Source organism: Caretta caretta, chromosome 24 (genome assembly GCF_965140235.1).
Source record: "Caretta caretta isolate rCarCar2 chromosome 24, rCarCar1.hap1, whole genome shotgun sequence".
In the NCBI taxonomy this organism is placed as follows: Eukaryota; Metazoa; Chordata; order Testudines; family Cheloniidae; genus Caretta; species Caretta caretta.
In genome coordinates this window covers 8,396,609-8,466,223 of record NC_134229.1, presented here as the reverse complement: position 1 = coordinate 8,466,223, position 69,615 = coordinate 8,396,609, and the positions used below count along the sequence as shown (strand labels likewise).

Here is a 69,615-nt window from a genome sequence, read left to right as displayed (position 1 = left end):
AGAAGTGGAAGAGAAGGCAAAGGACCGTGAGTTTCAAATGTGGCAGGCAGAAATGAGGCACAAAGAAGAGGAGTCTGCACACTGAAGGGCCATGGAAGAAAAAAAGAAAGAGAGGGAAGAAAGAGAGCGAAAACACCAACTGGACCTGCTAGAGAAGCAGAACCAGAACCCCCCGACCCCAATGACTCCAAAAATCCACAAATGGGAACACTTATGTCCTGCATACAGTGAAGATGATGATACTGCTGAATATCTGACTACCTTCAACAGGCTGTGTGTGATACATGAAATCCCTGATGATAAGAGAGTTCCTACCCTGATTGCAAAATTAACTGGTAAAGCTTGAAATGTTTTCAATGGAATGCCCATCGAAGATGCTTTAGACTATTGTAAAATTAAAGATACTGTTTTGCGAAGTTTTCAGATTACCCCTGAAACACATAGAGTTAAATTTAGGAATCTTAAGGGGGCTATTGGTATGAGTAATGGGGAGTATGTGAACAAAATGGAAGATTTGTTGGGGAAATGGGTGAGGGGTAGAGAGGTGGCAAGTCTTGTGGGAATGTTGGATCTTGTTGCTCAAGAGCATTTCCTAAGCATGTGTAAGGCTGATGTGAAGCAGTGTCTATGGGACACAGATGTAAAGTCTCTGGATGAGATGGCTTTTTTAGCTGATGCCTTTGAACAGAATCAGGCATCTATTGAGGGCAGGCCCCAGAAAGAGGGGTTTAAAACTGGTGGGAAGGGAGGATCCCATTTTGCCCCTGGGAAGAGAGAAGTGGGTTGGGAGCCTAAACCTTCTCTTACCCAAAAACATGGACACAAATCAGACGTCAAGAATTATAACTTTCAAAAACCAGTCGGAGAACACTTCAATCTCTTTGGACACTCGATTACAGACCTAAAAGTGGCAATTCTTCAACAAAAAAACTTCAAAAACAGACTCCAACGAGAGACTGCTGAATTGGAATTAATTTGGAAACTGGATACAATTAACTTAGGCTTGAATAGAGACTGGGAGTGGATGGATCATTACACAAAGTAAAACTATTTCCCCATGTTTATTTTCCCCCTACCCCCCCCCCCCCCCATTCCTCAGACGTTCTTGTCAACTGCTGGAAATGGCCCACCTTGATTATCACTACAAAAGGTCCCCCCCCCCACTCTCCTGCTCGTAATAGCTCACCTTACCTGATCACTCTCGTTACAGTGTGTATGGTAACACCCATTGTTTCATGTTTTCTGTGTATATAAATCTCCCCACTGTATTTTCCACTGCATGTATCCGATGAAGTGAGCTGTAGCCCACGAAAGCTTATGCTCAAATAAATTTGTTCGTCTCTAAGGTGCCACGAGACCTCCTTTTCTTTTTATAAAAGCAGAAGAGCCCAAAAGGTGCTATCAGTGTAATTCCACTGATCACCTGAGGAATAGATGCCCTGTGCTAGGAGGAAGCAGGCAACCAATAGCTCATGTTAGTTCTGCTGTCCTCAACACAGAAACCCCCCAAGCAACAGAAACTTACCATATTGGCTCTGTGAGGTTAGCCTCTGCAGAACCAGATATGGAGCATGTTAAGGCTGTCCAAATTGATGGCAGGGAATACTTGGGGCTGAGGGATACAGGAGCTCAGATCTCTCTGGTTAAGCAGAGTGTGGTCCCGAAGGCCAGTATGTTGTCTGGCCAAATGGCAGAGATTGTGGGAGTGGGCGAAAGCAGATTCCTCATACCACTAGCTAAAATCCATGTGGTTTGGGAAGGTTTGGAAAGTGTTTTGACTGTGGGGGTAATGGAACACCTCCTAGTCGACCTGCTCCTTGGTAATGATTTTTTCCATGTAGCTCAGGTTAAAGTATTTGCGTGCAGCAGGAGGGAGTTTTATGCTGGGACCCCCAAGGGAAAGGGTAAAGTCTCAGGAACAGCTGAGAGAATGCGAGAAAGTCTCTTGATTCTTCTGCAGCTGGGGGAAGCAGTGTGCTTCCAGGTGGGAGGGTGGTTGAGACCAACTCCTACACTGCAGCTGGAGGCAACACCACATCAGGAAGGGATGGGGGTGTAATACCTGCCAGGGAGAGAATCGTCCAGGTTGTTAGCTGCCAGCAGGTCGCAGCCTAACCAGAGGCAAAACCGGCTCCAGGGAGCAGAGAGCAATGTGTCCCATAGGAGAGCCCAGAGAAGAGGCAGGGAATCTGCCACTGAGGTGACTGAGGAGTCCTGTGACTCTGTAACACAGGGAAGCAGGGTGCTTCCAAGTATGGGAGGGGCTGAGACTAGCTCCTTTCCAGCAGAAGGCAACATGCGCGCAGGGGCAGGAGAGGTGCTGTCAGTGATTAAGGAAACTGTCCCCGTTGTTAGCTGGCAGAGTTCTGCAGCTGAACAAAAGACAGAATCCTTCTTCGGCAGCACAAAGGAATGTGTCTTAGGAGGGGGCCCAGAGGAGGAAACTGGGGAAGGAATAGTGGGGGTACAGGAATGTCTCTTCACTAGTCACTTGGGGCAGGATGCCCAGGACACTAGGAGGATGGCTGGGTCAGCATCTGTGCACGCAGGCACTCAGCCTGTGACCCAGGCTTTGAGAAGGAACTGTGTCACTGACCTCCTGGAGGGGAGCAGTCACACAGCTGACTTCTCAGGGACAGAGAAAGGGGTGGTGGAGGGTACCCCAATCCAGGTCTCAATTTTTTCAGGATGCTATTCCTGATACGCTTTTGGAAAGTAACTCTGTCTCCTTACATCAAGATGCAGCTCCAACGCCTGTTAACAGTTGAGACCAGGAAATTGCCAGGTGGTCACCAGGGCGGGGGGGCTTCCCCCCAGGCTGGTGAGACACAGAGAGCAGTTATGGGAAAGCTGCTGGGAAAGGGTGAATCTGATCAAAGGGTAAATACACCTAGCCCAGAGAGCACAGATCACAGCCCTCTTGGGGGCAGGGAAGGACTCAGTGCTGGGAGGGGGAAACACAGGGTAACCCCAAAAGGGGAGCTGGATTTTCTACATATGTACAGTCCTGGGGTTGGGAGACTGCTCCCCAAAGGGCCAGCCAATGTGCAGGATCCCCCTGAACACCAATCTTGCCAGATCCTGAGACACCAAAATTCCAGAAACATGATTAAATTAAGAGCCCACACAGAGTGAAACACTGGAAGGAAGGAAAAGCCAGTGACGAATTACATGGGAGAAAGTCAAAGGACACCATGGGTAATGAACAAATTAACCTCAAACTAAAATATCTGAACAGAGGGTGTGGTATCATAAAGATATTTGTAAACACCTATCTGAGATAAAATTTTTGGTATTCATGTTAAGTTTTGGGATAAGAATTTTGTTTCTGATGTTAAACCTTATGATAATGCTACTTTTCAATTAATACCTATAAACAGGTTTTAATCTTATCACAACAGAGAAACCATAAAAAACCTGGTTTGCTGTGTGTGAATGGGGAAACTGAGGCATGGTGACTCATGGCCTTAACAGCTGGATGCCAAGAGAACTATAACAACAAACTGCCTTCAAGCTAGTCAGTGACTAACCCTCTTGCAGTAAACTAAGAGGGGAGGTGTGATGCTCTGTACCTCAGGGGGACACCTACACCCCCCATGTTCATCTTTATAAAATGATTGTGTGATATCCAATGCAAAGTTTGTCACGTTGGATGTCCTCGGAAGGCTCGTGATGCACTGAGCATGGTGGTTATAGTGATGTTATAGTAATTGTTACAGTAATGTTACAGTAAGATTGTAGATTATAATTTCATGTATATAGTTATGAGACTGAAAATGTATCCTCATGGCTTAAAGCAAGCCCAGGCAAAAACTCTCCAAGAACAGAGAGGCAGTTCACACCTCATCAGGGCAGGGATGGGACAAACCCAGCCCAGCCTCCCAGGAACAATGGACATTGGCTTAGGCAGCAACAAAAGAATCTGTAAGACGCTGGAGGGAGTCACCCCCTTCCTTTGGGCAGTTTGGGACTGCAGTGAGGTAATGCTCCCCTGATCTGCAGGGGGTGGGGAGGGCAAAGCCAAGAGGAAGGAAAGGACATGATAAAAGGGAGAGACATTTTGCCATGCTTGCTCTCTTCTGCCTACATATGCAGCCACCACCACCACCAAGTGACTGAACCACTGATCAAAGGGGAGAGCCTGGCTGAAGAGCCAGCCTATGGTGAGAAGCATCTACATTTGTAAGGACAGTGAAAGTGTTCAGATCAGCTTAGACTGTGTTTTGCTTTTATTTCATTTGACCAAATCTGACTTGTTATGCTTTGACTTATAATCACTTAAATCTACCTTTATAGTTAATAAATCTGTTTGTTTATTCTACCTGAAGCAGTGCATTTGGTTTGCAGTGTGTCAGAGACTTCCCTTGGGAGAACACGCCTGGTACATATCAATTTCTTTGTTAACTTGACGAACTTATATAAACTTGCAGCATCCAGCGGGCATAACTGGACACTGCAAGACGGAGGTTCCTCGGGTTATTTCTGGGACTGGAGATATTGGCTAATGTCATTCGCTGGGAGCAGCTGACATGCCAGAGGCTGCGCGTGAACAGCCCAGGAGTGGGGGTTCTCACAGCAGAGCAGGGTAAGGCTGGCTCCCAGAGTCAAGGATTGGAGTGGCCTAGCAGATCACTGGTCCAGACAACACCAGAGGGGAACGTTACACCTCTATTCACCCAGTGGGTGCAGGGCAGAGAATGGTCAAGGATCAGCCGTGAGACGGCAGGTCCATACTGCACACCACTGGTGGCAGCTTGTGGGGTATGGGCAGCTACACGCCGCAGTGCGAAGCAGGCTGTGACTGCACCATGCTGTAGCTCTGCACAGCCGTGAAAAGCTCTGGCAGCGGGGAAAGGCTCCAGCTGCAGGGAGCTTCCCTGGAGTCTTTCCCGCTGCCTTCCTCTGCCAGAGCCTTTCCCCACGTCCAGAGCCCTTCCCTGCAGTGGGGACAAGCTCTGGCAACAGGGACGCTGATGGGGAGGGACTGCTTGGGTCAGGAGCGGCGCGAGCGGGGGCAGCCTTTTCCTTTTCCTTGGCGCCTTTTCAGTTTTTACTCACCCGGGTCTCTGGCGGCGGGTCAGGGGGGAGCGGAGATAAAAAAAGGCACCACCCCCCTGGTCCTCACCCGGCGGCGCTCCGGGTCTTCAGCAGCACTTTGGCGTCGGCAGCAGGTCACTCGCTCCGGTCTTCGGCGGCATTGCGGTGGGGGGGAGGTCCTTCAGTGCCGAAGACCGGAGCGAGTGAAGGACCCGACGCCAAAGGGCTGCTGAAGACCCAGAGCGCTGCCGGGTGAGCCCCAGGGGGGTGGTGTCCTTTTAAATCTCCGCTCCCCCCTGTTTTTACCACTACGCCACTGGCTTGGGTGTACAGAGAGCTGTGTAGCGTACATACCCTATGGGGTCAGGCGTGTCTTTATGCACTTAAGCAGTGCCTCCCTGTCTACATTGCGATTTGTACCAGCCTAGGGGGCATGCAGTGTATGTAGTCTACACGCCACCGGAAGCAGTGTGCCGTGTCGACATATCCTGATTCGCTCTAGGGTCGGTGATGATCCTTGCTATGTGGACCACAGCGGTTTGCAGGAGCTGCTGCCTCTGCCATTGTGTCCCCCCTCCCTCCCCTCCGCATCTGGCCGGCTCCTTTATGGATGGCTGGGAAGTGGGGGGTATTAGTGTGAAGCCCTCAGGCCGAGTGGGCCTGGTGCCCCAGCGAGAGGGATGAAAAGGGCTGAGTGGGTTTGTCAGGCAGCAGGCAATGTGCTGCACGAGGAAGTGATGCGTTTCCTGTGTCCCTGCATGCACCAGCTGCCTCTCACCACAAAGATCTGTGCAGAGACACACCTACACACACACACTCCGTTCTCTCTGCCACGCACCTAGCATATCCGTTCTGTAGGATGCACCACAGCCATTGCCTCTCTCGTATCCTGTCTCACACGAAAACACACTCATTCTCCCCATCCCTTACACCAGTGGTCCCCAGGCTTTTCAGGGTCATGCCCCTCCTTACCGCTGTCTATGCAACCCAGGAGCCAGGGCTGGGAGTGAGGCCACAGCTCCGGGGAGGTGGGGGGGACAAGGACAAGGGGGCTGAGGCTGGGGCCACAGCTGGGGGTGGGTTGGGAGCAGAGCCTCGGCTGGGCTGCGGCCAGGGACCCAAGACTGGTGGCGGGGCCAGAGCAGAGCTAGGATTGGAGCGGAGGTGGCTGGCACTCCCTCTCCACTCCCCCTGTGGGGCTGGCCCGGGCCCTAATGTGCCCCCCCCCAAACATTCCTCTGTGCCCCCCTAGGAGGGTACACCCCACACCGGGACCACAGCCATTCTCATATGCATTTATGGCAGGGGTTCTCAACATTTTTCTTTCTGAGGCCTCTGCAACATGCTATTAAAGCTGCAGGGCCCAGTTGGGCGGTGGGCGTGGATGCTCGGGGCTCTGGACATCTGCCCCCAGGGGGTGGGGTGAGCTTGGGGCTTTAGACCTGCAGGGCTGGGGGCTTGGGGCGGAGGGGGCTCTGGGGGGGAGGGGACTCAGGACTTCAGCCCCATGTGTGGAGCCAGGGATTGGGGCTTTAGCAAGGAGCTCATGGTGTTAAATCCAGCCCAGTAATTCAGTTGTTGTTTTTTTCTGGAAAAACATCTTCTTTACCTATTCCCCTAGTCTCGGTGAATAGCTCAAAGGCACCAGCCTCTCCCCACAGCGGGCACGTGCATGTGGCTGCCAGTCTGCCAAGGCATAGCATTCCTTACACCCTCGTGCTTGCTGCGAAGGCAGCCTACTCTTATCGTTTTAAAGGCTTGGAGCCAGCAGATCGAGCTCACCGGAGACCTGGTAACCTCCCATTCGCCTGCTCTTTCCCCTCCAGCTAAGGTCTGGCTGCGGGGTTGTCATCTCTTTGCACTCTGCGGCTGCGTGAGCTGGGCAGGTGGAGAACAGCTGTCGTCTTGTATGACACACAGGCCAGGTGACAGGGCTGCTGTCAAGCAGTGGCTGTGGGGAGGACAATCCTTTCCTTGGCTGAGCCCTCAAGGGAACCTGCGGGGCTATAAAATTGCAGCGTAGGTGTTCAGGCTCCTGCAGACGAACCCTAAGGGCCCAAGCCCTGCTCTCAGTGACATGGCTTCTGTCACAGGTGCCTTGTCTTCACTGCCCAGTTAACTCGGGTGTTTACTCTTAGCCCTGTCCCAGATCTCATCCACACACAAGAACCTCTTATTCGAGGTGGTGGTTTACACCCAAGCTGGCTAGTCCATCAGGGGGTCTAGGCGAAACCCTGATTGCAGCTTCCAGATGGTGATCACAACCTGCTTCTGGACTGGTTTGGCCCCTGTCATCTGCGTCTCCTGCTTTGAAAGTTTGGGTCAGGGTCATCACTCGGCTCCAGGAAGGCGTCCTTCCTTGTGCAGATGTTCTGGGCCCACGGCTGGCCAGGCCAGGTCTGCCTGATGTTGGAATCCCATCACTCTGTGCTCATGGTCCTGCTCAGCGCAGGAGTAAACCTGCATGAGCTGTCACCACTGCTCCATGTCTGCATGCAGCCTGCGCAATCTTCTTAGCAAAGCGCGCTGCTGTTTTCTCAGGGCAAGCTGCAGCCATAATGCCCTCCACTATGCCCCGTGCCCTCCATCTGCCTCCCCCTCTCAAAACGAGAGTGACATTAATGCCAGCGTTTGGCTCAGCGTAGGATCCATGCTGTTGCCAGTTGGAACGAAGGCCACGGACAGAAATCTGGAGCAATGCCAAGCCGGAAGTGGTTTACGTTGCTGGGTGAAGACCACTTCTGGACATGTGGCCAGAAAGGAGAGAGACCTCCTCCCACAAAGAACTGCCAAAGAACTCGTAGAGCGCTGCTGCTTAACGCAGCGTGAAGAGCCACGGATATACCCCCAGAAGGCCTAGCACCTCTGAGCACTGGATGCAGTCATGCGAGGATGATTTTGCAGATGTTGGCTCTCACCCAAGCTAGGCCAACTCGAGCGGTCATAGCTGAGTGCTGATCACTCGGGGAGCTGTGCAGGGAAGACACCCCCCACAGACTCATAGGGTCTGGGTAACAGGTCCTTCTTTCCTGCCTTTGGACCATCCTTAGGTTCCCCATATTCTGGGACCCCGTCCTCAGTGTCAGTTAAAGCAGCCTCAGGGCTGCTCTATCTTGTCTCTGCTTCTCATGGACCCTGAGAAACAGAGAAGAGCCACAATGCAATGCATTCTGGTCACACCTCCCAATCCGCCCCCTACTCCAGGGTTTGGGAGCAGGGCTGGTGCAGACTTTTTACCCCAGCTCCATCCCAGCTGGGGAGCTCTCTGCACAGGAGGGATTCTCAGAGGCGCATCCCACCTGTTGTAATGCCCTTTTATGCTGCCAGAGTGGCCTGAGTGTGACTGAGAGTCATGCCCCTATGCAGCTTTGAGCATCTGTGGGGGAGGGATAGCTCAGTGGTTTGAGCATTGGCCTGCTAAACCCAGGGTTGTGAGTTCAATCCTTGAGGGGGCCATTTAGGGATCTGGGGCAAAAATTGGATATTGGTCCTGCTTTGAGCAGGGGGTTGGACTAGATGACCTCCTGAGGTCCCTTCCGACCTTGATATTCTATGATTCTATGTCCCATCCCTGTTCTGTGCCTCAGTTTCCCCATCTGTAAAATGGGAATTAATCACACGTACCAACTTAATGAGGGGAGAGGAAGCTGTGAGGCTTAACTCTGGCTCACTAAACCCTCAAGCCAAGCAAGTTTACTTTGCAGGCATATTCCATCTACTGTAGCTAGCGGAAATTTTAGTGCAGGGTCCACAAGGCTAATCCGCACGCCAGAGCGCTGTAGATTTGCACCCAGCTTGCCTCAAGTTACCACTCCGTGTAGATGAGCCCTCGGTATCAGTTCAAGCCCATCAGGACAGAAGACTGATGGTTAAACCTTCCCTTCAAACACGAGCAACAGCTGCTGCCCAGGCCTTCCCCCGGGTGTTGGTGGCGTTTCCAGAGATACTGACCTGCTGGTGGCACCTTCATGTTTCCAGTGGATTTCGCCTCAGAGTTCAGGCCCAGCGTGAACTGGTGCAGAAAAGAAACAGGCAATTAGAGCTTATGAATATTGGTGGTGATGAAGAAAAATAGTAGCCCTCACCTGCCCCTTTCTAAGGCGTTGTCTGTTGCTCAGTACTTTGGGTATTTTTTGGAGTTGTTTCCACAACCCTCCCCCCCCCAACAGTTTCAGGAATGTTAGCTGATAAAATTCCTCCTGGCTGAGGTAAGAGGGAATGCTTTCAGCCGTGCTCACAATAGGTGATCGGGATAGTTAGCTGTGGGGCTCATCGGAAGGTGCCGCTGAGGAATCCCAGGTGTTTATTAATGCCCAGGCAATGCCCTGTGCCAGGGTCTCTGTTGCTGTGTTATAAACTGAAAATGGGTGACAAAACACAACAAGCCAGGTAGATGGTTTGCAGGGAGCGGGGAAACACGATGCAGCGTCTGTGTGTATGTGCCAGATTTGAAATGTGCTAAGTACCCGCAGTAGAAGTCAATGTGTATATGACCAGCACCTCTGCAAATCAGGCCCCAGGTGCATTAGCCATTCCGATAATGATGATTATTTGCATCCTCATCGTGCATAGGTGCCCCAGTCAGACCAGGGCCCCATCGTGCTAAGTGCCATACAAACACAGAACAAAAAGACAGTCCCTGCCCAACATCTCTGCTGAAATCATCCTAATATCTTACATTCCATGTAGATCATCATAATAGCTTGTTGCTCCAAAACCGCAGCCAAAGCATGGTGTTTTCACTTATCTCAATAATTCCTCCGAGGTACAGGACGCTGACAGGGGCTAGTGTTCATCAGGTAGTGTTCAAATGTGTGTCCACGCTCTCCACGTTCACATTTGGGCTCATTTCTCAGCTTCCACTTGGTCCTATTGTCACAAGACTTTGCCCATCTCTCGCTCGAGCTGGAGTGCACCTGTTTTTGTTTGAGGCTAGTGCTTGCGAAGGGCAACAAAAATGATTAGGGGTCTAGAACACATGACTTATGAGGAGAGGCTGAGGGAGCTGGGATTGTTTAGCCTGCAGAAGAGAAGAATGAGGGGGGATTTGATAGCTGCTTTCAACTACCTGAAAGGGGGTTCCAAAGAGGATGGCTCTAGACTGTTCTCAATGGTAGCAGATGACAGAACGAGGAGTAATGGTCTCAAGTTGCAGTGGGGGAGGTTTAGATTGGATATTAGGAAAAACTTTTTCACTAAGAGGGTGGTGAAACACTGGAATGCGTTACCTAGGGAGGTGGTGGAATCTCCTTCCTTAGAGGTTTTTAAGGTCAGGCTTGACAAAGCCCTGGCTGGGATGATTTAACTGGGAATTGGTCCTGCTTCGAGCAGGGGGTTGGACTAGATGACCTTCAGGGGTCCCTTCCAACCCTGATATTCTATGATTCTATGATTCTTGGAGGGAGTTGTTCTGAGGCAGCCAGGGTCTCCAGGATCATCGACGTTTCCCGCCAGTTTATTGCTTTGTGGTACTGTGGGGTAAAGGATTTTCAAAGGCAAAGCTCTTTCTGGACATCAGCCCCTCGGGTGGCGGAATGCGTCCATGCAGCGGGGACCTTGGATCATGCACCTGTTGTTGTCTCTCCTGTTTACTGGAGGCATCTGGCCTCACTGATGCTGATGCAGTCCCCACGAGGTAGTAGAGCGACCATGTGGGAACCGGTTTCAAAGTCCCTATGATAATCCGACAGGACTGAGCTCAGTATCAGTTTTGTGCCATGGCTCAAGCGTGACTATGCTGTTCCATTCCATGTAGAGAGCCTTGATCCACGTTACAAGCTTAGGGCCTTATGCTGCCACCCCTGGAAAACATCCAGCCGAGGGCAACAAAAATGATTAGGGGACTGGAGCACATGACTTATGAGGAGAGGCTGAGGGAACTGGGATTGTTTAGTCTGCGGAAGAGAAGATTGAGGGGGGATTTGATAGCTGCTTTCAACTACCTGAAAGGGGGTTCCAAAGAGGATGGCTCTAGACTGTTCTCAATGGTAGCAGATGACAGAACGAGGAGTAATGGTCTCAAGCTGCAGTGGGGGAGGTTTAGGTTGGATATTAGGAAAAACTTTATCACTAGGAGGGTGGTGAAACACTGGAATGTGTTACCTAGGGAGGTGGTGGAATCTCCTTCCTTAGAGGTTTTTAAGGTCAGGCTTGACAAAGCCCTGGCTGGGATGATTTAGTTGGATTGGATCTGCTTTGAGCAGAGGGTTGGACTAGATGACCTCCTGAGGTCCCTTCCAACCCTGATATTCTATGATTCTATGATTCTATGAAGCCACATGAGGAAGGATCAGACTCTTACACATCATATTAAGCTATTGTAAAGGGGTCACTTGACCCACCATTGAAATGCGGCCACCTCTGCAGTGAAAGACAGCAGCTGTTTTAACAATGCACAGCTACACAATACAATAGTAAAGAAAAATCCCGCATCATTAACATACTTGAAATGGAAGTGAAGGTTTACGGAAGGCAGAATGGAATTATATCCCATACTATCATAGAATCATAGAATCATACTATCATAGAATACTAGAATTTGTCCAGGGTGCTGAGTGAACACCCCATCTTCACGGGAATCTTTAGTTAGTTTTAATGACCAGAACAATGATATTTAGCTCTACGCATGACCTTTTTCATCCATAGATCTCAAAGCACTTCACTAAAGATGTCAGAATCATTATCTCCACTTTACAGATGGAGAAACTGAGGCACAGAACAGTGACATGACTAACTCAGGGTCACCCAGTAGGCTGAGCTAGGACTAGACTCTTCATCTCAAGAGTCCCAGTCCAGGGCTCTAGCCACTAGGCCACACAAGTGGCTGATACCTTTGTTTTACATCCCCTCTGACAGCACAGTACCTTGTACCACCAAGGTCATCAGTTCAGTAGTTACTCAGAAGGAGGCATGCCACTTCCTGTGCGTTTCTTGGACGTCTCCTATCCAAGTACCTGAAGAGTCCCCACCCTGCAAAGCTTGCAAAATTCACCCTGAGCCTACAGCCGGTGTTGCTGGCAGACTGGGTGCCAGGTCATGCCAAGGCCCCAGGCCTCACTGAACACTTACAAATGCATAGCTGGAACCCATACTTGCTTACCTGTGTTTTACCATCATCAAAATAGATATTAGATGGTAAGTTGATAAGAATGTGTTTAGCGTTTAGACTTTATAAAATGCTTGTAGGATGCTGCATGTATTGATCTCACTTATAATCTCTATCCTCCATGGTATAAAGTTATCATGAGTGTTTGTGTTGTAAAGCTCTGTAAATGTGTAACTTGTCAAACAGGAAAAGCAGCATTGATTAAGGTAAAAGGCTCACTGAAAGCAAATAACAGGTTTCAGAGTAACAGCCGTGTTAGTCTGTATTCGCAAAAAGAAAAGGAGTACTTGTGGCACCTTAGAGACTAACCAATTTATTTGAACATAAGCTTTCGTGAGCATTCGATGAAGTGAGCTGTAGCTCACGAAAGCTTATGCTCAAATAAATTGGTTAGTCTCTAAGGTGCCACAAGTACTCCTTTACTTTTTGTGAAAGCAAATAGATTCATAGACTATAAGGCCAGAAGGGATCATCCTGATCATCTAGTCTGACCTCCTGCACATCGCAGGCCACAGAGCCTCACCCACTCCTGTAACAGACCCATACTGCTCCCCTTGGAAGGCTGTGCCAGAATGTCACGCCTCTGATGGTGAGAAACCTTCATCTAATTTCAAGCCTAAACTTGTTGATGGCCAGTTTATGTCCATTTGTCCTTGTGTCCATATTGGTGCTTCACTTAAATAGCTCCTCTCTCTCTCCCTGGTATTTATCGCTCTGATGTATTTATAGAGAGCAATCATATCTCCCCTCAGCCTTCTTGTGGTTAGGGTAAACAAGCAAAGCTCTTTGAGTCTCCTCTCTTAAGGCGATGTTTTCCATTTCTCGACCATCCTAGTAGCCCTTCTCTGCCCCTGTTCCAGTTTGCATTTATCTTTCTTAAACACGGGAGACCAGAACTGCACCCAGCATTCCAGGTGAGGTCTCACCAGCGCCATAGCACTGACTCCATGGGTGCGCCAGGACTGGAGCACCCACGGGAAAAAATTAGAGGGTGCTCCACACCCACCGGCAGCCACGCTCCCCCCACACAAAGTGTGCTGCATCCCCGCTCCTCTCCCTCCCTCCCAGAGCTTACTGCCCCCGCCCCGCCGCTGCCTAACAGCTGTTTGGCGGCACTTAGGACTTTCGGGGAGGGAGGGGGAGGAGCAGGGACGTGGCACGCTCAGGGGAGGAGGCAGAGAAGCGGCAGGGCAGGGGCGGGGACTTGGGAGAAGGGTGTGGAATAGGGGCTGGAAGGGGATGGGAAAAGGCGGGAAGGGGTGGAATGGGGATGGGGAGAGGGTGGTGCAGGGGCGGGAAAAGGCAGGGCCAGGGGGTTGGAGGGGTGGAGCACCCACCAGGCCGAGGGGAAGGTGGCGCCTATGACCAGCGCCTTGTATAATGATATTAACACTTCCCTCTCTGTCCTGGAAATACCTCGCCCGATGCACCCTAGGTCTGCATTAGCCTTTTTTCACAGCCACATCACATTGGCGACTCCTAGTCATCCTGTGATCGACCAATACACCCAGGTCTTTCTCTTCCCTGTCACTTCCAACAGATAAGTCCCCAGCTTATAACAAACATTCTGTTCTTAGTCCCTAAGTGCACGACTTTGCACTATTAATGACATATTGTGTAGCATCAAAGGACTTTGTTGATTTCGTTCCTAACTCCCTCCAGGAAGGAGAGTGCTACACATGAACTCACCCTGAGTGCAAACACTCCCTGAGCGCGCTTGGATTTAAAAGCCCAATCCCTGCACAGCGCGTGCAGGCAGTGAAAGCTGACTGAAGAATTCATGAACGCTTAGAGAGCCTTGGTCCCAGCAGCAGAGAAATCTGACCTGCCCTCCAGTTTCACTTTGCTTTGCAGGTCAGTGTGGGCCAGATTCACACAGGGCTGCAATGTTCAGCACGGCTACATGTAACCCTGGGTGCCCTGTCGCCTAGTGGAATTCTCCATCCTAAGCTGGGCACCCAGAGCTCTGCATACAACACATGGGCAGAGCTCAGCACCCAAGGAAGGGAATTTCAGAGGCCTGCACGCTGAGCAGGCCAGGAGTGAAATGCAGAGGAAAGGGGTGGGGTTTAGGGCCCAGATTCACAGCTCCTATTGATCTGGGCCTTCCACCCCACAGGGACGGCTGGCACTAGGTGCCTCTCTCCAGCTGGGACCCTCAGCCACGAACCCTCGCCTGGAAATGGGGACCTGAGCCAGCTCAGCCATTTCTCAGATAAAACCAGAGTGAGAGCAGGAGTCCCTAGTCCCCCTCACCTAGAGATCAGGGCACTCAGCTGGGATGTGGAAGACATGGGGTCAAATCCCAGTGCTGTCTGATTCAGAGCAGGACGTGAACCCAGATCTCCCACGTCCCCGTGGAAGACCCTGTGCACCAGGCTGTTTGGGAGGCTGTCTCTCAGTCACTCCTATCGCAGCTGTTCCACTTTCTATACATAACTCCATGGTCGCTGGGCCAGAGAGAGACTCCGATCCTGGAGATGCCCCTGCCCTGTGCCCCAGAACAGCCGGGCGGAGGATCCGGGATTGCTACACGTTTGGCCGAGTCTAGCGCAATAGCGTCTCTGTGCTCCTGTTTCCTGAGGGGAAGGGAAATTGAGGCTTTTGCAGTGGGCGATGGGGCATTCTCATTCATTAGCTGGCTCGCGTGGGAAACTCCAGCCTGGAGGCAGGGGGATGAACAGCCACAGTGGAAGCTCCTCTCCTCTCACAGCCGTCTCTGCTCCCTCGTGGGGAGGACGTGCACCTTTGGGGGTTCACACGATCTGGAAACCCAAATCCACACCAGGTGCCGGGAGCTCCGACTCCGAAGACCCCAGTGAGCTGGCATGCAAACACCCAGCTGTTCCCTTTGTGCCAGACCCTCGGTGCCCCCCAGCGACAGACCTTCCTGCCCAGTGCCAGGGTGGGGTGTAGGAATTGGGGAGTAGTTCCCTTAAAAAGCCTGCGAGCCCACTAGTGGTGCTCACTGTGCCCCAGAACCCAGCCAGAGCAGCAGGGGGTGTGTACGAGCCAGGCCCGCAAGGGCTGTTCCCTGCTGCGTGCGCTCGAGGGGGGGGGATGGAGCGAGCGTCACCTTCACAGGCCACCTTGGGGGAGGCGCTGGCCGAGCTGTTACTGACGGGGTTTGTGGCCGTGCAGGTGATGGGCGAGTCCTCGTCCCCCAGTCTGTGCTGGAGCAGCAGGGATTCCTCGGTGGAGAGAATGGCGCCTCCTGCTGGGCGTGTCCAGGTGTAATTGAGGTGCCTGGCCCTCTCCCCGGCGCTGCAGGTGAAGGTCACGTTGCAAGTGCCGTTCCCAATCATCACAGGATGGACCCTGATCTCCGGCTCCGACAGTCGCTCTGTGGCCCAGATGGGGGCGGGAAATACAAAATAACTCTGTACAGAGGCTGCCGAGGTGAGAACCTGCTGCAGGCTCCCCCCGCTGACGGCCTGAGACTACAGGCCGGGGGGCTGACACACAGGGATCTCTCCCCCTTAGCAACTTTCCCCCACGTGTGAGAGCATCACCCAACCTCACTGCGCCATGTGGCTGGGACAGGAGAGGTCACCTTCCGTAAGATAGCAAGTGTGAAAAATCAGGACACTTCGTTTTGGGGGGGGGGGGGGTGTAATGTTGCCTATATAAGACAATGCCCCTAATCAGGACATCTGGTCACCCTATTCTTCCAGCCAGGGGCCAGATCCTGTTCAGGGCTGGGGTTTAGCTGCCCCCCACTCTCCCCAAGGGACAGATTCAGGGTCTGCAGGAGCCATGTTTGTAGACATTGTGCTTATGGCAGGACCCTGTAAATAGGCGGCATCTTTCCCTTTGTGTCTCCCTTACCCTGTCCTCCTCTGTCTCTGTCTATCTCTCTCGCCTTTCCCCAATAGCCTTCTGCTTATTTTCTTTAAGCTGTGAGCCCAAGCCCAAACCCTAGACTTCAGCTATCAACTATCCATCTCAATACACACCTATCTATCTATCTATCTATCTATCCCCATACACACTCCGCCGATTGGAAGGCATGAGATGCACTGTCCTAGGGTTGGGGGTTCCACGACCACCGCTCCCAAGAGAAGGAGGCGGGTGGTGGTGGTCGGGGACTCTCTCCTCAGGGGGACTGAGTCATCTATCTGCCACCCCGACCGGGAAAACCGAGAAGTCTGCTGCTTGCCAGGAGCCAAGATTCACGATGTGATGGAGAGACTGCCGAGACTCATCAAGCCCTCGGATTGCTACCCCTTCCTGCTTCTCCACGTGGGCACCAATGATACTGCCAAGAATGACCTTGAGCGGATCACTGCGGACTACGTGGCTCTGGGAAGAAGGATAAAGGAGTTTGAGGTGCAAGTGGTCTTCTCGTCCATCCTCCCCGTGGAAGGAAAAGGCCGGGGTAGAGACCGTTGAATTGTGGAAGTCAACGAATAACTACGCAGGTGGTGTCAGAGAGAAGGCTTTGGATTCTTTGACCAGGGGATGGTGTTCCAAGAGGGAGGAGTGCTAGAGACGGGCTCCACTTAACGAAGAGAGGGAAGAGCATCATCGCAAGCAGGCTGGCTAACCTAGTGAGGAGGACTTTAAACTAGGTTCACTGGGGGAAGGAGACCAAAGCCCTGAGGTAAGTGGGGAAGTGGGATACCGGGAGGAAGCACGAGCAGGAGCGCTTGAGAGGGGAGGGCTCCTGCCTCATACTGAGAAAGAGGGATGATCAGCGAGTTATCTCAAGTGCCTATACACAAATGCAAGAAGCCTGGGAAACAAGCAGGGAGAACTGGAAGTCCTGGCACAGTCAAGGAATTATGATGTGATTGGAATAACAGAGACTTGGTGGGATAACTCACATGACTGGAGTACTGTCATGGATGGATATAAACTGTTCAGGAAGGACAGGCAGGGCAGAAAAGGTGGGGGAGTTGCATTGTATGTAAGGGAGCAGTATAACTGCTCAGAGCTCCGGTATGAAACTGCAGAAAAACCTGAGAGTCTCTGGATTAAGTTTAGAAGTGTGAGCAACAAGGGTGATGTTGTGGTGGGAGTCTGCTATAGACCTCCGGACCAGGGGGATGAGGTGGACGAGGCTTTCTTCCGGCAACTCACGGAAGCTACTAGATCGCAGGCCCTGGTTCTCATGGGAGACTTCAATCACCCTGATATCTGCTGGGAGAGCAATACAGCAGTGCACAGAAAATCCAGGAAGTTTTTGGAAAGTGTAGGGGACAATTTCCTGGTGCAAGTGCTGGAGGAACCAACTAGGGGCAGAGCTCTTCTTGACCTGCTGCTCACAAACCAGGAAGAATTAGTAGGGGAAGCTAAAGTGGATGGGAACCTGGGAGGCAGTGACCATGAGATGGTCGAGTTCAGGATCCTGACACAGGGAAGAAAGGAGAGCAGCAGAATACGGACCCTGGACTTCAGAAAAGCAGACTTTGACTCCCTCAGGGAACTGATGGGCAGGATCCCCTGGGAGAATAACATGAGGGGGAAAGGAGTCCAGGAGAGCTGGCTGTATTGTAAAGAATCCTTATTGAGGTTACAGGGACGACCCATCCCAATGTGTAGAAAGAACTGTAAATATGGCAGGCGACCAGCTTGGCTTAACAGTGAAATCCTTGCTGATCTTCAACACAAAAAAGAAGCTTACAAGAAATGGAAGATTGGACAAATGACCAGAGAAGAGTATAAAAATATTGCTCGGGCATGCAGGAATGAAATCAGGAAGGCCAAATCACACCTGGAGTTGCAGCTAGCAAGAGATGTTAAGAGTAACAAGAAGGGTTTCTTCAGGTATGTTAGCAACAAGAAGAAAGTCAAGGAAAGTGTGGGCCCCTTATTGAATGAGGGAGGCAACCTAGTGACAGAGGATGTGGAAAAAGCTAATGTACTCAATGCTTTTTTTGCCTCTGTCTTCAGGAACAAGGTCAGCTCCCAGACTACTGCACTGGGCAGCACAGCATGGGGAGGAGGTGACCAGCCCTCTGTGGAGAAAGAAGTGGTTTGGGACTATTTAGAAAAGCTGGACGAGTACAAGTCCATGGGGCCGGATGCGCTGCATCCGAGAGTGCTAAAGGAGTTGGCGGATGTGATTGCAGAGCCATTGGCCATTATCTTTGAAAACTCATGGTGATCGGGGGAGGTCCCGGATGACTGGAAAAAGGCTAATGTAGTGCCCATCTTTAAAAAAGGGAAGAAGGAGGATCCTGGGAACTGCAGGCCAGTCAGCCTCACCTCAGTCCCTGGAAAAATCATGGAGCAGGCCCTCAAGGAATCAATTCTGAAGTACTTAGAGGAGAGGAAAGTGATCAGGAACAGTCAGCATGGATTCACCAAGGGCAAGTCATGCCTGACTAATCTAATTGCCTTCAATGACGAGATAACTGGCTCTGTGGATGAGGGGAAAGCAATGGAAGTGTTATTCCTTGACTTTAGCAAAGCTTTTGACACGGTCTCCCACAGTATTCTTCCCAGCAAGTTACAGAAGTATGGGCTGGATGAATGGACTATAAGGTGGATAGAAAGTTGGCTAGATTGTCGGGCTCAACGGGTAGTGATCAATGGCTCCATGTCTAGTAGGCAGCTGGTATCAAGTGGAGTGCCCCAAGGGTCGGTCCTGGGGCCGGTTTTGTTCAATATCTTCATAAATGATCTGGAGAATGGTGTGGATTGCACCCTCAGCAAGTTTGCAGATGACACTAAACTGGGAGGAGAGGTAGATACGCTGGAGGGTAGGGATAGGATACAGAGGGCCCTAGACAAATTAGAGGATTGGGCCAAAAGAAATCTGATGACGTTCAACAAAGACAAGTGCAGAGTTCTGCACTTAGGATGGAAGAATCCCATGCACCGCTACAGACTAGGGACCGAATGGCTCGGCAGCAGTTCTGCAGAAAAGGACCTAGGGGTGACAGTGGACGAGAAGCTGGATATGAGTCAACAGTGTGCCCTTGTTGCCAAGAAGGCCAATGGCATTTTGGGATGTATAAGTAGGGGCATTGCCAGCAGATCGAGGGACGTGATCGTTCCCCTCTATTCAACATTGGTGAGGCCTCATCTGGAGTACTGTGTCCAGTTTTGGACCCCACACTACAAGAAGGATGTGGAAAAATTGGGAAGAGTCCAGTGGAGGGCAACAAAAATGATTAGGGGACTGGAACACATGACTTATGAGGAGAGGCTGAGGGAACTGGGATTGTTTAGTCTGAGGAAGAGAAGAATGAGGGGGGACTTGATAGCTGCTTTCAACTACCTGAAAGGGGGTTCCAAAGAGGAGGGATCTAGACTGTTCTCAGTGGTAGCTGATGACAGAACGAGGAGTAATGGTCTCAAGTTGCAGTGGGGGAGGTTTAGGTTGGATATTAGGAAAAACTTTTTCACTAGGAGGGTGGTGAAACACTGGAATGGGTTACCTAGGGAGGTGGTGGAATCTCCTTCCTTAGAAGTTTTTAAGGTCAGGCTTGACAAAGCCCTGGCTGGGATGGTTTAGTTGGGGATTGGTCCTGCTTTGAGCAGGGGGTTGGACTAGATGACCTCCTGAGGTCCCTTCCAACCCTGATATTATATGATTCTATGATCTATCCCCATACACCCCATCTATCTAATCTAATCTAATCTATCCCCATACACCCTCCTCTCTCTCTATCTATCCCCATACACCCCCTCTATCTAATCTATCTATCTATCCTTCTCTTTTGTTTATTTAGAGAATTCCAAGTACTGTAATATCTTGGTGCCAGTGGGAAGCCCTGGCCCCGGCCCCTCCTGAGCGCCTCCCCTCCCCGCCCCTGACACCAGATGATCTGGTTGCATCATTAAAAACTTCCTGTGAAGCCAGCAACTCGTTTGAAGTCCGCATTATCGCCTCCCGCTCCCTGCGCCTGCACCTCCCCCCATCCACACGCACAGCCCTGAGCCCATTCCCCGACTCCGAACCCCTCGGCCCCACCCTCACCCCACCTCACCTCCATATTGGTGCACCGAACAAAATTCATTCCGCCCACGCGTGGGAGAAGCGAGAGGGAACATTGGTTGGCAGTCCTGGTCGCGAACCACTCCACATACAGCCCTCGGTGGTGTGGCTAGAGGACAGGCATGGTGCATTCCATTCAGCTGATGTGTGGAAGGGCCTCCTAACCAGAAACAAGACCGGGCTCTTGCAGCATCACCCCACAGCAGCACGGTGCTCGCACCTCCCTGCTTGTTAGTGCCTTGGTCATGGGACAGTCGCACCAATAACCCAGCTGTGTGTGAAGCTATTGCAGCCCCTCACGGCCTCTTTTCTCCCCCCTTCACTGATCGCCAGGCACAGCCCAGCGGCCGGGTGCCACTCCTACAGAGAGTGTGTCTGGTGTCCCTCGGGATAAAGGAGGAGGTTTGGCTGGAGCAAACATAAGGGGGATTCTGTGTTGAGGCTGCCGGATTCAGATCCTGTGAGTCTCTCTGGTTCCTTAGACTTCCCAGCCTCTGGTGCTTAGTGTCATCCAACAGGCTTGCCCTTAATTCTGGCTTGTATTTAGCTGTTTTGGAAGGGAATTCTGACGGCGCTCTGGAATCTGCCAGTTTGCTGGGGGACACTGCAGTGAAATGCAGTCTAAGGAATCATAGAATCATAGAATATCAGGGTTGGAAGGGACCTCAGGAGGTCATCTAGTCCAACCCCCAGCTCAAAGCAAGAGCTATCTCCAATTTTTACCCTGATCCCTAAATGGCCCCCTCAAGGATTGAACTCACAACCTTGGGTTTAGCAGGCTGAGCTATGGTCTGGCTTTCACCCCTTCCTTGCACCACAAGTGTGAATGGGATTCCCGGGCATGAGCTGAGGTGGGTGGGGGCGATTTATTCAGCTGTGGGTCACGTGCAAGTCACATGGTCCAAAGGCCTGATCTCCGAGGTACTGAGCGCTTCCAGCCCCACATGGCTTCAGTGGAGCAGCCGGGAATCGGTTCTCCACGTTGTTCCACGTTTCCAAGCACCGTGCACCCGATGGGCTGAGCCCTTTGGAAAGCCAGGCCCCAAGGGATTTATAACCCTGTGTGATTAATGCCTCCATTGTGTGAGGTTTGCTGTTCCCTGGCACCGAATCCTCCTAGGGCAGGACAAGGAAGCAGCAAGCTCCAGTCCTGAGCTGGCAGAGGAATGTGCTTCAGACACATATTTGGCAGGGGCTGCCTTCCCCCTCAGCAGCGCCTCCCTATTGTGTAAGGATCCCATTCTAACAGCTGGCCGAGTGAGCAGGCTGGCTAGTTCTAGGGAGCGAGGTGCTGAGCTGGCATGCTTGCTGGTTCAGATCGGACCCAGCCTGGAGTGTCTGAAAGTCACAGTGGCTAATGTGTGTCGACTTACCCAAGCTGGCTTTAATCTAGCTATCTCGGGCACTGGAGCAGTGAAGCTGCGGCCCGTGCCTGTGGCCCGTGAGTAATTACCCGGGGTTCCTGCTCTGGTAACCCGAGCTCCCCAGCTCGGATATATCTGCACAAGCTGCCTGTCACTGCAGTACAGACGGACCCACAGGCAGCTGGCCTCTGCGTGCAACGAGTTTGGTAGGTCTCTGTCCAGTGCCTAGTGAGCAAGAGGCAAAAATCACCAGCACCAATCGGCCTCTCTTTATTAAAATCAAAGGAGGACTTGTGGCACCTTAGAGACTAACCAATTTATTTGAGCATAAGCTTTCGTGAGCTACAGCCCACTTCGTCGGATGCATCCAGGGGTATTTTCCAAGCAAGAGTGCAAGAATGCAGCAGCCTCCCATGCTGGGAGATGCTTGTGACACCCCCAGGGACAGGGAGAGTAAAAGGAATTGGCGCTAGGGCTAGATCTTCAGCACTTGCAGGGCGCTCGGCTTCTTTACAGCACATCCAGGGCTGGGGAAGTGAAACCCACATGCCCTGAGGTGAAATAGGGGCTGAGGAAGGCTCATTAGAATGCGGTTGTGTAATTAAACGGTTAAGATCCCACACCCACTCCCGTGGGAGACCGTGGGGAAGCCCCACCCAAATACTCATATGCTCTTGAGCTCCTGGTATTTGTGGTCAGGTGGAGCTGCAGCAGTTCTCTGGCTCTCACATGCCTGTGATGGGGGAAGACTTGTCTCGGGGTTAGAGCAGGGAGGTTGGGAGCCAGGATGCCTCAGCTCTGTTCCAGGCTCTGGGAAGGGAGTGGGGTCTAGTGGCCCCAGGGAGAGAGCTTTGAGCCAGGACTCCTGGGTTCTATTCCAGGCTCTAAATGTGAGTGTGGGCTAGTGGTTAGAGCAAGGGGGGCTGGAGGGCTCTTCCCTGGAGGCTGTGCTGACTGCCCGGATCCCCGCTGCCAGTGAAAACAAGCAGGCGGCTCCTTCCCTCTGAGGCTGCTGGAGCGAGTGGCCCCAGGCAGAGCAGGCAGGCCCTGCTGAAAATCCTTAGGAAAATTCATAGGTTACAGGACACCTCTCCCTCCCTGAAAATAGCTAGGTGGGAGAAAAACAAACAAACAGCAGGGCAGGGAAAGGTGCCAAATCCACGCATGGGATCCAGTCCTGGAGCAGGAACAGCTTGTTGCCAGTGCTTCCTAGCCCCCCCCACAGGAATCACCTGCAAGGCTGAGAGCAAGTGAGGGACAAGGGTGTGAAACGGAGAGCTAAGGAGGGCCGGAGAGCTAAGGAGGGCCGGGGGGGGGCTGCCTTCCTGCAGCTCAAGAAGCTATTCAAAGGAAGCCTGACTCAAAGGAAGAACAAGGAGGACTTGTGGCACCTTAGAGACTAACAAATCTCTATGAGCATAAGCTTTTGTGGGCTAAAGCCCACTTCATCAGATGCATGGAGTGGAAAATACAGTAGGAAGATCTCTCTCTATATATACCAACTCTAAAAAGACCAATCTTGGCAACCCACATATTTTCATGGTCTCTGTGTATATATAGATCTTCCTACTGTATTTTCCACTCCATGCATCCGATGAAGTGAGCTTTAGCCCACGAAAGCTTATGCTCAAATAAATTGGTTAGTCTCTAAGGTGCCACAAGTACTCCTTTTCTTTTTGCGAATAACACGGCTGTTACTCTGAAGACTAACATGGCTATCACTCTGAAACCTGACCCAAAGGAGTCTTCCAGCATAATACCAGCCCCCACCCCTAGACTCCATTCCCCTCCCTGAGCCAGGAACTGAACCCAGGAGTCCTGACTCTGAGCCTCCTTGATTTAACACCCCATTTCCCTTCCGGGAGTCCTGAAACCCTACTCTGACCACTGGACTCTATTCCCCTCCCTGATCCAGAAATTGAACCCGGGAATCCTGGCTCCCAGCTCCCTGTGGACCCAATCCCCACTCTGGTGCCAGGTTCCACTTCAGCTGCTGATCTGTGATGAGTCAGCCCCATAACTGATTCCTCCAAAAAGGCCCTACAGATGTGTTTTCCTGGGTGACCCAAGCCAGCGATCTGGCAGGCAAATGTGAAGAATGCTTCCAGCAATATTCTGGCTGGCTTGGAATCTGCTCCCCAAGCAGCACTGACCACATATGGAGGGATGCCCAGAAATTCCATGTCAGTAGGGGAAGCAAAGGAGGCGTCACTTAGGGCCTGGGATAAGGGCTATGTGAAAGTTAGGGGCTGATATACACCCAGCTGCCTTTCCTGCTGCATGGTAATTTGCACTGAGTCTTGCTTATCTAGTTTGGACGCTCAGGGCTGCCAGCCCTCCAGGATTGCACTGGAGTCTCCAGGAATTAAAGATTAATCTTTCATTCGAGATTATGTCATGTGATGAAACTTCCAGGAATATGTCCGACCACAATTGGCCACCCTAGGGCTGTCCCAGAGTTGTCCTGCTGCATGGAAGCCATGTACTGTGTAGCAGTCACACGAACAAACCTGCTGGAAAATCCTGTCCTGGCCTCAGTGGGTAGGCTCTGTTAAAACTGATTGGCAGGCAAGGGCCAGAGCGTCTCTTGCCGTTAAAGATACAAGAGGGGCACCATGCTCCGGGTGCCGCACTCAGACAATGGCGCGTGGTGGGAAGCAGTTGCCTCTTTCCACAGTCATGCCCTTTGCACTGGGTTTCTGAGCCGGCACTTGGCCGTTTGCTTGGTCTGAAATCCCAGCGCTGTTTCCACATCTGTTCTGCTCAGGCTCATGGCAGAGATTTCTCTCTTTTGGATTGGGGCCGAGGGATGGGCGGCTCTAGAGCTGGCTCGCGGTTCATCTGGATCATGCCAAAACAAAAAGAGACAATGCATCAGCCTCATTGTCTCAAGCTGATTCAAACGCAGGCCCCGATGTGGGCCAGGGAGCGTGCAAGCTGGCTCTTTTGCACAGCCAGATTTCCAAATCTGAAGCTGTATTTGTATCAGCTTGAAACGATGGGGTTGGTGCACTTTGAACGCGTCTGAACTCGGCCAGTGCAAATCCCACTTCACTGGACTTGGCGTGGATGTCGGTGGGTGTTTCTGGGAGCACACACGTGTTTTGGAGTGTGCGAGGGAGGAGGCATTGCATGCACTTCCTGGAGACTGTATTAGGGCAGCAAGCACTGTATGCTGCATACACTTTTTTGCAGGCTCTTTAAAAAGCGCTCTTTTTATTTAAAGCCATGCAAATGTATGCAAATTAGGCAAGCCCCTCCCCCCCGTGACCCTCAGTGTCTCAAAGCTCAGGTGCCCCTGTGCCAGTTTTATGTGTGTCTCCAGAATGCTCTATGCAGCTGCTCTGGAAGTTTGCAAACTCCATCGTCTCCGATTTATCGTGCCAGAGCTGTGGTTCCTGCACCCTTCAGGACTCGCTCTAGAGTGACGCAGATCAGACAAGGCCGGTGCAGAGAAAAAAAACTATATGCTGTTGGGATTTAAAAAAAAAAAACAAAGGGAGGGATTCTTTATTGTAAGGCAAGGCATGGATACAATATAGAAATCATAAGCTGCTCTGGGGCGGGAATAGCAGGCTCTCTCTTGCCTGTTATATGGCAACTCGTGAGTCTGTTTGCACATTCAGAGGGTCACATTGCGTCCTTGATCCACATGCCCAACTTTCCATTGGTGTCAGTGGCCAGCTGGGAGCTCAGATCCAGGCCTCAATATGGCCCTCTTTATATGGCTCGGGGTTTAGGAGTTAGGCGGGGGGAGGGGGGTGTCTCCTGTCACCTCTTCATTTTCTCCCCTTCTGCTTCATGTGTACCACAAAGTAGTCGTTGCACGCGATGGTCAGCCCAGCCACTAGCGAGAAGAAGCTCTGGAAGCCGACTCTGCCGTCCCGGCACTGGTCTAGGTCCTTCATGATTTTATCCACAGCCATGGGGTCTTTCTGGTTCTGGGAAGGGAAAATACATGAAAGAAAAAGCAGAGGGGGGCTGTGAGTAAATGGAGCTGAATTTTCTCCTGGCTGAATCTGCTTCGTAGCAAGAGCGTGGGAGCCTGTTTGTGTGTCCATCCATGCTGGTGGCTCCATAGATCTTCATCTATCTGTTCATCCCCCCGTCCCACTGGCTCCATATCCATCCCTCCCTCTGTCCATCCCAGTGGCTCCCTATCCCATCATCTATCTGTTCATCCCTCTGTCTCCATATCCATCCATCCATCCTTCTGTCCATCCCAGGGGCTCCATATCCATCCATCCATCCCTCTGACTCCATATCCCTTCATCTATTTGTTCATCCCTCCATCCCACTGGCTCCATATCCATCCATCCCTCTGTCCATCCCAGTGGCTCCACATCCCATCATCTATCTGTTCATCCTTCCATCCATCTCAGTGTTTCCATAGCTTATCTGTGTGGGGCTTTGTATAGTACCCATCATTGTGGCATCTGGGCATCTCTTTAAAAAGACACATCCTGCCCAGTCCTTCCACTTTCTCCCTGCTCTGACATTCCCCATACATCCTAGTTTCCCTGTGCCGGTCTTTCAGGCTCCAATCTGAGTGGATGGGAGGGGCTGCCTTCATGAATCAGCTTGGAATTGGGGCCCTAAAACCGTGCAAGTTCCTTGAGTCGTGGGCAGTCTCCTTATTGGTGCATTGAACACCCCCAAGCCCCAGTAATAACTAACAACAATCTTTTAATTTAGCTTCAAACGCTTTCTCCCTCCACTCCCTGCAGTGTTCATAACTCAGACAGGCCGGTGCATCCCCCCGAAACTGACTGGCCTATATCCCATGCTGAACCACGGTGACTTACTAGTAAAACTGCCCCCGCCCTGTACAGAAGCTCAAGGGGTGCACGTGTGGATTTCAGACCCTGTGCTGGCGTGAGTCTCCTCCTTGCGTAGCACACACCAGGCAACGCTCCTGTCCTGAGCGAGATACAAACGCTGAGCAGCGAATGTAAACTAGCTTTCAAAAATGCTTCTCCTTTCACCCCCCGCGGCCGGAGCTAAGGACGCCAATGGGCCCAGCCCTCTGAGCGCTGCGGGCTGCGTGCACGACGTACTGATGAAGCTGTGGTTCCTGCGGGCTCCTTGCCCCGGGGAGGCTTGGAACCCACAGCTGCCGGTTTCCGTTAGGCATGTGATCAAGCACCTAGTAGATCATTTAGTCTCTTCCCCACCCATGACCGGACCCAGTGGTACATTTCCTACTGCTTTTAAATGTCTGAAGTCACGTAGCTTTCACTACATCCCGTGGGAACATGAGGACTGTCAGAAGAGAGCAGATCAGGGCCCACCTAGCCCGCTATTCTGTCTCCAGCACCAGCTGCTTCACAGGCAGATGCAAGAAAGCCTGAACTGATGATGGGATAACCTGCTACTAGGGAAAATCTCCTCCTAACCCCATCACTTAGAGGTTAGCTCATGGCCTGAACCACAAGAGTTTAGATGGATCACCTCCTAGGCAGCTCTCACCGGGCCAGACTCTCGGTTGACGTCAATCAGTGTTGCTCTGTTAAAGTCAATGAATCTAGGCAGATTTACACCAATTGAGGATCTGGTTCAGTGTCTGGAAACTTCTCCTGCCTTCACCTAAGTTTCCTTTTTCTTAATGTCCTCTCATTATTCTCAGCTCTACCATCCAAAATCATCCTGTCGTGCCCAGCACAACGGGGTCCTGGTCCGTGAAGGGTCACGAGTACAAATAGCTTCTCAGTGTGCTCTTGAGGGTTCAGATCTCAGGTAGGGACAGCGGCAATGCTCAGCGTTTGAGTATTTAAAATGAGTCTTGAAGAAAGTTTCCAGGGAAATCAATAGCACCATTTTACACTTCTGGGCTGCTAAAGGATCTCAGAGCGCATCACAACCTTTCACCAAGGCTCACTGCACATCTCTGGGAGGCAGGTGAACTTTATGAGTGGGAAACTGAATGACAGGGCAGTTAAGTGACTTGGGCAGGGTCATACAGTGAGTCAGTAGCAGATCTGGAACTAGAACCCCTGCTCGAACCACTGTCCAAACATTCCTTTCCTAGAGAAGGAAACAGATGCCAGGAGTCCTGAGCCCTAGTCCCCACTCCTCAGATTTCCAGTGTCTTGATAGGTAAGTTCCTGTATATTTTGTCTTTCGATTGGTAGGTGGTAAATCCACAGTGGCATTGCTCCAATGTAGTGTGAATGCTAACTGTGATGTAGGCGCGCAGCACTTAGAATGAATGACAGGCACTGTTTCCTGCAGGATCTGTTGCAATGGGACGGTCTCCCAGGCAGAGGAAGGAGACATTTAAAGCTGGCACATGCATTGCAAGGAGTGCGCGCGCCCAGGGCTGGGGACATGGGCTTTTTGCTCTGGTTTCTAGGATCTCTTCTAATGAGACATTCTGGATGTGATCCTGGAGGACATCGATTTCTGTGCTCTGGCAGTGAAATTTCACCCTGTACCGAGGCCTGGGCCCCCTGAGTCCAAGCACAAGGGGTCTGGAGGATGCAGGTGGGAGGAACCTTTTGCCCCATGGCTTGCAATAAACAAATAAACTCTGTGCATCCAGGCCACCCGCCAAGCTTATCCAGTGGGTTCACACAAAGCAATGGCTGGTGAGCTCTGCGCCCGGCCCACCATCTGCAAGCAACCACAGTGTTTGCTTTACAGACTGAGGAAACAGAACCTCAAGCCGTGAGCCCGGCTGTGCGTGATAAGCAGCAGCGTGTGTGTTCCAGCTGCTCCAGGCTGTTGCCACTCCAGCCGAGGACCTCTTAGCTCTGCTCTCTACCCCATACACCTGGACTGACAGGGTGTGATGCGCATCAGCAAGGAGCCAAGCACTGAATTAGGTGAGAGGACCAAGCACAGGTTCAGATCTCCCAAATATTGGTGTCAACGTGGACCTTGAGGGTGTCATTCGAGAATTACACCGGGGTACCTGAGATCAGAATACATCCCCCACAGCAACCTCAGTCCTGTCCCGGCATTCACTCTGGATCTACGCTGGTGCCGCTGGGATCAGAAGCTGGCCCCATGTCTCTGATTGCTCTCGTGGCGGTAAAAGCAAGGCTGGGGCTTTGAAGGGAGTTAGGCACACAGCTGTCCTTGACAGCCCATGGGATTTAGGTGCCTCTGAAAACCCAGACTAGATCAGTTTCAGGGGATGGGCCACATCCAGCCTTGGGGTTCGCAGGAGCAATGCCACTGGGTGGCACCTACTTATGCCAGCTGAGCTTAGCCAGCTGCAGGTGAGGCCCTGCCATGGAGGTGACTGTATGCCTGGGGCAGAGGGTAACGGAAGGACTACAGAGCACTGGTTAATTGCCGATGATCTCAATATGCATCCACATAGTGGGATGGATACCCTGGGGCTGGAGCATTAAATACCAATCTCTGATTATATCAGCCTGTGCCACCCACACCAGCTTGCATAATAACCTGGCCTCTGTGAACGCTAGACGCACAGGAGACGCAGGCGGGGAAGACAGTTATCTACAAGAACCTTGGGATGCCTAGCCCCGGGAGGGAGTATTGCCTAATGGTGAAAGCGGGGGTTTGGGAGCCTGGGCTCCTGGGTCGTATTTCCAATTCTGCCACTGACTAACTGTCTGATCCTGGGCAAGTCACTTAACTGCTCCATGTTATTCATGCTGTATTACACCTCCTGAGAGGCGACTCCAGTCACTGCTCAGACATTGTGTCATTCCTCAGTTACAGGACCGCAGCTGGGTGCTCGGGAGATTTATTGGGGGGCAGGAGGGGGGAGCGTTGCCCACCTGCCATTCTCACAGGTCTGTCCTGCAGCCGTCTTCTTGCTTTGGACAGCCAAGGAGCAGGGAGAACGCAGTGCACCAGGCTGCAGGGTTATTAATAGCCCAGCACATAGCAGGCTGTTACCAAAATGCTATTGTCTTGGACGATGCATCATTTATCAGGAAGGGAACACGCTGCCCAGGGCCTCTCCCCATTGTCTGTGTCACCCGCGAGCTGATAAATGGCAGGGAATCGAGTGCAGCAGCGACCCCACCCCTGCAGAGCCTCCTCTGCTGGAGGCGGTTGTGAGTCCTGGCTTCCGCGGTGCATGAATGCCACAGGGGCTGGGAGGGGGCGAAGGGGCCACTTGCCTCTCCGTGCCGCAGCTGGGAGTTTTCAAACCCAATGCCGGGGCCAATCCAAAGCCATGGGAACGTGGCCACTGGCTTCAATATGATCAGGCCTTTTCGAGAGACAAGAGTGAGAGCATCTTGGGGCTAGAAGCCGGAGGGCCAAATTCTCCAGTGCAACCCGTAGGGACTCGAGGTGGAGTTGCCCTGGGGTAACAGGGCAGATCTCAGCCCAGAGACAGCTCCTCCTCATTCATCCTGGCCCCTCCCCTCCCTCCGCTTCAAAGGCAGCAGTGAAGCAGGAAGGAGCCCACCACACCTCCCCCCTAAAGCCTATCCCATACTGGGGAAATGCAGCCACCTCTGGGGAGAAGCCTGGCAGCCAGCTTACGCCAACAGCCATGCACCCAGGCTGAGGTTTTCAAAGCCAGTCAGCTGCCTTTGCCACGTGGCTTCCTTTGACGTGAACAAACAGCAAGCTGAAGGGCTAAATTCCATAGCTGGCTTTGATTGAGCGAGTCAAAGAAGAATTTTTCAGAGGGGAAATCGTCCGAGCATTATTTTACATGGCTACTGCGGCAGCACCGAGAGGCCAGCTGGGTCGTGCCCTCATTTTGAGGGCAGAATAGTTTCTTCATTTGAAGTGAGAGGAGTTTAGCTGGAAAAATTACAATCACTCAACCTGGAATTTGACCGGGACTCTGTCTGTCTGGATCCTACGCTCTTTCTTTTTTGACCCTTGTCTGTCCTGTCCCATCTAGTCCATTTGCCCATCCTCCCTGCTCTGTCTGACTTCTCTGATATGGTACCTGAACACCTTACCCTGACTTGTAAAAACCAGCTAAAGTATAAACCGGTTGGGACCTTAATTTTGCCTCTGAAGGTGCTTCCAGCTGCACAGCGCCCCCTAGCACCACCCTGGAGCATCACTGCTCAGTCCTGGCCTGGAGGGATGAGCGTCGCCCCCCCGCCCCCAAAATCACCAGCCACTGGGACGAGCCAAGTCCCTCAATGGACCGTGACAGAAGGGATTAATCAGCAAATGAGCTTATCGGCATTTCTGACTCACATCCAAAAACCCAGGGAACTCCTTGTCCATCAGCACCCGGAGATCTTCTTTCGTCAGGTAGTTCTTGTCACCGGCGAATTTGTGGAAGGTGAACATCAGTGTCTCCATGGCATGTTCCATCTGAGACGGCATCTTTGCGTGGGTCTTTTGAGCCTGCCCAAGCGGAGAGAAATAGCACAGACAACAGTTAGCTTTGTTTTGTCTCAATAGCTGAACTCAGTTTTATCCCAAGGAGCAGGACCCCCCCATGCTAATTACTATGAGGGACGTGGGCTGTGCCGTTCGGATTCGTAGCTTTCGAGGTCAGAAGGGTCCCCATTAGATCATCTGTTCTCACCTCCTGAATATTGCAGGCCACAGAGCTTTACCCTTCTACCCCTGTATTGAGCCCAATAACGTTTGACTAACGCATCTTCCAGAACGGCCTCCAGGCTGGATCTGAAGACATCACGACATGGAGAATCCACTGTTCCCCTCAGTAGTTTGCACCCTTATGATTAAAAACCGGTGCCTCGTTTCTAACTTGAATTCTAATACATCTGCCAAAGCTGCTAGCTAGTTAGGTTCTTACTCCCGCAGGCAGCCATCCCTGTGGGTTCTGAGCGCTCAGACCCGAATGGAAACTTTCCGTGGGTTCAAAAACCTGTTGCCAACGTTGTCGTATTTCTACATCTGCCTAGTTTTTAGAGGGGGTGGAGAACTGCTGGGATACAGAGAGGCAGACGCTGGAGAGGCCAGGAGAGTTGGGATAAAGGTTGGATCAACGTCCAAACCTCTGGACTTCCTTCCCATTTTAGCTCTGCTCGGCACGATGCTCACAGTCGCTGGCTTGTGCAGCTGGAGCGAAGGATTTCATTGCACAATAAATTCCTTCCCGCCTCAGCAGTTAACCCCCGATCAAACTGATACAATACACAGTCTCACCCCAAAGGCAGGACATTCTAGAACACCAAAAGGAGAACAAAATGTACCAGGGTAACTATACTCTCCTAACTCACAATACAGTTTATGGGACAAAAACCTGCTTTGGATGGGGGCAGCGTGGAGAGTTTGGTTTAAATTAGAAAAAGGGGGAGTGACTGGACAATCACTGTGATTTTTCTTTCGTGTTCCAGCACTAGGGAAACGACTACATCTCCCAGCTATTTCTGTCCAGGTCGCCTGATGCCTTGAAACTTTAGAGATGGTTTAGGTATTTTCAAGGGAAACCCTGGGTTAAAGCACTGGTGAGAAATGGTTAGAACAGAGGTGAGCAAACTACGGCCCGTGGGCCACATTCGGCCTGCGGGACCCTCCTGCCCGGCCCCTGAGCTCCTGGCCCGGGAGGCTCACCCCTGGCCCCTCCCCTGCTGTACCCCTCCCCACAGCCTCAGCTCTCTGTGCCGCTGGCACAATCCTCTGGGCAGGGGGCTGTGAGGTCCTGGGGCAGCGCAGCTCGGTGATCTGTGCAGCGCAGTGTGTGGCTGGCTCCAGGCAGCGTGGTAAGGGGGCAGGGAGCAGGGGGTTTGGATAGAGGGCAGGGAAGTTCAAGGGGATTGTCCGGGGGCGGGGGTGTGGATAAGGGTCGGGGCGGTCAGAGGGCGGGGAATGGGGGGGGTTGAATAGGGGCAGGGGTCTCGGGGGGGGGCAGTCAGGGGCGGGGGTCCCGGGGGCGGTCAGGGGGGTTGGATGGGGTAGGGGTCCTGGGGTGAGGGGCGCATCAGGGGGCAAGAAGTAGGGGGCGGGCTGTTTGGGGAGGCACAGCCTCCCCTAACCGGCCCTCCATACAATTTCCGAAACCCGATGCAGCCCTCAGGCCAAAAAGTTTGCCTGCCCCTGGGTTAAAAACTGACTCATAACGTACTGCGGAGAGATTCGTAGATTTCAGAGCCAGAAAGGTCCATTATGATCATCTAATCTGACCTAGCACAGGACCAGGACATGGAATTTTATCCCCTTATTCCTGCGTCAAGGTCAAGAACTTGTGCTTTGAGCCACAGTTAATTGTTCAAAATATAAATCCCCATGAAACTCACCTGAGACAAGCTTAATATAAAAGCAAAAGACACGGCTAACAGCTGATTTTCCTATCTTATGCCTTTCGTAGCAAGATCCTTAGGAGCTCAACAATCTCTGCAAACTACTTAATAAAATTATGAGCCAAAAGCTGCCAGCGCACGTATCCTAGGGCAGATTTCCAGCCTGTATATTCCAGGAACACTTCTCCCACCACTAAAATGAAATCACCTCTGGGGTGGAACATGGCAGCTGTTTATCAACTCATGGTAACGCTATGCAGCAAGACATTAGAGAACGTCCCACAGCGATCAATCCCCCTGAGAGGGGATGGAGTGGGTGATGTAAGAGGGCTTCTCGCCCCCTCCCCCTCTCTAGCATCTATGAATATGTGATTCACAGCAGCTTGGGACAGGAAGTAAAGACGATTCCTATTTCCTGGGGTAATTTGGGGGTGAGCAGGATGCAACTAGTGGAGTGGTTGTATAGCCGAGATGCATGTCCAGGCTAAGGAGAAACCTGACAGGTCTTAAAATACCCAGGAGCCATGCCTAGCAGCATGTGTGTCCCCAAACTGGTTACCCTGTACACTACACAGCCATACGGAGCAGCGGATGTCTGGAGAGCAAGCTTAACAGAAAGACTTGACCAGAGTCAGTAGGGAAAGCAAGGCTGGTTGGTAAACGCTGTGGATTTTTTTTATGAATTGTCAAAGCAAAGTCTTTCAAGGGAAGATTCCTTTCTCTGCCCCCCACCAGGAACGGGAGACTTTGATCCATTGCCAAATCCAACTGCCTCGTACACTGCTGGGTAGCGAAGAGAAGTGAGAACAGGGGCGTGGAGCAAATGCTGCAATCCCATGAGTAGGGCCTCCAGGGGTGGGGGAAGAGTAATCGCTTCCAAAGCTCTTTAAAAAAGTCCTCCTCGAGCCATCTTTGCTGTGGGTGAAAGCAGCTTTTCTGCCGGGATCCCTTTTTGGTGTTTTACAAGAATATAGCCCTGTCTTGATGGTGTACATGGTAACATGCCTTGGGATGCTCCTTCCTTTAAAAAGTAGAGATAGATGAAAGACGACAGACAGAGGGAACCAGCTGGCTTGAGGAAGTGTGAATGGGACATGGAACCTCTCTTTCCCTGGTCATCTGGTGCAAATACATCAGTAACAACATCTCACTGATGCTGGGTGTGTCTCACGTGCAACGTGTTTGCTGGGTCTCAGTCCCTTTCTTAGTGGCCAAACATTCCCGGCACGGAGAGCATCCTTATAATGTGTCCTCCTGTCCCAGCAGAGAACTCCCTCTCCAACCTCCAGAGGGGGTCCCCTGAGTATGTGGGCGGGGCATGTTGGTGGGAGAGCGATGGGGACGCTTGATGGGCTGGGATAACGGATGAGCCAACCCGCAGCGCCTCGGGATGGACAGCGCCATGGAGAATTCGCCAGCATAAAGGCTCTGCTGGCAGGGTAAGGGTTAAAAAGTTTGCTCAAGGGAATCCGTTCCAGAGCGGGCAGCAGATTGCTGCAAGCTGAGCAGCAGCTTCCTCCTCTGGGGAGCCAAGGGACTTTGGCCAAGAACGCCTCCCAGAGAGCAAAATCACCCCCCAACGTCAACCACATGCTCGGCAGGCCTCAGAGTGCTGATCACAAGGCGTGTGCGCTCCCCACCCCACCCAGAGGAATGCAAAGGGAGGGGAAGGACTGCCTTCTGGGCTACATGCACCCAGGGGTGTTAACAGCTGCTGCCCTCCATCGGGGACCCTAGGGAAAGGAGCCCCGCAGACACTTAGTGCATCCGTGTGCCAACAAACATGAGGTACAAGCGATTCCACTAGTGCACAGCAAGTCCTCCACACGCACATCCCCTCCCTGCGCCACGCGCTGCTCTGAGCCCCTTGGAAGGGATTAGGAGCGAACCGCGTCATCCCTGAGCATTGAGACACGCAAAGGGGTCTGTGTGGGGCGGGGTACTGACCTGGCACCCAGCCTGCTCCCATCCGGCGAGCAGGGATTTCTTTGGAAGACTCTGAAGTCTGAGGGATGTTGGTTCCAAATGCTCAGCGTTGGGGGAAACGTTTCCGGCCTCCCCCAGGGTACATTGGGATAAATGAAGGGAGCCAGCAGCCAGTGCACGGGGCATGCCGCCTGCTCTGCCCAGGCCTCGTTCCTTTGCCAGGCAGTTGTTGGCCCACCTGGGCATTTGTGATGGCTTTGGAGCTGCACCAAAGAGGCCCTCAGCCTGTTCTCGGCTTTTAAGGACAGCCACAAAAAATCTCACCACGCTCACAGCTGCCATTTTTCCTCCTCCCCGGGGACCGTTATTTTGGCCCCCTTCGGAAGACATGGTCCCCGTGGTCCCAGTCCTCTGCTGTTCCATTGCAAAGGCGGATGCACGAGTTGCACGAGTTCTAGGGCACAGATGCACGAGTTAACAGCCCGCCTCATGGCGGACACTTGCTCCTTCCTAGGGGCGACTTCTGCCTGGCGCCCGCCTGCGACACTGGTCATGCTATTGCCCATGGCATTCGGCAGTTCTCCCGTGTCCTCTCGCCCCTTGGGGTGAATTAGCAGAGCCCTGCCATCACTCCAAGCTCAGGGTGCAAAACCTGGCCAACAGGCCGCGCCTAAGAGCTCAACATTATCTTTTGGGGGCTGTAATCTCGGCCCCTCCTGGGCCACTTCGCCTCGCGCAGACTCCTCGCGAGGAGATGGGAGCGAGCACCAGCCGCCTCTCCTTTATCTCTGCCGATCCGAGCTACTGCAGTCTTTCCGGGAAGTTGTTTCGCCATTCGGCCTTGGGAGAAAGAGGAAAACCCCGGAGGGCAGGCAGAGGGGATCGGGCAGGCTCCGAAATCAAAGCAATTGGGTCCTTGACCCCCTTCGTAGGTGAACGTCTGGCGGCGTCAGGCCAGAGATGGACTGAGGGGGTTGGAGTTCAGGCCGGGCGTCCCGTCTGGGGTCGAGCTTGATGGTTGCAGAATCCTACCAGCTGCTGTGACGAGATTCCAGCCGCCAAGTTCAGCTCCTCTGACCACATGGCCACCATCTGGCGTGGGGACCGACCTGCCATTCTCCGCTGTTCCTGTGTTATCCCTGCGTGACCCACTGTGGAGTGGGTGCGAGAGCGTGTTACACGGCCAGCTAGAGAGGTTTAGGTTGGGCTGTCGCATCTCATGCTTCTAGCTGTGGAGATCCTGGTACCGTGGCCAGTCGAACGGGGCACTTGGAAGTGATACGACTCTGAAACTGGGGGAGAAGCGTGGCTTGAGGTCCTGATGCAGACCCGTCTCCAATGAGGGCCCCAACTCATCTATTCCCTCAGGCCATATTGTTCTCTCTGGTCCATTTCCCATGGATGCGGTGCTCACGCCATCCTTTAGAATAGAGGCTGGGGTGGGAAGTGAGAGGCCCGTAGCAAGGGAAAAACTCCTCAATTCCAGTTGTGTAACAGGTGGGTGACAAACAGCAAGACAGGAGGGACGCAGCCAAACCAGTATTCCTTGGGAGCTGTGTTTGGCCCCTGCCTGTCCAACCCAGGGCAGGGCAAAGCCTACAATGAGAGCGTCTGAGCAAATACAATGAAACAGCATCTAAAGCTCCAGCCCCATCCCAGCGGTGGGAGTTTGCTGGGGCCCCACGCAGGCAGGGTTTGTTTGCTGACAGGGCGGGATGGAAAAATAAACCCAGGGCAGGATGGAAAAATAATCCTGATGTGTGATAAACAGGACTCTGTTGTTTCTGGCCAGGTTCTCCTCTCCCCCTGAAACTGCAGTCCACACTGGAGCACTGCAGGTCACCACACCCCACCCACCCCCCATCCCAGGGTGTCCTCCCTGCCCCTGCCAGGCCTGAGCTAGTATTTTCCAGCCCTGCTGAAAAGTAGCCAGCAGAGCCTCTGAGGAAATGACTCAGGTTGTTCCATCTCCATCCAGGAGCAGGATCAACCTGTCCTGGACTGGTGGGTTTTCTGCTGCCTCAAACAGTCAGCACAGCCACCAAAGCTGGGGACAGATAGCAGAGGAACTGCGCAGGGTGACACCCAACCAGCCTGGGGACGGGGAGGGGAACGCCAGGGACAAAGCTCTTCACGGAGACCCCTTCCCACCTGTCATAAATATAAAGGGAAAGGTAACCACCTTTATGTATGCAGTAACATCAAGCCCCTCCTGGCCAGAGGTACAGAATCACTTACATGTAAGGGGTTAATCAGTTCAATTAACCTAGTTGACTCCTGACCAGAAGGACCAATGGGGAAAGAAGATACTTTCAAAGCTGAGGGAAGGGGGAAGATTTTGTTTGTGCTCTTTTTTTGTTCCCTCTCGGGACAAAGAGAGAGACCAAGCAGGTAACCCAGCTCCTACGGAAATGATACAGCTAAAATTCCAGAAATTGTAAGCAATAGCAAGGAAATGCATTAGATTATCTTTTGTTTTAGCTTGTGAATTTTCCCTATGCTAAGAGGGAGATTTATTCCTGTTTTGTAACTTTGAAGTTGAGCCTAGAGGGGAATCCTCTGCATTTTAAATCTTTTTATTACCCTGTAAAATGACCTTCCATCCTGATTTTACAGAGGTGCTTTGTTGACTTTTTTCTTTATAATAAAGTTCTTCTTTTAAGAACCTGATTGGTTTTTAGTGTCCTAAAAACCCAAGCATCTGTGCTCACCTTGTTAACCTATTGGTTGGTATATTATTCTCAAGCCTCCCCAGGAAAGGGGGTGAAGGGGCTTGGGGGATATGGCTCCAAGTGGCCCCTCCCTGAATGTTTGTTTAAATCACTTGGTGGTGGCAGCAATACCATCCAAGGACAAGGAAAGGAATTTGTGCCTTGGGGAAGTTTTTAACCTAAGCTGGTGAAATATAAGCTGTGGGGGGTCTTTCATGCGGGTCCCCACATCTGTACCCCAGAGTTCAGAGTGGGGAGGGAACCCTGACATCACCCATTCTCGGTCAGACGGTAGCCTGGCACTTGAAAGCCCTGGGTTCAAGTCCCTGCCTCACCACAGGCTTCCTGTGTGGGTCACTTAGCTCCTCGTTGCCTCAGTTTCCCATCTGTAAAATGGGCGCTGTGAGGATAAATACACCAAAGATTGGGAGATGCTCAGATACTACAGCCATGGGGGTCAGGTAAGCACGATAGCAAAATGTCCCCTTCTAGTGAGTTGCACTAGGATGATCCGTTTGTATAGCAGTAGCATCTAGTAGCCCAGTTGTCGGCAAGGGCCCAGCCATGCTAGGTGTTGTACAAATACATAGCAAAGAGACAGCTCCTGGATAGTCTGTTGCAAATCACTGGAAGCAAAAGACGAATCTCCCAGTTAAATACCATTTGGGAAGCACGGATCATAACAACACTGAGCTCTTCTATAGGGCTTGCATCTGCAGATCTCAAAGCACTTTGCAGAGGATGGTTAGTGTCATTAGCCCACATGACCGAGGCCCAGAGGGGGGAAGGCCCACATTTTCCAAAGCAGAGGCCCTACCTCAGGGACACTCTAGTTGTTGTCCAGAAAGCATCTTTTTTTTAAAAAAAGAAAGCTCAGGTTCTCATGGTCCCAGATCCTGAAATCAACCAATCAATGGGAGTTAGGGGCCTAAATACCTTTGAGGCTCTGGGCCATGGCTCCAGAAACTGGGGCTTTGAGTAAAACACCAAATATTGTAAAACTGGCCATAAAATGTCAAGAGTGGACACAAGGATGTCTAGTAATAGCTGTGTGGCCTAGTAATTAGAGCAATGGACTGAGAGCCAGAACTCCAGGGTTCTCTTTCCTGGTGGGAGTGGTTAGAGAAGTGCAGAGACAGGGCTTCTGGGTTCTATTCCTGGCTCTGGGATGGTTACTGGTTACAGCACATGGCTGGGGGGCAGGACTCCAGGTTCTATTTCTGACTCCGCCCGTGCGACCACGGAGTGAGGCTCCGTGCCTCGGTTTCCCCATCTGTGAAATGCTGCCTCTCCTGTGAGGTCTTCGGATGCAACATGATAAATAAGGACACAGCATTCGGACTGAATTATCCAAACACAGCGGGGCTGCCTTAGAGCGGAGCGGTTTTTGTATTCCCTTTCAGAGCAGCGTCTGTCTCAGCAGGATTGCAGCCTGCTCCTTGCCAGGCCTGGGGACTGTCCTGTAGCACTACTGAAGCCAGTGGGCCAGATCCCCAGCTGGTGTGAATCAGTATAGTGCCACTGAGGTCAATGCCAACTGGCACCAGCTGAGGATCTGGCCCTTGGCCCTCCTTAGTTCTGCATTTGCTTTGCCCTGAGATCTGCAGCTGGTGTCTGAAAACCTCCATGGGAAAAACAGGAAGCCCAGCCCAGCTTGGCAGTTGTGCCCACTGTGCTCGGGGCTGCTTGCCTGGAAAATTGGCCCGAGCCCCTCATCAGCTCCACATTCGAACTTCACTTGGAAAAAGCCCAGGGAACAGAGTGGCAGGCCCATCCCTCCAGATCCAGGAAAGAAGGGGGGCTGGAATGCAAGTCTCCTCAAAGGACCTCTGTTCCTGGATCGCCAGCTGGGGCTCATGCCAGCTCCGCTGCATTGTTCTGTCCGCTAGAGTCTGGCAGGGCGTGCACCATTCTCATTCTGAGAATAACACCACCCCTAAGATCCTGCCTGAGGCAGCCTCCAGCCCAAGGGCAGCTTCTGAGGAGCAGATCAGAGAGATCCTATTGAAAGGAGCCTTCCCAGAACAGGCACTGGACTGGAATCCAGACTGTGAGTGAAGCGGGAGGGAGCCTTCTTCCCAAAGGGTTATTCAGCCAAGTCACGGACCCAGCTCTCCGTCCCTCCCTGCCCGGGACATGCCCAGTGACAAAGTCTGGGTTCTTAGAAATGGGAGCCTACCCACACACACCGGCACAGAATGGGTGGAACTCAGTTCCACTGGGATGAGTCAGGGGAGCATCTGGAGCATTCCCAAAGGGCATCTCCCTCTGCAGGGCAACCCCAGCCCAGCCCCAACAAGGAAACCGGCGCTGTGCACAGAGAGAGCAGCAAGCAGGGAGGTGGCAAACAAATATTTGAAATAAGTCATACATTTTTAACAAGTGAGTACAATTAACCATTGGAACAATTGACCAGGAGTCAGGGTGGATTCTCCATCACCAGCCACTTTTATCTCAAGATTGGGTGGGTTTTTTTTTTTAAAGAAAGATCTGTTCTAGTTCAAAAGGAGAAGTGGCCTTGGTATCTATGAATCAAACCAGGCTCCCAGCAAGAAAAGCAACTCCGGCTGGAAGCCTGGATCCTTGGAGTGTCTCAGCAGCGCTTGGAAAAGAACATGAATGCATCCGATGAAGTGAGCTGTAGCTCATGAAAGCTTACGCTCAAATAAATTTGTTAGTCTCTAAGGTGCCACAAGTCCTCCTTTTCTTTTTGCGGATACAGACTGACACGGCTGCTACTCTGAAACCTGGAAAAGAACAGCGTGTCCTCAGAACCTGCCCTGTGTGGTAAAAACTGGCTGGCTTTCGACGCTGTGATTACACGTCCCTGCACGTAACCACCTCTCTCTCTTCTCCATCGATCCGTCTTGCTCGCTCGCTCTATGGCAGCTGTACTATCTATAGCAAGCACCGCATTGGGGTACCTTGCGGGAGCACCGATCTGGCTCTCTTGCGCCTCTCCCTTGGCCCCACAACAGCCATTGAAAGTGTTCAAGCTGTTTGCATCCCCTTGTAAAGCTCAGAAAGGGCCTGTCCCCTCGCTTCCCGGTTGCCCAGTGTCTGAGAGCAGGGGCCATGCCCAGGCTTCCCAGACCGTGGGACGCTCGCACCAGTTCTGCTCCGGACACGGCAGACCCCAGGCAGCGAGTTACCAGTGGAACCCCACATCCCGCTGCAGCAGGGAGTAATTCGGTCCTGACTGTCAGAGGTTCTGTGGCCTGCAGTGTGCCAGGAGGTCAGACCACACCAGATCATGATGGTCCCTTCTGATCTTAAAGTCGATGAGCTCGCGAAGGCCTTGCTCCGACTGGCGGCTGACGTGAATGGGACTGTGTAGCGTGAGTAGCTGTTCCTCACCTACACTCATGCACACACAGGGCACATTCCCCCTTTGGGGTGACTCCCCTGCGTGCAGCGGGGCTCCCCCAGGCGTGGGTTTGGCTCCATCCTGAGCACTAGCAAAGGGGGCGTGGTCCGAGTGCTCTGAAGAGCAAAGCAACCTTCGCACTTTACCATTGGTTAGACACACCCAAGATCTGTAGGGCAGAGGGGAGCATGGAAAGAAGAGGGGGCTGGAAAGACCCCACCCCACACAACACATGCAAAGGGGTGCAGAACAAACCGACAAGCCCGGCTCTTCGGCACAAGGACAGGGCCCCACTAGATGCTAAAAGTCTAATCCCCCTGAGCCTCCCAAAGAAAGCTGGGGTCCAGCGGCAGCTCCCAGAATCCCATCCCAGTGCAGACTTCACTCCGTCCCACGGCAACATTCACACCCGAGCGGGACCCCAGGGAGGGGACACGTCCCAGAGCCCTTTCCGTGTTGGGGGGGGGGGAGATCGATGGTGCCCCCACAAGTGGCACCAGCAGATAATAGTAACGAGCCTGTCCCCGATAATTCTGCCCCCATGACGGACCGACAGACCCTCTCGCCGCGGCTGCCCTCCCTGCCGAATGAGTGACGCCCCAGGCTGCTGCTCCTCGGGGTGTGTCCCTGCCCTGGGTGCTCTGGGCTCCTGGACAACAGCTGCAGCTTGAGCGCTGGGAGTGACCACAGCACGGTGCCACCCCCACAGCCAGCGGGGCTGGATTGGGGCGCCCCGGCTGGGATTATGCTCCCCCCATCCCCAGGGGCAGCAGGGCTAGGGCTCCCCTCTCCTAAATCCATCTTCTGCAGCCTCCCCCAATTCCTGCAGCAGCAGGCTCTGGGGTACCCCAGCGATCCGACTCCTGGCTGGGGGGTGTGTGGGGGGGGGGGAGAGCAGAGCTGCGGCACCTCCCCCGCCCCCGTCCAGCTGAGGCATCCAGGCTGGGGGGCAAGAAGAAAGCTCAGAGCCCCCCACGCTGGGGCGTGTCCACAGATGGGGGCTTTACCCCTCTCCGGGGTTAGTGCCCTGCAGGAGGGGCTGGGGGGCAGGAAGGCAGCCCAAAGCCCCCCAGAGGGTGTCCGGAGATGGGGGCTTTGTCCCCCCAGGTCAGTTCGCTGCAGGAGGGACTGGAGGGCAGGAAGGCAGCCCAGAGCCCCCGCAGGGGGTGTCCGCAGGTGGGGGCTTTGCCCCCCCCCCCGGTCAGTTCTTTGCAGGAGGGGCTGGGGGATCCCGACTCACCTTGGCTGGGACGCAGGAGCGCAGCAGGCGTGCGGGGTCCGAGGCTCAGGACTGTGGGTGGGAGCGGAGCCGCCGGCCCTATAGACTCTGCCGGGGGAGGGAGGAGATCCGGGGCGGGGGAAACCTGAGGCCGGCCCGGGCGGAGCCACGCGCGGTTCCCTGCAGCCCCGAGCCCGGCTCGCTGGTGCCCCCTGCCTTTGGCACCGCGCTCCGGGCCGGCCTGCGCCCAGCCGCCGGGCGGCGAGAGCCCGTCTGCCCCCTGCCCCGGCCCGGCCGGGGGTTGGAGACACCAGGTGGGCGACGGAACAGCTGGTCTGGCCCCGCGCCTGAGAGACACCGACCAGCCTTCCAGGCCAGCTGTGTGCGTCTGTCCCCGCAGCCCGCTCCTGTCTGTCTGTCCAGCCCCCGGATACACCGCTCCTGTCTGTCCGTCCAGCCAGACCCAAACACCGCTCCTGTCTGTCTGTCCAGCCCCCCGATACACCGCTCCTGTCTGTCCCTCCAGCCACCCGGATATACTGCTCCTGTCTGTCCGTCTAGCCAGACCCAAACACTGCTCCTGTCTGTCCCTCCAGCCACCCCCAACACCGCTCCTGTCTGTCTGTCCAGCCCCCGGATACACCGCTCCTGTCTGTCCCTCCAGCCACCCGGATACACTGCTCTGTCTGTCTGTCCAGCCCCCCGGATACACCGCTCCTGTCTGTCCGTCCAGCCAGACCCAAACACCGCTCCTGTCTGTCTGTCCAGCCCCCCGGATACACCGCTCCTGTCTGTCCGTCCAGCCAGACCCAAACACCGCTCCTGTCTGTCTGTCCAGCCCCCCGATACACCGCTCCTGTCTGTCCCTCCAGCCACCCGGATATACTGCTCCTGTCTGTCCGTCTAGCCAGACCCAAACACTGCTCCTGTCTGTCCCTCCAGCCACCCCCAACACCGCTCCTGTCTGTCTGTCCAGCCCCCGGATACACCGCTCCTGTCTGTCCCTCCAGCCACCCGGATACACTGCTCCTGTCTGTCTGTCCAGCCCCCCGGATACACCGCTCCTGTCTGTCCGTCCAGCCAGACCCAAACACCGCTCCTGTCTGTCTGTCCAGCCCCCCGGATACACCGCTCCTGTCTGTCCGTCCAGCCAGACCCAAACACCGCTCCTGTCTGTCTGTCCAGCCAGACCCAAACACCGCTCCTGTCTGTCTGTCCAACCAGACCCAAACACCGCTCCTGTCTGTCTGTCCAGCCCCCCGGATACACCGCTCCTGTCTGTCCGTCCAGCCAGACCCAAACACCGCTCCTGTCTGTCTGTCCAACCAGACCCAAACACCACTCCTGTCTGTCTGTCCAGCCCCCCGGATACACCGCTCCTGTCTGTCCCTCCAGCCACCCGGATACACTGCTCCTGTCTGTCCCTCCAGCCACCCCCAACACTGCTCCTGTCTGTCTGTCCAGGCCCCCGGATACACTGCTCCTGTCTGTCTGTCCAGCCAGACCCAAACACCGCTCCTGTCTGTCCGTCCAGCCCCCCAGATACACCGCTCCTGTCTGTCCATCCAGCCACCCGGATACACCGCTTCTGTCTGTCTGTCCAGCCACCCGCATACACCGCTCCTGTCTGTCCGTCCAGCCCCCCCGGATACACCGCTCCTGTCTGTCCATCCAGCCAGACCCAAACGCCACTCCTGTCTGTCTGTCAAGCCACCCGGATACACCGCTTCTCTCTGTCTGTCCAGCCACCCCCAAACACCGCTCCTGTGTGTCCGTCCAGCCAGACCCAACACCACTCCTGTCTGTCTGTCTGTCCGTCCAGCCACCCCCAACACCGCTCCTGTCTGTCTGTCCAGCCACCCAGATACACCGCTCCTGTCTGTCCAGCCATCTCCATACACCACTCCTGTCTATCTGTCCAGCCATCCCCTACACCACATCTAATCTAATCTATCTATTTATCTATCCTGCCCGGCCCCAGGAATTATTTAGAGTTAAGGGGAGGGCGAAGGATGGGGACAGGATGTTCAGAAACCCCAGGGAATGGGGCCAGCTGGGTACCGAGGTTAAAGAGAAAGGGGGGGGCGGTATATGGGGCTAGATAGGTAGGTGTATGAGGGGTTTGGGGAGGAAAAGAAAGGAAGAAGCACCAGGACCTGAAGGGACCACACCCAGGGCAGGGCCAAAAATAACACCTCAGATCAGTGGTCCTGCCCACCCTATCTAGCCCCATACACGCCCTCTCTCTTTAACCTCGGTAACCAGCTGGCCCCATTCCCTGGGGTTTCAGAGCAGCCCGTCCCCACCTTTCCCCCTCCCCTTCGCTCTCAGTCATTCCTTGGGCAGGGCAGGACCGCTGCTCCAAGGTGTTATTCTTGGCCTGCTCCCAGCCTGCCCTGGGCGCGGCCCTTTCAGGGCCTGGCGCTTCCAGGCCCCTGTTGGGAACTTGCTGCGGGAATGACGGCCTTGCCGCTCCGGTTCTATTTATTGCCTGGACACATACAGCGCAGGCAGGGCCCGGGTAAACTCCCCTCCTGCACCCCTGGCGCCGGGCCTCAGGCAGGCTCCATCTCGTGCAGCTGGGCGGTTGGATCTTCATGCCCCGCTCAGTCCGTAGCTGCGGCTGCCGATGCACCTCAGCGCCGACTGGCACTTTACTGCGACACCGTCACTCAGCCGTGGGGGAGCTGGGCTGAGTCCCCCGCCCCGAACTCATCTCCCTGGGTGCGCACCAAACAGCCTCTGCCAAGCGAGGCTGGATTTGCACTGGGGACCCGGAGACGTGCAGCCCCACTATCTCACCCCGAGTCCCCTGAGTTTGAACTGGAACCTTCTCTGCTTGAAGTCCCAGGCTGTCTAGATGCTGAAGCTCCTCGCTCTGCGGGGCAGCTGTGGGGAAAATTCGGCAATTGCTTTTAATGGCCGTGCAGGCAAGGGAGGAAGCCGGCAATTGACGTGGCCAGAGCCGTTCTGGAGTCTGGGTCTTCTGAGCAATGGTCTCCAGTGGTCGCTGAGCACGTAGCAATGCCAATGAAATGATTGATGGGGCCCTGATCCCCACATGCCCCATCCCTGTGCTTGGGGAAGGCCAGGGCGCATGGGGGCTTAAAATGGCTTTAATTCTTATGATCACGTGTCTTGCGGTAGCACCTGGGATCCCCAGTGGTGGACCAGGACCCCATGGTGCTTGGTGCTGTACAAACACAGAACAAAGAGACGCTCCCTGCCCCAAAGAGGTTGCAATCTAGGTAGTCACCGTTGGGCTTCCCATGTTCTGGGTGCAGACAGGGCCTTGCCTGCCTCCCACTAGGTGTGAGTTGGGGCAACCCGTGGACTGTCCTACCTGACCTATCTGGACCCATGGAAGCAGAGAACAGGCAGAGTGCAGGGTGCTCTGGGTACTCCCCAAATTCGCCCCCCACGCCAGGGGCTGGGAGCGGGGCACTGGGGGAGCCCTTACACCAGCCCTGCCCGGGCCGGAGAGGCCTCAGCACAAGGGAGATTCTCAGGAGCCGTTTTGGCCCATATTGCAACCCCTTTCTGCAGCCCAGGGCGACTGAGAATCCGGCCAGCATGGGCCATCCTCTCTCGCCTCTGGGCAGCCTGGGAAACCCCTCTGCCCTTCGCAGCTGGTCCGGCGCCGCACTGATGAGACTGAGCTGTCTCACGCACCCCGGGGAGATCTCGGGGAGCTCACACAAGGCCCAAGGCGTGGCTGTGGGTTGACATAGCTGTCACGGAGGGCAAGTCCCATGGCCCTTTTGGCCAGGGCACCAATGTGGTAGCTTCCCATAAGGCTCAGGAGATGCCAAGAGGCTAACCTGCCACAGCAGAGAACCAAGGACATCTCTTCGCACCAATGGAAACAGCACCAGGCTACTGCCAGCCCAGCCACTTCCCTGCTGTGCACAGAGGACCCCTGGGACAGCTGAGTTATGCCTGGGCTAAGAACCAGCCAGTGAGCGCATCCTTCCCCAGGAGCTGAGCTGGGACTTCCCTTCCAGGCTGGGCAGGGAGAGCTCAGCCCCACCAAGGGTGGAAAATAGTTTCCCTGCGGGTAGAGTCCTTGCTTGGCAGAGTTTCGTGTCTCCATGCTAAGCCTTCCCCTGATTGCCGTCGCAATGGGTGGTTTCAGCACCCACTGCCCGGGCACGGGAGAAACAGTTCAGGCTTGTTCCACGGGAACCTTCAGAGCCCGGGTGCGTCTGGGGCCAAACCCTGAGGCCCAGCCCAAAGCTTTGGGACACTCAGAATCAGCCCCGGATTAGAATCTTACAGGCCTGAGGCGATGCCCACTGGCACCGAGACCTCGTTTACGCCACAGCGTAAAGGGGCCTTAGGGTGGGTGGAAATGGCCCCCGAGAATCCCCTCTGCACAGATCCGGCGTAAGGGCCCTGAACCCACGTGGGGGCGGATTGGGGGCGTGGCCAGAGCGCACTGCACCGTGGCTGTTCTCTGCTCCCCAAGGCACATCGGGAACAGAGCATAAGTTAGAGCCAACCCAAAGCTGCTCTGACTTACGCTGTGGGGGCGGGCAGGGCTGCACAAAGTTGCCCATTGGAAGACCATGTTTTCAGTTGCTTATAACGTTGCCAGACTTCAACTGTTTGGGCTGAAACTTTCTGTGATCAGGGTCTGCCTCCGGCTGAATTCTGCTGGGAAGTTTTAACTAAAATGGTTCAGTCATTTCTGAGAACAAAGTCAGGGAAATAAACCCAAACTAAACAAACCTCCCAGGTCATGTTTTCTCGACCTTTCATCATTTTTGTTGCTATCATCCTAATAGCTATTTTAACAATATGAACCCAGGTCAGCCAGACTGATTCTAGCTGTGTATTTGTCAGGGGTTCAGCTGGGCCATGGGGACCTGGGCACGAGCTGGCCCCCTGTCTGCCAGCCTCACTCTGTCTGTCTGTCCTTTTCAGAGCCCTGCTCACTTTTAGGGGCTGTAATAATAACTAACAATAATTCTTGAACAGCGCAATGTGCCGGAAGCTCAGCCCGGCTCTCAGCCTTGTTCATGTGCCCCCCAGGGAAGGACTTTCCTTTTCCACACTGCATTGCTTCCCCCCCCAGTCAATACTTTGCTCCCATCGCTTGCTGCAGGTGTTTCCTGTTTCCCCTTGTTCGGGTGGCTTGTTTTGCTTGTCACAGGACGGAGACCGGGTCTGTGCTTTGCATCCCTGACCTGCTGCTTTGCCCAGGTGTATCCCAGTGGCACTGAGGGGCAGAAGCAAACTGGGGCATTTCCCCTGGGCTTCCCCAAGCGTTGATGGGCAGAGGGTCCTGTCACCCCACCCGGCAGCTCTTAGAAGCTGAGGGCCATGTAGGGAGGTTCAGAACCGTCCCCACCGCATGGACAGCGCTGGACTCTGTCTTTGCCTTTCTCATGCTGGCCTCTGTGGTGCTGAGGCTGCACGGGTGCCCTGGGCGGTGCTGAAAGGGATCATCTCCCCCTGGGGCAGGGTCATGGATGGGGATGCATGTGAGGGATCCAGCCACGCCGCTGCTGAGTCCTGCTCGCTTGCTCTTACACCAGTTCCCAGAGCAGGCCCAGCCTGACCTGCCGACTGTGGGCCAGCTGGCAGCCTAGAGTAAGCAGCTGCATCTTGCCAGCCTACCCCTGGATTTGGGCCACAGGCCAGATCCTCAAAGGCACCTGATTCCCGTGAGGTAGGCACCTAAATACCTTTGAGGGTCTGGGCCAAAGTATTTAATATGCAATGCCCGGTCCACGGAGCTGGTTCCTGGTTCGGAGCTGCCGGGTGCCTCTGCGCCATCATCTCCCCCTGGGCGCAGGGGCTGGGCCTGGCTCGGTGGTGCATCCTCCTTTCTGATCATGGCAGGACACCAGCCGCACCTTTGGGAGGCTTCCAGCAGGTGGTTAGGGCACCTAATTAGCTAACGATGCTAATTACAGTTATTAACCCCAGGGTGCCCGAGTGGGCAGGTGGGTCTCTGTGTTCACTGAAGGGCATCGCCTCCTGCCGAGCTTTGTGCGGCTCAAGGGGTGACTTTTGAAGGCCAATTATTCCACAGGCTAATCTGCGTAGCACTCGGGCTTAAGCTGTGTGGGCAGGTTTTGTGGCCGGGGAAGACAGCTCTGGTGATGGAGCTCTCAGTGTATCTGTCAGGTCAGCTCCCACCGCCCTGATCTGGGGGGACCTTCTTCGAGGGGTGCTGGGGAGACTCAGTCCCCGTGGCCCAGGCTGTTCTCAGCCTCTGTGCTGTGGGCCCGTGGAGTTTGTGACATGGGGGCCGGAGTAGAGAGCCACCAAAGTCATCTCAGTCAGGGGCAGCGACCAGTCCCCGCTGTGCTGGGCTCGATTCAAACCAGGGACCTGCAGTGCCAGCCCTGCCAGGCATGAGCAATGCCCCAAGGCACCGGTCCACATGTGCACAGCCAGACCAGTGGGAGGTTTGCTTCCTGGAAAGGTTCTCGCCCAGGCCAGGCCCCCCCACGCTGCCCCCAGGAAACTCCCACTGTCCTGCACTGCCCAGAGTCTCAAACCCACTCTCAGCTCGCCAGACACTGCTCTTAAAGGGACAGCTCCCACTAGCCAACTACAAACCCTCCAAACCCAGCGCTAAACCCCTGTCAACTCAGCATCCAAATTCCCCTCTGTTTGGCAGCGTAAACCCCCCTCCAGTCATTATTCCAGGGGTCTCGCATTACTCCCTCCTCCCCTGAATGGCTCATCAGCCAGGTCTGACCCTACAGCCTTCAGCCCAGGCTGCTCCTACATCAATTCCCAGAGCAGCCAGAAGAAAACCTGCTGCTCTCCGCCAGAGCAGCCCCGGGGGATACAGCCCCAGGACTGCAGTGTGAGGTGACCAGGGTCTGAGACCAGCACACCAACTTGTGGTTAGAGCCAGTGCATCCAAGCGTAGTGACACCGCTGCTTGGGTCGTCTGCAGCGACCCAGCCCGGCTCTCTGGAGCTAAGAGCCGGGCTTAGATTTGTGCCTGGACTGAGCCCTGGCACCTCCGGGCCTGGCAGTTCAGAGCCCCGGCACCTCCGGGCTTGGCGCATCAGTTACGTCATTGCTTGAGCCCTGGCACCTCTTTGCATGAGGCCTGGCACTTCTTTCAGTACAAATTAAGTGCTGTCTAAAAGCCTCTCTCATTTGAGCTAAACGGCCAGGCATGTTAGCCTAGAGGCTGCAGCAGGCTCAGAAACCATTGCACGTGGTCTACTTGCTATCCCTCGACAAAGCGCCAGGCTGTTAGCCTGGGTAAAGGGCCATCCAGAAATTACATACCGCATTCAGGGGTGGAGGGGTCCTTAGTTCTGTGTGTTGGTCTCAGTGTCACAAGGAGTGGGTGGGTCTTGAAAATCACCCGCAAACGTGTTACGGAATTCATGGACAGCCCCTAACACAAGCACGGAATGTGGCCCGTTTCTTCGAAAAGGCAGGTTGGCTCCACAGATGAGCCCTGGGTTCTATTCCCAGCTCTGCCTGCCGTGACCTTCACCCTGGAATTGGGGGTCATAGTTGCCTCCTGTCAGGCCTGGGTTGTGCGGGGCAGAGAAATGGGCTGAGGGATCAGGAGATCAGCTGGGTTTAGACCCCACGGGCTCTTGGTTTACAGCACAGTGCGCCATCACCTTGGCTGCAGGGCCTGGGGCATGGCAGAGGCATTGTTGTGTCACAAATGTGTGAGCTATTGTAGTGTGTGGGAACCAGGGGTGCCATTTGGGGGGCACAGACGGAGCTCTAAACTGCAACAGCTTGAGTGTGATATGTGATGAGTTCAGAAGCTGGGAGCATCACGGGCTTTGGGGCAGGGAGTTTCTTTATAAACAGAGGCAGGGTGATTAAGATAATAAAAGGCTTGTCATTAAAGTAAATTAAGGATCCCCAGGCACTTCAGTTAAAAGATAGGAAACATAGGGTAGGAATAAGAGGAGAGATTGGAGAGAGGTAAATAGTGGTGTCCCTCAGGGGTCTGTACTGGGACCAGTCCTATTCAACATATTCATAAATGATCTGGGAAAAGGGGTACACACTGCCATGGTAAAATTTGCAGATGATACAAAATTACTCAAGATAGTTAAGTCTGAAGCAGACTGGGAAGAGTTACAAAGGGATCTCCCAAAACTGGGTGACTGGGCAACACAATGGCAGAAAGAAAAGGAGGACTTGTGGCACCTTAGAGACTAACAAATTTATCTGAGCATAAGCTTTCGTGAGCTACAGCTCACTTCATCGGATACATCCCGATGAAGTGAGCTGTAGCTCACGAAACCGATGAAGTGAGCTGTAGCTCACAAAAGCTTATACGCAAATAAATGTGTTAGTCTCTAAGGTGCCACAAGTCCTCCTTTTCTTCTTGCGGATACAGACTAACACGGCTGCTACTCTAAAACAATGGCAGAAGAAATTCTGTGTTGATAAATGCAAAATAATGCACTTGGCAACATATAATCCCAACTCTACATACCACATGATGGGGTCTAAATTAGCTGAACCCATCAAGAAAGAGATCTTGGAGTCACTGTGGATAGTTCTCTGAAAACATCCGCTCAGTGTGCAGCAGCGATTAAAAAAGTGAACAGAATATTGGGAATCATTAGGAAAGGGGTAGATAATCAGAGAAAAATATCATATTGCCTCTCTATAAATCCACAGTATGCCCACATATTGAATAGTGCGTGCAAATTTGCTCACCCCATCTCAAAAAGGATATATTGGATTTGGAAAAGGTACAGAGAAGGGTGACAGAAATGATTCTGGGTATAGAGCACCTTCTGTATGAGGAGACATTAAAAAGTCTGGGACTTTTCAGCTTGTAAAAAAGACGACGAAGGGGGGATATGAGAGAGGTCTATAAAATCATGACTGGTGTGGAGAAAGTGAATAGGGAAGTGTTATTTACTCCCTCCCATAACACAAGCGCTAAGGGTCACCCAATGAAATTAATAGGCAGCAGATTGTGGCCGAGAAGCTGGATAGGAGTCAGCAGTGGGCCCTCGTTGCCAAGAAGGCCAATGGCATATTGGGTTGCATTAGTAGGAGCGTTGCCAGCAGATCGGGGGAAGTGATTATTCCCCTCTATTCGGCACTGGTGAGGCCACAGCTGGAGTACTGCATCCAGTTTTGGGCCCCCCAGTACAAAAGGGATGTGGACAAATTGGAGAGAGTCCAGCAGAGGGCAATGAAAATGAGTAGGGGGCTGGGGCACATGACTTACGAGGAGAGGCTGAGGGAACTGGGCTTATTTAGTCTGCAGAAGTGAAGAATGAGGGTGGATTTGATAGCAGCCTTCAACTACCTGAAGGGGGGTTCCAAAGAGGATGGAGCTCGGCTGTTCTCAGTGGTGGAAGATGACAGAACAAGGAGCAATGGTCTCAAGTTGGACATTAGGAAACACTACTTCACTAGGAGAGTGGTGAAGCACTGGAATGGGTTCCCTAGGGAGGTGGTAGAATCTCCATCCTTAGAGGTTTTTAAGGCCCAGCTTGACAAAGCCTTGGCTGGGATGATTTAGTTGGTGTTGGTCCTGCTTTGAGCAGGGGATTGGATTAGACAACCTCCTGAGGTCTCTGCAACCCTAATCTTCTATGATTTAAAACAAACAAACAAAAAAAGAATTTCTTCACAGTGAACCTGTGGAACTCTTTGCCAGGGGATGTTGTGAAGGCCAAAACTAGAACAGGGTTCCAATAAGAACTAGATACATTCATGGAGGATAGGTCCAGCAATGACTATTAGCCAGGGTGGACAGGGATCCAACACCATGTTCTGTATGACTCTCGCCTCTGTTTGCCAGAAGGTGGAATGGGTGACAGGGGATGGACACTTGGTGATTACCTATTCTGTTCATTCCCTCTGGGGCATCTGGCATTTCCCACTGTAGGAAGACAGGATACTGGGCTAGATGGACCATTGGTCCTACCCAGTATGACCATTCTGATGTTATTATATAGAACCCAGATGTATTTGCTCCTCGCTATAGCCCACTAGACCCTGCTCTCCTCCCAGAGCTAGGATAGAACCCAGGAGTCCTAATGGGGTCTCTCTCTCCACAGAGTTAGTAATAAAGTAAGAATAGACATTAAAATTTTAAACCTAAAATTGTCCCTTAAGTGACTTGCCACAAGACGTCAGAACATGTTATTAGAGCTGAGTGGGTCTAATATTGATTTAATTTTCTTTCTTTTATAAAGGAAATAGATACTGGGCTCCTGTCAAAAAACTAGAGTTTTCAAGTGCCTAAGTAGCCCCAGGAATCACGGTTAAAGTTGCCCCCCTGCCCACCAAAATCTGAAATGGCACCCCTGGTGGGACACACACTGGAGCAGCACAACGCAGGAGTGCCGTGTGGGCTGCATGGCACTTAGCAGGTCTGGAATTGCGGTAACACCTAGAGATCCTGACGAAGGTCCCTTGTGCCAGGTGCTGGACACACACACAGTCCCTGCCCCAAAGCGCTTAAAATCAAAGTCAGGAGTTTGAACCCCCAGGGGGGTCACACACCGGTGCCAGGGGGTTGTGACCTACCTGCCCTTCCTATAATGCTGAATGGGAGGGGGCTGCCAGGTGGGATCCCCGAATGGAGAAGCTAGAGACTCATTGATCTAGGGCTGAGACAAGAGACAAAGGGGGGGTCCCAAGTAATGGGTAACAGCAAGATAAGTGTGGCAAGCAGCTGCCACAGCACACCCACTGCTTAACTAGGGGTGAGCGTGGGGCAGGCCCGCTCTAGCTGGAAACCCAGAGAAAGGCAGTGTTGCCTAATGGATTGAGCCTTGTCTGGGTTGTCCCCCTCCCCAGTTAGCTGTAAAGAATGGATCTATTTCATTGCATTGTTTGATATTAATGAGGTTAAAATGGTTTTTGCATATGTATGTTAACGTTATACTGTGTTACAGGAGGGCGTTATACGTTTATAACGTTCATGGATTTTGTTTCCATTTGGTATTCTGACGTTTGTACCAAAAAGCAAACTCTGATAAGAACCTAACTAAAAAAAAAGGAAAAAGAACAGAGCTCGGTATTCTGATCATCATCTGTGCATTCACCTCTCCTGGGGTGCAGTAGTGACACAAGCTAGTTGCTTTTTGCCTCTTTTCACCATCTGGTGTGTAGTTCTGGAAAGACGGTCAACTCATCCACCCTCAGAGCTGTACAGGGCCGGGTGTCTCCCTTCCCCCACAGCTTGGGTCGTCCCTTACACCTGTGCAATGTGGGTGTGGGGTGCGAACAGGTTTGAATAGGAGGTTTGAATGAAGGATAGCAGCAGCTGCTGCAGGCAGGATTGAGAGAGGTCAGCAGAGCTGGGGGACGGCCCAGGGCTGGGAGAGCAGGGTCGGGGAGAGCTGTGGGTCAGGAGGATTAAGTAGCTAGAACATCACGTGTGAAGGGCAAGAGCTGAGCTGCTGCTCACAGGAACACTGGTTTCAATCTGGAGTCACTCCACTGAAGCCAGAGGCTGTCTCTGGATTGACACCAGTGCCTGCGACAGGGCTGCCACCTGTCCAGGCTCTCCCAGGATTGTCCCTTTTCTGACGTATCTGCCCAGGTGTTCAGTGCCCATGGCCAGTTGGCCAGTTTTGTGGGCTCAGCATCATCCCAGATGTCCCGGGTTTTTGTACCTTAATCTGTAGTCAGCATCAGGCCCCGTGTCTTAAACGTCCCTGTCTCTTTGCTGTGCCTCAGGAAGTGGAGCTGTTCCTCCAGGGAGCAGCCCTGCCTCTTTCCTCCTGTTCTCTTTAAACCCTCTCTAGCCCGCATGCTGGACGTCCCATCTCTCCCAGGCAGGGGGACCAGGTGCTGAGCTCTCTGGAAAGTGCCCGGGTTCTATGTGACGGGATTCACGGGCTCTGTCCTGGTAAGTCCAGTGCAGGTGCTGTGGGATAATAGCACAGTAACAAACCTGGAGCCACCCAGTCCTTCCCGGCTCTCCCCACTCGCAGACAGCAGGGCTCCAGCCCAGGTCTTCCAGCTCCAAAGCACAGCCCCCCCCCAACACTGCAGTTAAAGAACCCCCACTAGTAGAGCGGGGCCTGTGGCTCATGGTCCAGCAGGTCTGAACACAAGGGCAAATTCAGCGTCAACACATGCAAAGTAAGGCACATTGGAGGGAAAAATGTAAACGACTCATGCACTGTACAGGGGTCTATATATGTCTCCTCTCCCTCACTCTGGTGTAAATCAGGAGTGATTCTGTGGAAGCCTATAGAGTTACACTGGTCTAAAACCATTCTATGGCCCTGATCCTGAAGACAGTGACACACCTATGTACTTTTACTCCAGCAAGTCATCCTGTTAGACTATGAGCTGTGAGGTTGCCTGTCAACAGACGCAGATGCTGAAAAGGCATTTGATGGGGTGATGTGGCTCTATCTCTGGGGTCTCAAACTTCCAGCCCGTGGGCCATCCGCGGCCTGAGAACCTCCCCACTGTGGCCCGTGGAGGAGAAACGCAGGAAGCCACGCTGCCAGCTCTGTCTGCTGCAGGCACCGTCCCCCGCAGCTCCCATTGGCTGGGGGAGAGGGACAGAGATACCATCACTAGTCGCCGGGCAGAGTCAGCCATGGAGCCGCGTCACTTTTCTCCACAATGAATATAAACAAGTCAAAATTCTGAACACAACTGTCTGATGCCCACCTTGCTGCATCCTGAAGGTTTCAACAGCTCAGTCACTGAGGTCAAACATCAACAAACTGACAGAACGGAAGCGTTGCCGGGTGTCTGGCAAACACTAAAAACTCGGGGATCGGTCCTGCTTTGAGCAGGGGGTTGGACTAGATGACCTCCTGAGGTCCCTTCCAACCCTGATATTCTATGATTCTATGAACTCTCTGGCAGGGGAAGAATTGTATCAAGTTGTATGACAGTTTTATTAGTGCTAAGAAATTCAAAATAAAAAATACAATATAAACATTTTCTTGTCTGAACACCATCTTCAGCGACTTTACTGGCCCGCTGGGAGGATTTGAGGACTGGCCCTGGCCCTAAGGGAAATTAAGATTGCGACCCCTGCTCTATCTCTCATGGCAGGGTTAAGGCCAAGTCTATGCTACCGAATTTTGCTGACATAACGAGGGTGGCTAGGAAAAGGAAAAAAATCACACTGAAATGCTCTGCCAGTGTAGACACAGCTTATACCCACTCTGATACAGCTTATGTCATTTAACTATACTGCCAAGAGAACTCCTTTAGCTGGTAGAAGGTACGTGTCCACGAGGGGACTTTGCCTGTAGAGCTGTAGCAGCAAAACCTCTGTAGTGTAGACTAGCCCTAAGAGAATTTGGGTTTAGCTCAGTTTTCCTTAATTGGGCTGATGTCTTTCACAATTCTCTGCATTTGGCAGGACTGGCCTCATAGTCCCATGTGCCAGCTAGTTCTCCAAGGACCATTAGATCCAGAGCTGGCACATCACTTTTATGACCTGTGTTATACGGGAGGTCACATTAGATGATCTAATGGTCCCTTCTGGCCTCACAATCTGAATCTATGACAATCTCCTTGTACAAACTTACCAGGCCCAGATCAAGTCATCACATGATTCTGTGGCAATAGTAGTGATCAGTGCGGGGGCAGAGCAACTCATAGTTGTGGGAACAACTGGATGGGCTATGGAGCACATTTCTGATACCCTACCTGCAAGGGAAGATGGAAGGCTGAGAAGGGCAGAGTTAAGGGCATTGGGGGCTTAACTGGGAATTTCCAGACTTTCAAGCTTTGGGGTTTCTTGTAAGTTTCACCAGAACTCTAAATGACCTGTCTCTATAATGGCTTCTTGGGGTTTTTCGCTCGCTCCAGGGTCTCACAGCTGGTGAGCTGCAAGGCGTCCTGAACAAAGTTTTGTGTCTAGATCAGTATCCCATCTCAGACACGCGGGCAGTGTCAGGTGTGAGAACCTGTGGCAGTTTCCTTTTACAGCAGTGTCTCTGTCCCTGTTCGTTGCATCCCCCACACTCTGAGCACCTATCAGAACCAGAGATTATCTAGCCACGCTGTGACCTGGGCACCACGTGAAACTGCCGTGCTGGGGGGAAGGCCAAGACAGGAATTAAGAGCCGGAGCCACCCACCAAACTGAATCTATGGATGGAGCATTTGGAAAGGCCCCAGCCCACCGGTGAGGACACTGGCCTGCGTGTGTCAATTGCTGGAGAATCTGCTGGGGATCAATTCCTTTTGCCACTGTTACAGTGTGGGCTGCAGGGGCATACAGCATCAGGCACTGTCTATCTAGAGTCGCTTATCTCCTTTCCTGTATCTTGCTGTGTCAGTTCCTGGGCTGCTCAGTGATTCGGGCTCCCGGGCACGGCTGCAATGCACAAGACCGATCATCCCAGCAAGGTGTAACTGGGAAGGGCCTAGGAAAGGACCTCTTAGGCAGCATCTCCCCAGAGGCATCCCGGTTCCCTGTCACTGTCTCCCAAGGGAAGGTCTGGGCGCCCCATGGCGTGGGGGTGTCAGAGTCGGGCTGAACCTGTGTGCGAGCGACTGGGTGGCAGAAGGCCCCACGAGGGGGAAGGGCAGGGGAGATCAGGGCGGGGCAGCGGGGGGGTTATCTCATCCTGTGCCTGCCACAGGGTAGATCAGCTGATGAAAAGGAGGCTTCGAAGCTGCGGGCGCTGGGTTTAGCCTCCCAGAGCCCTCACTGCTCAGTGGAGTGATGCCAGAATCCCCCCGGCACCCAGACCTGGCCGGCCCGACTGTCCCAGTCTCTGACCGATCACTCCACGGACACTGACTGCTCCCTGTTCTGTAGCCCACCAGGATGGCAGGAGCTCCCCGTCCCTTCCTTCTTTTCCTCCTGCTGGTTTCCCAGCCCAGGGGTAAGTTACGCGGGGCTGGATCCACCCCAGCGGGGGGGCTGGAAATGAAAGGGTGAATCTTGGGAGGGGATGGAAGCAGGAGCTGGGCCGGGCTGGGGGGGTCTCACTCCCCTCAGGGATCCAGTGCAGTCTGAGCCCAGCCAGCGCGAGGGCCTGATCCTGCGTCCCTGACCCACATGTTGCCCAGGCAGAGGGAAAGTTGGAGAGACATGGCGCCGACTCTCGGCCTCTGTTTCTGGCTGGCCTCTTCTCCGCTCCCCCCCCCCCCACCACCATCCCGTGCCGTCCACGATGGAGGTTCTCTTCTTCGCCCTGTGGGGTGTTTGTTCGCAGGAGGGTAGTTTGCCAGGCAGTGACCCTCAGCCACCCTGGGTACTCACCGGGGCTGCTGCCTCCATGAAAAGAACTGAGGGCTTGGGGGGTCACGGGCACATTGTTAAACAAGACAATGACCCCCAGGGAGAGGCAGGAAGGCCCAGCAGTGAGAGCCCAGAGCTGGCCGACAGGAGAGCTGGGTTCTCTCCCTTTACAACTCCAGCATTGCTGTAACCTCAGCACCCTCTGGAAGAGGCAGCAGGGAGAGCAAGAAACAGGTGGCTAGGGGATGAAACCCGCAGCCTGGCGTCATGGCCCCAGAACCCTCCCCTCCTGTTCCCGACTCTGCCAGTGACCCGGTGCAGGTCACTGCACCACTCTGTGCCTCAGTTTCTCCATTTGGAGATCATTTATTACCGGCCCTTTAAAAATTCCTCCAGTCCTGCATGATGAATGCCATTGGGTAACACTGAGTTCCTGTGTGAAAGGAGATTTCCCCACCTACCCACAGGAGAGGAGAAATTTTAAAGGGACAGGACTGTATTTCCCTCCTACACACGGCATATCATGTGGCTTAATTCAGGGATTCCAAGGCCAGAAGAGACCCTTGGGGTCATCTAGTCTGACCTCCCATCTAAGACAGGCCCAAGAATTCACTGATGGGCGTAAGGGGCCCAGGGGCTCAAACCAGTGAGGTGCTAACAAAGGTCCAAGAGCTTTTGTAATTCACACTCTGTGACTGGAGGGAGTTGCAGTGCTGGGTCGGGGATGGCTGGGCTTGGTCTGTTTCCTGGACCCTTTTATTCTGTGTTGTCAGACACAAGTCCTGCTCAATCAGTTTGTCTCCCCAAACTGATGAACGGTATTCTGGGAGAATCAGTCGTCCTCCCGCTTGATTCCGGGGAGACGTTCAAGAGCATCACCTGGTCCGCACCCAGCCCGCACCAGGACGCACCCTCAGGCAGAAGGGTGCCTCTTGCTGTTGTCACACCGGGGGGCCCCGGAGCCCTGCCCCGTCTCACTGTGGAGGACGAGAGATACAGAGGGCGAGTGAGACTCCACGGCCGGAGCTATTCGCTGGAGATCAGCAACCTGACGATGGCAGATGAGGGTGAATATGGAGTAGCGGAAAACACAGTCGCACACAATATGTACTACTGTGACTATCCATTGCTCATCTACAGTGAGTGTCTGTGCGTGTGTGTGGGGGGAGGTGCAGGCGCTGGGAGCGGGAGGTGGTAATGTGGACTTCAAATGAGATGCCGGCTTCACAAGAAGCTTTTAGCAGACCGTTTGGTATCTGGAGGGGCACCTTGGGGTGAGCCAGGACTTCCCTCTGGGACCAAGCTATTACAGTACTTAAAGCTCTCTGAATGAACAAATGAGAAGGATGGATAGATAGATGGATTGGTGTGTAAGGGGATAGATAGATAGATAGATAGATAGATAGATAGATAGATAGATAGATAGATAGATGGGGTGTATGGGGATAGATAGATAGAGAGATAGACTAGATGATAGGTGTGTATTGAGATGGATAGTTGATAGCCCAAGTCTAGGGTTTGGGCTTGGGCTCACAGCTTAAAGAAAATAAGCAGAAGGCTATTGGGGAAAGGCGAGAGATAGACAGAGACAGGGGAGGACAGGGTAGGGGAGACACAAAGGTAAAGGTGCAGCCTATTCACAGAGTCCTGCCATAAGCCTACAATGTCTACAAACATGGCTCCTGCAGACCCTGAATCTGTCCCTTGGGGAGAGTGGGGGGCAGCTAAACCCCTCCCCTGAACAGGATCTGGCCCCTGGCTGGAAGTATAGGGTGACCAGATGTCCTGATTAGGGGCATTGTCTTATATAGGCAACATTACAACCCTCCTCCCCCAAAAAACGAAGTGTCCCGATTTTTCACACTTGCTATCTTATGGAAGGTGACCTCTCCTGTCCCAGCCACATGGCGCAGTGAGGTTGGGTGATGCTCTCACACGTGGGGGAAAGTTGCTAAGGGGGAGAAATCCCTGTGTGTCAGCCCCCCGGCCTGTAGTCTCAGGCCGTCAGCGGGGGGAGCCTGCAGCAGGTTCTCACCTCGGCAGCCTCTGTACAGAGTTATTTTGTATTTCCCGCCCCCATCTGGGCCACAGAGCGACTGTCGGAGCCGGAGATCAGGGTCCATCCTGTGATGATTGGGAACGGCACTTGCAACGTGACCTTCACCTGCAGCGCCGGGGAGAGAGCCAGGCACCTCAATTACACCTGGACACGTCCCGCAGGAGGCGCCGTTCTCGCCACCAAGGAATCCCTGCTGCTCCAGCACAGACTGGGGGACGAGGACTCGCCCATCACCTGCACGGCCACAAACCCCGTCAGTAACAGCTCGGCCAGCGCCTCCCCCAAGGTGGCCTGTGAAGGTGACGCTCGCTCCATCCCCCCACTCGAGCGCATGCAGCAGGGAACAGCCCTTGCGGGCCTGGCTCGCGGACACAGTGAGCACCACTAGTGGGCTCGCAGGCTTTTTAAGGGAACTACTCCCCAATTCCTACACCCCACCCTGGCACTGGGCAGGAAGGTCTGTCGCTGGGGGGCACCGAGGGTCTGGCCCAAAGGGAACAGCTGGGTGTTTGCATGCCAGCTCACTGGGGTCTTTGGAGTCAGAGCTCCCGGCACTCGGTATAGATTTGGGTTTCCAGACGGCGCGAAGCCCCTAAAGATTGATTTATTCCTTCAGGTCCCGTTCTGCCCCAGACCCCAGCGCTGTCCTACTGCCGCACCAAGGGGATCCTTGTGCTGGGGGTGCTGGGAGCCCTGCTGGCCGGGATCCTCATGGTGCACGTCCTCCCCACGAGGGAGCAGAGACGGCCGTGAGAGGAGAGGAGCTTCCACTGTGGCTGTTCATCCCCCTGCCTCCGGGCTGGAGTTTCCCACGCGAGCCAGCTAATGAATGAGAATGCCCCATCGCCCACTGCAAAAGCCTCAATTTCCCTTCCCCTCAGGAAACAGGAGCACAGCGACGCTATTGCGCTAGACTCGGCCAAACGTGTAGCAATCCCGGATCCTCCGCCTGACTGTTCTGGGGCACAGGGCAGGGGCATCTCCAGGATTGGAGTCTCTCTCTGGCCCAGCGACCATGGAGTTATGTATAGAAAGTGGAACAGCTGGGATAGGAGTGACTGAGAGACACCCTCCCAAACAGCCTGGTGCACAGGGCCTTCCACGGGGACGTGGGAGATCTGGGTTCACGTCCTGCTCTGAATCAGGCAGCACTGGGATTTGACCCCATGTCTTCCACATCCCAGCTGAGTGCCCTGACCTCTAGGTGATGGGGACTAGGGACTCCTGCTCTCACTTTGGTTTTATCTGAGAAATGGCTGAGCTGGCTCAGGTCCCCATCTCCAGGCGAGGGTTCGTGGCTGAGGGTCCCGGCTGGAGAGAGGCACCTAGTGCCAGCCGTCCCTGTGGGGTGGAAGGCCCAGATCAATAGGAGCTGTGAATCTGGGCCCTAAACCCCACCCCTTTCCTCTGCATTTCACTCCTGGCCTGCTCAGCGAGCAGGCCTCTGAAAATCCCTTCCTTGGGTGCCGAGCTCTGCCCATGTGTAGGACTGCTGAATTTCTATTTGCAGAAAATAGAACACCCTTGCCCCGCCCCTTCCCTGAGGCCCCACCCCCACTCCCTCCATCCCCCCTCCCTCTGTTGCTCGCTCTCCCCCAGCCTCGCTCACTCACTCATTTTCACCAGGCTGGAGCAAGGAGTTGGGGTGTGAGAGCGGGTGCGGGCTCTGGGGTGGGGCTGGAGATGAGGGGTTTGGGGTGGAGGAGGGGCCTCCAGGCTGGGGGTTGAGGCCGAGGGGTTCAGAGTGTGGGAGGGGGCTCCAGGCTGGGGCAGGGGGTTGGGGTGTGGGAGGGGTACAGGCTGTGGGCTGGGGAGTGCAGGCTCCGGAGTAGAGCCAGATATGAGGGGTTCAGGGTGTGGAAGGGGGCTCGGGCTGGGGCAGGGGGTTGGGGTGCAGGAGGGGGTGAGGACTCCAGCTGGGGATGCGGGCTCTGGAGTGGCGCCGGGGATGAGGGGTTTGGGGTGCAGGAGGGGGCTCCAGGCTGGGGCCAAGGGGTTCATAGTGTGGGAGAGGGGTCTGGGTTGGGGCAGGGGGTTGGGGTGCAGAAGGGAGTGCGGGCTCCAGGAGGGAATTTGGGTGCAGGAGGGGGCTCAGGGCTGGGGCAGGGGGTTGGGGAGTGGGAGGGAGTGCAGGGTGCAGTCTCAGGGAAGGAGTGTGGCTGCAGGAGGGGGCTCAGGGCTGGGGCAGGGAGTTGGGGCATGGGAGGGAGTGCAGGGTGCAGTCTCAGGGAAGGAGTGTGGCTGCAGGAGGGGGCTCAGGGCTGGGGCAGGGGGTTGGGGGGCAGGAGGGGGTGCAGGCTCTTGGAGGGAGTTTGGGTGTGGGAGGGGGTTCCAAGCTGGAAAAAGGGGTTGGGACTTGGGAGGGGGTTTGGGGTGCAGGCTCCAGTTGGTGCTTACCTCAGGCAGCTCCAGGGAAGCTGCCAGCATCTCTCTCCGGCTCCTAGGCGGAGGCGCTACCAGGTGGGTCTGCGTGTTGCCCCCATCCACAGGTACCGCTCCCGCAGCTCCCATTGGTTCCTGGTGGAGCTGGTGGTCTGGGCAGGGGTGGCGTGCGGAGCCCCCATGGCCGCCCCTACGCCTAGGAGCCAGAGGGAGATGCTGGCAGCTTCCCGGGAGCCGCGCGGAGCCGGGCAGGGTAGGGAGCCTGGTCTGCTGCACTGCCGGCTGGACTTTTAAAGGCCTGTGTGAATCTGGCCCACTGTGACTTGCAAAGCAAAGTGAAACTGGAGGGCAGGGCAGGTTTTTGTGCTGCTTGGACCCAGCCTCTCTAAGCGCTAATGAACTCTTCAGTCAGCTTTCACTGCCTGCAGGCGCTGGGCGGGCACTGGGCTTTTAAATCCTGGCTCAGGGAGTGTTTGCACTCAGGGGCCGGCTGCCCTGCTGTTCTGCACAATGCTGAACTAGCTCTTTCACATGGTCTTGTCTGGATTTGCTGCTCAAGGTTTTCTCATTAAAGCGCTTCTGGGAACCAGAATTAATGACTGACCATCTTGTTGCTGAGTCGGCTTTTTCGGGGCGTGTGGTTAATTGCTGCAGACACCTGGCGCCGCAGACCCAGGGAAGCAGGGTGCACAAGCTGCTTGTTACAGACGAAGTGTAAAGCAGAGGTGAGCAGTGAGTATGGAGGCCACATGGTCCAGTGGAGCGGGGTCCGGAGCCAGCCTGTGTTCAGCAAACCTGGCTTTTAGCCTTGACTCTGCTGGTGCTGGGTGGCCTCTGGCCAAGTTCGGTACCTCAGTAAAATACGAACGAAATTAGGAAGGAAGGAGAAGCCAGTGTTGGCCTGGGCCTCTTCAGGACATCATCAAACCTCTGCCCTGCTACTGGCTTCCTGTGTGACCCTGGGCAAGTCACTTAGCCTCTCTATGCTTCTGTTCTGCATCCATACAATGGGGATAACAGCACTGCCCTCCCCCACAGAAGGTCTGTGAGGTGCTCAGATAATACTCTATAAGCACCAAAGAAAGAGGGCGAGCGCAGGTTTCTGTGCCAGGCTAGCATGGGGACTGTTTTAAAGCTTAACTCATTTTTTTAATCTCATTCCTTTGTTTCCATCCGAAATCCCCTTGGGACTCTCTGGTTCACACTGCAGCTGTCCCAGGATGCACTGTTCTGTGACATCACCAATAACCAATAGCCTTCGGCTCTATGGGCCCATTGATTTCTGGGCTGCTGTCAGAGGGCAAAAGCAAAGATAAAAGAGAAGCCAGTTGATCTTTATGGCTAGGCTGGGCTCCTGCCTCCGCTTTGAGCGGGGTGTGTGTGTGTGTTTGCTGTGACTGTCTGTGGTCTTTCTCTGGCTCTCATTCCCACAGTAACCAGGCACTGCCCAATCAGTAATGTATTTATCCTCTTAGCCCTCTATGCACTCTCGGTGGAACCAGCCAAGCCTGTGAGTGACCCTGCCCTGCCCCGATCAAAGAAACTTGAAGAAGGAAGAAATTCTCCTACGGGGGTCACTGACCAGGGGCGTGATAAGTCTGTGATGATTTAGATTGGTGGCATGTTCAAATCCAGCAGGGACAAGGGGCCTGTGTGTTCTAAGGGCTGGCAAATAACTCCAAGAAGGGATCATTTACCCAAATCTTCTGAACAAAAATACAAACCTTTAAAAAGTCTAAACAAAATCCACCAAGATTTTCCTGGGCCATTGAGGATTGAAAGACCTGAACACCTAATCGGAGTATAACTTTGGAATATTGAGAGAAATTGCTTAAAACGGGGAGATTCCCATTAACAGCCAGGACTAATACTGACGTACTGTCCGTGAAATGAATCAAATATTAAACCCTATGAGGAAAAAGAAGTTTGTCTTACACCAATGCCATCTACTGGATACCGACGGAAGCAGCAGAGAAACTAAGGGAACTGAAATCTGAACATACCGGAGCTGCCCAGTGCCCAATAGAAATCAGAGGTTTGGCCTCCTCCAGCACATCCAGAAACAGAGTCTATAAACCTGGGGTCACCGTGTGGACCTCGGAGCTGATGGAACCCACGAACGAGCTGCACAAGTCCAGAAGTTCTGAGTCCTGCACACTCAGGCCAGGATGGTGACCAGCCTTCCCCTGTTACACAGCTAAGGAGAAGAAATTTCCTTTCAGGAATTGCATTTCTCTCTCTGTTCTTGAATATTACATAACGGAAGGTTCTTTGGCTGACTCTACGCTTCTCAGTAACACCTTGTATTAGTTTTTAGCTAACTGGTGCTGTACGCATGCTCTCCTTTGTAAGCCCAAGCAAATTGGCCTAAGAGTGATTTTAAGCAATAACTTTAATTGCTTTTGATATTTTAAACCTGTCCCTTTCAGACCAAGTCATGCAAATAGCAGGGAACATGCTCTTAATGGTGTCTTTAACACAAATACTTCCTTACTCCTGGGAGAAGGACTGGAAGTGTGATAAGTGTTAGAGGTCCTAATGAACTGAGGATCGTAAGTAAATGTAATAAGAATATCATAGTGATTTGCATTGTTGTATGGTCTAACAGCTGAGCCTCGACCCTAGTCTATGACAATTGCTTGCAAGACAGTGTTGGCATGTTCAGTACAAGTTTGGTGTCCCTGACCTTGATCTATAAACTGTTGAATACGTACATATGTGTTTGTGGGTAAATTAATAAGCTATAGATTGCAGATAAAAGCTGACCTGAAAAGAACTCATCATTACAATCAGTAACGGTGACGGGGCAGATACTGGTAAGGAGGGGGTTAATACTTCCCTCCTAGCAGAGGAAGACCCGCCCGAGGCTCTGCTGGGCATGCTCCACCTGGAAGTCAGATATAAAAGCCTGCAAAGCTGCTCAGGCTGACTGTGGTGGAGGAAGGACACTTGGCAGGGGCTCCAGCCCAGGAGCCGTTACAGCCTTTACCTGCGAGAGCTGAAGAGCCAGAAGCCTGGACTAGAGGCCTGCCGCTACCGGAAGCCCAGGGAGCGGCTGGTGCTGAGGAGCCTGGAGACCCCGATACCACATGGACCACTGCTGCAGGAGAGCCGGCAGGCAGTGACCCGGTGAGGGAGTCGTACCTCCCACCCTTATGAGGGCAGCCTGTTTCGGTGGCATTCCCCGCTGACCCCGTGGCAGACCGCTCTGCCCCTGGCAGAGCCCTGGTTTGGAGTCCGGTAGAGTCAGGTGGGTCTGGGCCCCCCTACCGGGGGCTGCCACCCCCTTGTGATGGCCCCCAGGCACCGGCCACTAGGCCATCCTACCCTGCTTCCAAAGGTGGCTGTATTGACACTGGCAGCTAGGGGAGGAGAATTAGGTGGACTCTGGCCATTGGGCCACACTCCTCTAGAGTCACACTGAATGGACTCTGGCTGCTAGGCCGCGCTACCCCACTCAGGAAGAGGCAGTAGATGGACTCTGGCCATTGGGCAACACTGTGCTGACAACCGGGGAGGTGTTAGAAAATGGACGTAGGCTTAGAGAGGCGGGGTTACCTCCCACCCTCCTGACTTAAGGGGCCGACGAGGTACTAAACCCGCCACAGTAACCTAACCCTCCCCTGCACTCAATAAAAAGGTGTGATCCTAATTAAATTCCATCACAATATTGGCTACAACACTTATCGAACTGGCAAATCTAGGTTGTTAGAATCTAACTGGCATTTTGGCAACTTCATGAGCTCGCTCGCCGTTCACGCTTACATAGTAACTCCCCTGCACTCGCCCTTTGCGAGCCCCTTCAGCAGTGGTGCTCACCTCCCAAGGATGCTGTAACAGGTGCCCAAGCCCTCTGATGCTGAGTATCAACCTGGTGGGCAGGACTGCAGCATCTGTTTTTTGAGGAGCTCCGGGATCAGGAGCGCAGGTGCCGGAGCTGCCGGGAGCCTGGGCCAGAGCTGGAGTTGGGCAGGAGGGCTGTCCTTTCAGCAGTCATAGAATCATAGAATATCAGGGTTGGAAGGGACCTCAGGAGGCCATCTAGTCCAACCTCCTGCTCAAAAGCAGGACCAATCCCCAATTAAATCATCCCAGCCAGGGCTTTGTCAAGCCTGACCTTAAAAACTTCTAAGGAAGGAGATTCTACCACCTCCCTAGGTAATGCATTCTAGTGTTTCACCACCCTCCTAGTGAAAAAGTTTTTCCTAATATCCAACCTAAACCTCCCCCACTGCAACTTGAGACCATTGAGTCCCCATAGTAATGGAGTGAGTCAAAATACATTCTATGTGCCGTCTGCTCATGGTAGGGGAGCTGTGTGTCCAGAACCGCTTGTCGAAATGACCCAGTCGCTGGCTTTCCTTTGATTACGCTCAGTCCCACTGTTCAGGAAATGGTTGAGGAGTGAGTCATGATTACATACCCCTAGCTGCTTACTGGAGTCTTTCATCTTCCCTCCATTGAATCAGTGCTAATTTCCTTGACTGTACTCCAACAGAAAAATCGAAGTCTGCATGTGGATTTTAGAGCCTTTTTAAACCAGAAATTTTGGACACAGGGCAAAACTTCCAGTGGGAACCTCTGCAGAATGCAGAGGGAACACGTAGGCGTAGACGGACTGAGAATTGAGACAAGATATATGGGCTTTCCAGCTTTGCAAAGGAAACTTCTCGGGAAGAAGCATGAAAATGTGACATGGTTAGATTGAGAGGTTCGGAGGTCTGAATAAAGTTACATTTGGGCTGCAAATAGGATCAAGTGTCAAAAGCACATGTGTGTAATAGCCTCTAGATTTTTCTTTTTAATAAGCGTAAATGAAATTCTGTCTCTTCCCCAGACTGTTTACCCATTGGCTGCGGCGTGTGTCATCCTGCCAAAGCTCTGTGAACTGATACACAAAGATGTGTCTGTGCCCACCAGTCTCAAGGAAAATTCTCTCCATTTTCCATAGCCTGGCAGCTTGTATGATGGGGAGCCTGTCTCAAAAGACAAGGGATTGGGAAAAGAGAGCTTTTAAAAACAAAACAAAACAGTGGTTTGGGTTTTTTTGAGTCAGCTGACCTCTTGTTTAAAAAACAACTTTATTTGTGACACTGACTAGCAGAGGCAGTTTAAGGTTTCGTGGGGCCCTGGGCCAGAGTAAGTGGGGGGGCCCTCCCAATCCCCTCTGTCTGCAGTCCCACTCCCATTTTGCCCCTTCTGCTTGCGGCTCTGCCCCATTCTGCCTCCCACTGTGGCCCCAGCTCCAGGGCCGCAGCGAGGGGTGAGAGCCCTCCAGCCCAGAGGCCATGGCAGGGAGGTAGACCTGCTCCAGTCCCAGGGCTGCAGCTGGGGTCCCAGCGCTCCTGCCGGGGAGGGGGGGTCAGAGCATGGGGGTGCCCATTTAGCTGGGGCCCCCCAATTGGCCAGGGCTTTTTGGCCCGGGCCCCATTGGCCCAGTGGCTAATCCACCACTGCATTAATGCCAAAGGCGATCACCCCGCACCAGTCCTGAAAGGGTTAAGGTGGCCCCGAAGAGGCCACTTCACCTTCTCAGTGGCACCTGAAGGGAGGTCCAGGGATTTATAAATAGTAATTGCTGAGGGAGGCCAGCAGGGGGAGAACCTGGGTAAGGAATAGAAAGGGAAGAGTTTTGTAGGAGCAGGGAGAGAATCTGCAAGTTGCTCTCTAGGAGCTGGGAAGTGGGGAGGAGGAAAGCCAGGGGGAGAATAAGCCCTGAAGGGAGAGTCAACCCCACAGGAGTTGTGGGGAAAGAGAGCCTGAGAAGGCAGGGTAGCAAGAAACCCAGGTAACAGCAGCAAGAAGGGGGACAGTGCGGACCGTGGCTGCTGGTTATGGGATCCCTGGGTTGGAACCCAGTGTAGAGGGAGGGCCTGGGTTCCCCTACCAGCCATTGGGAAGTGGTGCTGGATTGTTGGAGATGCCTGGTGAGACTCTGATTCCCTGGAAGGGGGGATCACATAGCGACCTAGCCAGAGGGCTGAGAGAGAGCCCCGCACTGACAGAGTGACCATGGGCGGGGGGAGCCATATGGAAAGAAAGCTGCTTCGCAAGGCCAGGCCGGGAAAGAGGCGCTCTTGCAGTGAGTGAAGCCTGTAACAGACCCTGTCACCACGATCGGAAGAGAAGATGGCATGATGGGACAGGTTCTAGGCTGGGAGCTTGGTTGGTTTCAGTGGAGCTATGCTGGTCTACACCAGCTGAGAACCCAGTGCAATGGACCACTGGAAGCAGACAACAGACCTAGTGAAAAACAAAGGGCAGACACCGTACCGCTAAGAGCTCAATCTAGACCAAGCAGATACACTATTATTATTATTAATAATAATACTTAATGTTTTGTGGCCCTGGCTCCCCATTATTTTGCACCTTATACAGCCATTTACTCCAGAGTACAGTGCAAAATGCTATCATCCTGATCTGGCAGTATTTCACCTTCACTTTGTGCTTGTGTTGATTACTGCAGACGGTGCAGGGAGTTGCAGAATCAAGCGCACGGTGTAGAGAGTTTACATCTTCCAAACGCTTTCCCTGCCGTCGTTAATTATCCTTCAAATGCAAAGGCAGAAAATATCACCATGCCGCTATCTAAAACCATGGTACGCCCACGTCTTGAATGCTGCAGGCAGTTGAGGTCACCCCATCTCAAAAAAGATAGATTAGAACTGGAAAAAGTACAGAGAAGGGCAACAAAAATAATTAGGAGCTGGGAACTGCTTCCCTAGGAGGAGAGATTAAAAGCACTGGGACTGTTTAGCTTAGAAAAGAGATGACTAAAGGGGGGTGGGATATCATAGAGGTCTATAAAATTATAAACGGTGTGGAGAGAGTGAATAAGGAAGCGTTATTTACTCCTTCACATAACACAAGAACTAGGGCTCACCCAATGATAGTAATAGGCAGCTGGTTTAAAACGAACCAAAGTTAGTACTTCTGCACACAACATACAGTCAGTGGAACTCATTGCCAGGGGATGTTGTGAAGGCCAAAAGTATAACTGGGTTCAAAAAAGAATGAAGTTCCTGGAGGACAGACCTATCAATGGCTATTAGCCAAGATGGTCAAGGATGCAACCCCATGCTCCAGGTGTTCCTAAATCTCTGACTCCCAGAAGCTGGGACTGGACAACAGGGGATGGTTCACTTGATTTAATTACCCTGTTCTGAATCATCTGGCATTGGCCTCTGTGGGAAGACAGGACACTGGGCTAGATGGGCTATTGGTCTGACCTTGTGTGGCCATTCTTATGTTCTTAAATACTGGCTGCTGGCATCTGACTTGCTGCCCATTCTGTGGGAATGTAGCGAAGTCAAAGGATCTGTGAGAATGTGATGTTACGGCTAGGTCTGGGCTTCAGTTTTCCAACTGAATAGGCCCTTTGTGCAAAAATGAAAATTGTCTGTGGGAAAATTTCAATTTGGTTGAAAAAATTCAGTTTTTCTATTGGGGAAAAAAATCCAAATGCTGGAACCCTGAAGGTTCATGGAGAAGGATCTTGTCAATTTCACCTTTTCCCTGCAGGCAGAAGATAAAATTGACAAGGAAGGCACACAGCAAGCCAAAACAAATTTCCATTTTGTTTTTTTTTGACTTTCTGTCCCATGAAAAATGTTGCGATTTTTACTCCAATTTAGAATGAAAATTTTCCCTAAATCTTGGCATCTTCGGCAGGATGAAAATTCCTTTTTTGCAGACCATGCTAGTTATAGCGATATCAGAAATGATGGAAATAAACCTACAACAGTCTCTGCAATTGGGCCCTCTCGGATGGGAAAGCAGAAAACTAGAAAATAGCCATAAGGAAAACCAGTAGACCTTTGTTTTGATGTATCCACACACTTGAATTCCATAGTTACACCCAGCAAGGGGAGAGTGTTCCCCAGAAAATACAGATAAAGCCTCTTAGTTTCATACTCTTTTATTATTATGAAATGGCAAGAGAGGTGAAAGATGATATTATGGAGTACAAAGTGGTGAGGAAGCTGAAATCTTAGCAGAAATGCCAGACTTCTAAATGCCCGGCAAAAGCAATAGACAGCAAAAGCAGCGGAGTGACAGTTTGGTGAATCTATTGCTGCAATAAACATTTTAGTTCAAAGAATACGAATCGTGGCATAATATTCATGCAGAGAAGATTTAGTGTGGTTCAGGGGTGAAACACTTTATTAATGTTTGT

General features: G+C 53.2%; 3 protein-coding genes and 1 long non-coding RNA gene across 5 annotated transcripts in view; 1 reads left to right on the top strand and 3 right to left on the bottom strand.

Annotated features, from left to right (window-relative positions):
• Positions 1-24,933: 24,933 nt before the first annotated feature.
• S100A10 (S100 calcium binding protein A10) lies at positions 24,934-41,996 on the bottom strand. Its single transcript, XM_048828662.2, has 3 exons — positions 41,864-41,996; positions 30,602-30,754; positions 24,934-25,395 (listed from the first exon to the last, which is right to left on the bottom strand). The coding sequence occupies exons 2-3, from the start codon at positions 30,731-30,733 to the stop codon at positions 25,234-25,236; spliced, it is 294 nt and encodes a 97-aa protein (XP_048684619.1). The 5' UTR covers positions 30,734-30,754; positions 41,864-41,996; the 3' UTR covers positions 24,934-25,233.
• A 12,670-nt stretch (positions 41,997-54,666) lies between these two features.
• On the bottom strand, positions 54,667-61,847 carry LOC142069962 (uncharacterized). Of its 2 annotated transcripts, none has more exons than XR_012665921.1 (3): positions 61,455-61,847; positions 59,034-59,291; positions 54,667-57,975 (listed from the first exon to the last, which is right to left on the bottom strand). It is a non-coding gene; the product is annotated as an uncharacterized LOC142069962 (long non-coding RNA). The 2 variants fall into 2 exon arrangements; XR_012665920.1 differs by lacking the exon at positions 61,455-61,847 and adding an exon at positions 60,671-60,735.
• On the top strand, positions 56,551-60,712 carry LOC125626031 (SLAM family member 9). Its single transcript, XM_048828699.2, has 4 exons — positions 56,551-56,639; positions 57,772-58,137; positions 59,090-59,356; positions 59,674-60,712. The coding sequence occupies exons 1-4, from the start codon at positions 56,582-56,584 to the stop codon at positions 59,808-59,810; spliced, it is 828 nt and encodes a 275-aa protein (XP_048684656.1). The 5' UTR covers positions 56,551-56,581; the 3' UTR covers positions 59,811-60,712.
• A 7,494-nt stretch (positions 61,848-69,341) lies between the features above and the next one.
• Positions 69,342-69,615, bottom strand: part of MLLT11 (MLLT11 transcription factor 7 cofactor) — an 8,992-nt gene continuing 8,718 nt past the window's right edge. Inside the window, exon 2 of the mRNA XM_048828364.2 lies at positions 69,342-69,615. This exon is cut by the window's right edge and continues 5,517 nt beyond it. The gene's annotated coding sequence lies outside the window, so the exon portion shown is untranslated.

Bases quoted from the DNA above. Each gene is read 5' to 3' on its own strand.
- S100A10 (XM_048828662.2), bottom strand. From the start codon at position 30,733: ATGCCGTCTCAGATGGAACATGCCATGGAGACACTGATGTTCACCTTC. The intron at 25,396-30,601 runs GTGAGTCAGAAA...TTCCCTTCCCAG, and splicing joins AGTTCCCTGGGTTTTTGGAT to AACCAGAAAGACCCCATGGC.
- LOC125626031 (XM_048828699.2), top strand. From the start codon at position 56,582: ATGGCAGGAGCTCCCCGTCCCTTCCTTCTTTTCCTCCTGCTGGTTTCC. The intron at 56,640-57,771 runs GTAAGTTACGCG...CTGTGTTGTCAG, and splicing joins GCTGGTTTCCCAGCCCAGGG to ACACAAGTCCTGCTCAATCA. The intron at 59,357-59,673 runs GTGACGCTCGCT...TTATTCCTTCAG, and splicing joins CCCCAAGGTGGCCTGTGAAG to GTCCCGTTCTGCCCCAGACC.